Source organism: Oryctolagus cuniculus, chromosome 10 (assembly GCF_964237555.1).
Source record: "Oryctolagus cuniculus chromosome 10, mOryCun1.1, whole genome shotgun sequence".
NCBI lineage: Eukaryota > Metazoa > Chordata > Mammalia > Lagomorpha > Leporidae > Oryctolagus > Oryctolagus cuniculus.
Window position 1 is genome coordinate 66,193,190 of NC_091441.1, and position 72,089 is coordinate 66,265,278.

The following is a 72,089-nucleotide window of genomic DNA, read 5'->3' on the forward strand; positions in this document are numbered from 1 at the left end:
GCTCTGGTTCATGTCTCAGCTGCTCCACTTGTGAAACAGCTCCCTGGCAATGGCCTGGGAAGAGCAGCAGATGATGGCTCAAGTGCTTGGGTTCTGCCACCCATGTGGGAGACCTGGATAAAGCTCCTGCCTCCTGGTTTTGGCCTGGCCCAACCTTGTCTGTTGCAGCCAATTGGGGATTGAACCAGGGGGTGCAAGATTTTTTTCTCTTTCTTTCTGTAACTCAGATGTTCAAATAAATAAATAAATCTTTAAAAAAAGAATTCAAAGTTGGAGAATGCCCATCTGGATTCTGAAAGTGGCTTTCACAGAATACAGAAAACAGCCACAGCCAGTGTGAAAGCTGTAACTAGGAAGACTTTAAAAAGCACCTTGCTTGTTCTAAGGACATTTTCTGCTTGACCCTATGTGTGTGGGGGGGGGGGGTGCAGAAGCCCCACCACCCCTGTCCCAGGAGCTGAGTAGATGTCCCTGTGAGATCCATGGTGAAAGCCTGCTCTTTGGGAGCCACCCCTTTATGAACCTTTAGCCTTGTTCATGGCTGCTGTCCTAAGGGAAGGAGGAACAATGACTACAGTGGGCCACATGGACCTCTCAACCTCCTCTGAATTTTTTGGGAGATTTTCATGAATACCAACCAGTGCTAAGATGACCTGTGTTCCCTGGAGAGCCAAGGAAGCCATGCCCTTTGCCTTAGGCTTCATCCAGAACCCTCACTAGGTACTCAGAGACCCCTGGAAGAGAAGGTTCCATTCAGGTCTTTTCTCCATGTTGGCAGAAACAATCAAGTGTGTTGTTGGCTAAGCTGCAGACCCAGCACTGGGTATTGTCTGCAAGTCAATGTGATTGCTGTGCCCATGACAGGAAATTGGAGGATCTGATTCTTCCAGAGGACACACATACTCCCCTTCCCCCGTATCAGCTGTCTTGTTCATAGTCCCCAGTGACTCCACACAGCTCTGCCTAGTCAAGTTCTAACAGCATCTCTGGCCTACTTCTACAGCTCTGGGATTATTGGCCATTAAGTGGCTGCCTAGCCAGTAGCCCTGTGCTGCCTGATCAAAATCACCACTGATGACATCCATGGCTCTCATTTTCCCCAAGCTACACCCCGCCCTCCACTCTGCACAGCTGCCCCTGGGGAGCACACACCCAAGGGAGCAGTGACATCAACATCTCCAACCACTTCAGGTGCCCAGGCATCCATGGCAAGTTAAAGAGGTTTCTTTCTCTCTTCTTTGGGTGCTTAATCTTTCTGCCAAGTTACACACCAAGGAGAAGCATTCTAAGATCATCTATTATGCCCATACAAACCTTTTAAGTACAGAAAAAAAGGATGTGAAACAATGTATAAAAATTATAACATTTCTATGAACAGAATAAACGTTGATGTGGGGGCTGATGCTGTGGCATAGCAGGTAAAGCCACTTCCTGCAGTGCCGGATCCTAGTGTGGGCAACAATTCAAGTCCCGATGCTCCACTTCCAATCCAGCTCTCTGTTATGGCCTGGGAAAGCAGTGGAAGATGGCCTAAGTCCTTGAGCCCCTGCACCCACATGGGAGACCTGGAAGAAGCTCCTGGCTCCTGGCTTTAGATCAGCCCAGCTCCGGCTGTTGCAGTCATCTGGGGAGTGAACCAGTGGATGGAAGACCTCTCTCTCCACCTCTGTAGGACATGAATGTGGGTGAAGCAAGGTTAAATTCATTAAGTGTTTGTTTAATAAAAGGCAGAAGTGAAAACCAATCACTTAGCAAAAGAGACATAAATCTTAGGCAACAAAACTGCCAAACGACTGTTTTAAAATTTACTGTAAATGAAGGCAGTTGAAAATATTTCCATTTGATTATTGTTTATGGGGCTAGCCTATTGTCCAGCTGAACTATGATCTTTGTACTTTTTATTAGTTGACTCTTTCTTTAGTGGAGCACTAAGTCTTTGATTATAATGTAAATTGAAAATATATTATCTCAAAAATACAAAACAATAAGTTGAAAATAAAACTGCCAAGAGAGCTACACAGCTTGCTCATGGTCACAGATTAATGACTGAGTTGGAATTGGAGTCAGGTCAGGCCGCCTGCAAAGCCCATGCTACCAGCTTCTGTGCTGTCATGCCATGCTGTTTAAGGGTGGCTCCAGGAAAGCACAGGTTACATTTCCAGGGCAGAGCACAGCAGGGACGTGGAGACAGTGAGGATGGCTTTTACTGCCAGAAAAATGTGGAGAGCCCGTGAGGGTACAGACAGGGCAGTTGGGCTTCCTGAGTTTCCTCCCTGAGACCCCACTCTTGTGGCTGTCATCGCCTGTCCTCCTGCCTTCATTACAAGTGCTTGGAGAAGAGAAAACTGTTAGGACTTTGTCATGCCTCTGAGGAAGGCCACAGCGCAGGTATCAGTTCAGTCCTTCAACATCCACAAGGGTCCCAGATGGACAGGGCTACTGCTGGAAGGTGAAAAAATCCCTAAGGCCCCATTCTTGTCAGTGGTTAGAGTTCTATTTTCAACAAACAATGCTGAGATTTGATGATTCAAAAAATCATTAATAGGGGCTGGCACTGTGGTGCAGCGAGTTAACACCCTGACCTGAACCACTGGCATCCCATATGGGTGCCTCTTTTAGTCCTGGCTGCTCCTCTTACAATCTAGCTCTCTGCTATGGCCTGGGAAAGCAGTGGAGGATGGCCCAGGTCCTTGGGCCTCAGCACCCACGTGGGAGACCTGGAGGAAGCTCCTGGCTCCTGGCTTAAGATCAGCCCAGCTCCAGCTGTTGATCTCATCTTCATGTGATTACATCTGCAAGAACCTTATTTCTGCATAAGGCCACAATCACAGATAGAGGTGTTAAGACTGTAACACATCTTTTGTCTTGGAACGGGGAGGGACTACTCAACTCACACAAAGTGGTTTGTGATAGGACTCTAAATTGCGTGTTCATTGCTACAAAGAGGGGCTGTTGATTAAGTAGGCTGTTTTATAGAGTCCTCTATCTAAGGATGGAAACTTATGCAAGACCTTGAATGGTGATGCTGGCTGAGAACCTATAGGCAGAAGAGGAAAAGCTGTACTTGCAGATCTCTTCAAAGGATGCTGCCAACTAGTGGGCTTAGCACTGGTCTCTCTGCCTAGAAAGTTGGTTTATTAAGCAGCAGCAGGAACTAGATCCATTACTAGACCAGTGTCGCTGAGAGGGAGCTCATGCTGGTTCACCTATGTATAGCTTTCATCCCTTCCACCATAGCTCCTCCGTGCTACACTCAGGTGGCCAGCAACAGGGCTGGCTGTCTCAGTGGGCTCAGCCCTTCTACCTTTAGGGCTCTGTTCTGTGGTGAATGTTCTCTGGAGTGTGTTAAGAGTGAGAAAAAGATGCTCATACTTTGTGCTTCTACCCTTTTGTTCTTCCATCTGCCTCTTTCACAGATCTCCTCCTTCCAAATCTTCCACCTTCCAGGCTGTTATCACTGTTCATGAGTCTCTATATGTATATATTCTTTCATCAGGCCACTTCTCTTTCCACACTAAATGTATGATCACTGGCACCACCTAAAGCTATGCCCACTGGGAGAATCTCCCCTGACCAGTCTCCCAAGGTTATTCTAGAGTGGGACCATCAATCTTCTTTTTGACCTGACCAACACACCAGACTGTCCTTTATGTGGACCACTCCCAGCTTCCCTCCTGCTGCATGGGCTCGTCATGCAGCCATAGCTCTGAGCTGAGGGGCAGGTGCTCAGGTGGCAGTGGTTAATGACAGGGTGGTCTAGCCTACCTGCTGGTGGAACTTTCTTGTACACTTTGGCTCTGCTATGTACACTTCTGTTTTATGTCACTTCACTGCTGGGCCCACCCGATCTTGATGATAGGTCTGCAGTAATCTGATGGCTACATTTGCTGCATTGTCACTTATTGTCTCTTGTTTAGTTGCTGTTCCTCTGCTGGAGTCCTGGTGTACACCAAACTGCTTTTCAACAGGGACAGTGTTTTCTACTGCCGATGGTGTGTCTTTGTTCCAGAACCCTTAGATGTCTATCCTGTGACTCTTTTATTGATGTTTATCATAAAATCCACATGGAGCCTCTTCTAGTACCATAAGGTTGGCAGGGTTGCCGTCACCACAACCAGACCTGCTGATGGAGCCTGTTCTGGCTCTTATCTAACAAAGCTACCATCTTTCATGTCACCTACAATGGGAATCAGAGCAATATCCCCAGGTATGGTATGTGCTGCTTCTAGCGTCCAGAGTGCCCAGAGAGCACTGGGCTTCCTTATTAGTGGTAGGAATCTCTGATGCAATATATTTTCCTTTATATTGAAAGGAATGTCCTGTCATGTCACAGTCTACTGGCCCCTAATATCTTCAAAGATATAATGGATGTCTGAATCCTCAGAAGTTTTTTTTTTACCCCTAAAAGCACATGCATGAAAAATGTACACTATCATTTTAAAAAGATTTATTTATTTACTTTAAAGGCAGAGTTACAGAGAGAAATGAGAGAGAGAGAGAGAGAGAGAGAGAGAGAGAGAGAGAGAGAGAAAGAGAGAGAGAGAAAGAGTTTCAATCTGCTGGTTCATTTCCCAAATGGTTGCAATGGCCAGGGGTGGGCCAGGCTGAAACCAGGAGCCTCATCCAAGTCTCTCACGTGAGTTCAGGGGCCCAAATTCTTAGGCCATTTTTCACTGCTTTCCCAGGCATGTTATCAGGGAGCTGGATCAGAAGTAGGGCAGCTAGGAATCAAACTGGTGTCCATATGGGATGGCAGTGTCACAGGGGAGGCTTAACCCATAATGCCACAATGTCAGCCCTAGGCACACTTCTTTCAATTACATCTTTTAAGGGGCCATCAAAGGATGCACTTTTCTCTGAAGGGAGGAGAGAACTTCCACTTTCCTTATGGTCCTATCTAAATACTGACAGAGTTTGTGGTCACAAAAGGCTTCCGTAGCCTTGGCAGCTCATGGCAAGAGCTTCGGGTGATCACTGAGGTCATAAATAAGAGTATTAATTGTTAAATTAACAACAGGAGTCACTGTGCACTTACTCCACATGTAGGACCTCTGTCCTTAATGAGTTGTACAATGAGAATTAACTGCAAAACTTGTTCCCAAACATTACTTTTTACATTGTGTGTGGGTATGTGTGCAAACTGTTGAAATCTTTACTTAGTATAGAGTTAGTCTGCTGTACATAAAGTTAATAAAGAATGAATCTAAAGAAGAATGAGATGGGAGAGGGAGTAGGAAGTGGAATGGAAGTGGGGGTGGGAAGGTGGGTTTGGGGGGCGGAACCACTATATTCCCAAAGTTGAGCCTATGAAAATTATATTCACTCAATACAAGATTTTAAAAAATTATATCTTCCATGATTTTTTAAGTACCTTTGTATTTTTAATCAAAGATTCTAATACATTTGCAACTTTTCTTCTCACTTGTCCAGTTCTACTAAAATTCAACATCAACATAGTGGACCAACATGCAGTTATGATGAATGCGTAGAACAGGAATTCTCAAACATTTTGGTCTCTGGACCCTTTTATATTCTTTAAAATTTATTGAGCACCCCTACAGAGCTTTCTTTGCATGAGTTACATCTATTTATATTTACTAGAATATAAATTTAAATGGAGAAAACTTAAATGTATTTGTGTAGTATTAATTCATTAAAATAAAACAATAAACCCATTACAAATTTATATAAATAATACTTCTTTATGAAAAACAACTATATTTTCCAAAACAAGAAAATGCAAGTGGCATTATTTAGCAGTTTATTCACATCTCTTCAAGACAACTAGAATCCCATATCTGTGTCTACATTCCATCTGTTGTGATATATTATTTTGGCTTAAGTTTGTGAGGAAAATCCATCCTCACACAGAGATAGCTGGAAAGTAAAGGAGTATTTTAATATTCTTTTCAGATAATTAGGGATATTTTTCTGTGATGTCGTATTAAAATTCAGTTAGTGACAGTTTCTTAAAGCTTTGCTATAATGTGAAATCTGAAATCCTACCATGAACTTTTTGTACCTGCTAGGCTGTAACTCATTGGTCTTAGGCCTTTTCCCACTTACAATTTTGGAGCAATATGTCCTGGCCATTTGAATAACATTAGATCCCTGAATTATCCAGATTACCCAGCTGTTGAGGAATCTCATGTACTGCAATATAAAACATCAGTTTTGAATATTGGAATATTTGAATATTGGAATATTCCATCTTATTGGAAAGGTAAGTACTGGGGAGATGTCAACTTCACAATGGTAGATAGGAGTTTTTCCGCTGATTTTCTACATACTGGTTCACTCCCCAAATGACTACCTTGGTGGAAGCCAGGAGCCAGGAGCTCCTTCTGGGTCTCCCACACAGGTGACAAGGATGGAAGCACTTTAACTATCATCTGTTGTTTCCCATGTGCATTTTCAGGGAGCTAGTTCAGAAGTAGAGTATATGGGATTCAAACCAGCACTCCAATATTGGATGTGGGTATCCCAAGTGGTGGCTTAACCTGCTGTGCCACAATGCCAGCCCTTGAGAGCTCCAATTCTGTCAAGTGTTTTCCTTGAAGTAAAGGCTCACTTCATTTTTTTAGAAATGGATTGTTTAGAAAATGTTTGCCAAATACCTAAGACCAAATAATGACCTGTTGATAATCCTTTCAAATAAAAATGATTTTATTTTCCTACTTTTAAAAGGATTTATTTATTTATTTATTTGACAGGCAGAGTTACAGAGAAAGAGGGAAAGACATACAGATGTTCCGTCTGCTAGTTCACTCTCCAAGTGGCCAGGCAGAAGCCATGAGCCAGGAATTTTATCCTGGTCTCCCGCATGGGTGGCAGGAACCCAAGTATTTGGATAATTCTCCATTGCTTTCCCAGGTGCATCAGCAGAGAGCTGGATTGAAAGTGGAGCAGCCAGGACCCAAACTGGCACCTATGGGATGCCGGCATCACAGGTGGTAGCTTAATGTGCTATCCACAATGCCAACCCTTCATTTCCTTTTTTAAGGTTTATTTTATTTTCAGTTGAATGGTGGATTTATAGAAAGGATGGACACACTTGCAAGGTGAGACTGAGTGTGAGAAGAGAGAGAGAGAGAATCTTCACCTGCTGGCTCACTTCCAAGATGGCCACAATGTTCTGGGCCCCAGCCAAAGCCTGAAGCCTGAAACTCCATCCAGGCTTCTAACATGGGTGGCAGGGCCAAAATGCTTCAGCCATCTTCTGCTGATTTCTCAGGTGCCTTAGCAGAGAGCTGGATCAGAAGTCGGCAGCCAGGACTCATGTAGGATGGAGGTGTCACAGGCAGTGGCTAAACCTGCTGTCCCACAACACTGACTCCTAAAAAGATTTTAATTTCTACCTCTGCTATTTCACAAGCGGTTTTCCTTAAAATAGGCACCTTCTCTCAATGGGTACTGTATGCATACTTTACTTTCTAATTTGATACACGGAATATTAAAAATGTACATGCAAATGTTAAGATTTAATATAATCAATAACTTTATTGTTTCATTAAAGACATTCTTTTAAAATTTTTGTTTATTTATTTATTTTGTTTGATTTGAATGGCAGAGAGACAGAGAAAGGGATACAGAGTTAGAGACAGACAGATATCTCTTCTCTGTTAATTCACTCTCCAAATACCTGCAACAGTCTGGGCTGTGCCAGGGCAAAGTCAGGATCCTGAAACGTAATCCAGTCTCCCACATGGGTGGCAGGGATCCAAGTACTTGAGCTATTAACTGCTGCCTCCCAAGGTGTGCATTAACACAAAGCTGGAATTGGGAGCAGAACTGGTACTCAAACCTAGGCACTCCAATAAGGGATTCTGGTATCTTAACCACAAGACCAGGCAGTGCCACATTAAGGACATTAATGAGTGAAACTGGCAGTTTTCTCCCTGTTTTCCCCTGTGTTTGCACAGAAGTGAAGAATGGCAATGATTGATATCACTGTTTCCTATCACTGCAATGATCTGTGCTAGGCACTCACAGGTTTATTCATCATCACCAATGAGGGTCAGCACAATGAGGCAAGCAAACAATATCTCAATATCATTGTGAAAATAGTTTTGACCTTGCAGACCTGCTGAAAGGGCCTGGGAGATTCCAAGGGACTCATGGACCACACTGAAAACCATTGATCTTTGATCTTTTACATGATACAGGGTTCTTCAGACTATATTATAACAAAGAGAGGGAAAGTTTACACAGTTGTAGAGCAAGAACATCAATGCTTGCCACTGTCAGTCCTAAGTTAGTTCAAATTGCTTTGATTCTCCTTTATGACAGGTGTGGAAAAGGAGTCGGTAGCCATATCTGCAATGGCAAGCTTGGTACTGAATGCTGTGTTCATTCCATATCACAATAACAATATCCAATGTGGGGTTCTGAATCATCCCAATTACATCCTTGAGCACTGGAGAAGTATACAGTGTGGGACCACTGACCCAATACATTCACCATGAGCTGGATTTAGCCCAGGCCTCCATTCATCAGCTGGCCCCTAATAGCTATTTCTCCTTTAGAGAGACCACACTGGCACTTCGGGTTCCTGAACATCCATGTCAGTCCACTTCTGATCCAGCTCTCTGCTATGGCCTTGGAAAGCAGTAGAAGATGATCCAAATCCTTGGGCCCCTGCACCCACATGGATGACCTGGAAGAATCTCCTGCTTCAGATTGGCATAGCTCTGGCCATTGCAACCAACTGAGAAGTGAACCAGTGAATGGAAGACCTCTCTCTCCCTGCCTCTCCTTCTCTCCCTGTGTAACTCCGTCTTTCAAAGAAATAAATCTTTAAAAAAAAAAAAAAATTCAGTCATTCAAATAAATAGAAACATATAGCATCACTCTGAGATTACCAGAAATAAACTTAATTTATATATTACAATGCTTCTGTTCAGATATCTTTAATTAAGTTGCCTAAATTAAGTACTAAATTACTAGTTGACTCAGAAGACAATTTTCTGTGATTTTGTTCTTTCTTATGTTTATGCCTATACATATAAAGTTCTCAGAGCATTCTCTGTTAGAAACCGAATCTTTTAAGAATGGATGTTTTTGGGCCAGCACTGTGGTGCAGCAGGTTAAAGCTCTGGCTGCAAGCGTCGGCATCCCATATGGGTGCTGGTTCTAGTCCTGGCTGCTCCTCTTCTGATCCAGCTCTCTGTTATGGCCTGGGAAAGCAGTAGAAGATGGCCCAAGTCCTTGGGGTCCTGCATCCAAGTGGGAGACCCGGAGGAAGCTCTGGGCTTCTGGCTTCGAATCGGCACAGCTTGGGCCATTGCAGCCATCTGGGGAGTGATCAGCAGACGGAAGACCTCTCTCTCTGTCTCTACCTCTCTCTGTCTTTCAAATATATGAAATAAATCTTTAAAAAACAAAAGAATGTTTCTTATTTTCTGTGGCTATATGACTTCTGACCAGACTTACTTGTAAATATGTGGGATTTCATGACATTTATTGTGTATGCACTTCAACAAAAATGCTTCTTGCCATCTTACTTTCCCTCTTATATCTTTTCTTTGTCCCAAGTTCCTTTATCTTGCTTTCTCTCCATGAAGTATTTTAAATCCCAACATCTGGGTAGGAGCTTTAGATACTTAATCACTGCTGTGGATAGGTGTTGTATAAGTATACACATATGGGGGAGTGGTTGATGCTCCCTCCTGTTCTCACTGAGATGGAGCTTTCTAACGACTTATATCCAACTTTTCCCTTCATGAGAAGCAAATTTAGTAGAGCCTGCTGAAGAGACTTCTCGCCTTTATAATTCCAAGGAAATAGATTAATGTTCTGCCGCAATATTCAGCCTTCTCTGGGAGCAGCCGTAGCTGCTGTCTTGCCTTTTCTCTTTTAAGGAAAACAACCCCTTAAGAGAAGCATCTCAGTGTTGTGTAAGAAGGAAGCAATCACAAAAAACCTCTCCAAAGAAGTCCACAAGAAGACAAGCACCTACCTGGACCGCGCAAGCGCTCCTGACCACCCCTAGAGAGACGAATGTGGGAGGTGGCTAAAAGGCTATTTCAAGGAAAATTCATTGGTTAACTTGTTCCCCGTAGGGGGCCATTTCATGCAAATCGTGGAAGAACCATGGACAGCACCAAACGGCGCCCTCGGGAGGGGAGAGGCCCCACAGAACCAAAGATTGCGCCACGCACAGGGACGGTGCGCTGCGGGCCCAGAGGTAAGAGGCAAGAGCAGCACCCGGGACAGCGCCAAAACGCGCGCTCCCAGAACCGGGAGGCGGGGAGAGGAGACCTCATCAGCTAACCTCGTTACGTAGTGCTGGATAAAGCAGTCTGAGTGGGCGCGCCGACGTTTGCTCTGATCCGCGGCCCCAGACGGAGTGGGGAGGTTGGACTGCACAAAGCGAAAGGCGGGTACCAGAACGCTTGGCTTCCCAGCACCGCGCTGAGGCTGCAGGCGGCCGCCTGGGTAGGGGCAGGTAGGGAAGCAACGCTGCGGGAGCTACTGCTCTGACGCACCAGCCCTTCTGGCACTCACAAGCTGCGGGGCTGCTCTGCCCTGCTGGGGCGGACATGGGAGCGATCAGACGGCTGTCTCCTCCAGGTGAGGAGTCCTGAGACAGGTGACAGCCTGGGCTGGTCCTGGCCGCGAGTCCAGCTCCTCGCCTCTGTTTTCCTAGCCTCCGAGGGCTCTGACTTTAACGCGGCTTACAGCCCAGGGAGCGCCCTCCTCTCCACCACACCGTCTCCCAGGTTCGCTCACCGGGGGGAGGCTGAAGACAAATTCGCAGGCGCTTCCTAGAAACCCCGCCGCTGGCCCGAGGGTGCAAACATCTGGATTGGCTCTGGGCGCTGCTTTCATCTTAAGTCCTCCTGAATGTCCCTTCTGCACACACCCCGAGCCGGCTCCTAATCCAGAGACGGATTTACCTGTGAACTTAACTTCCTTTTCCCGCTTGACTTCCTCTCCTCTGGAGACCAACGGCAGCCTTGGCACAGAAGACCTGCTGCGCCCCAGCCCACACCTGCTCTGTCTTTGGTGTGTTTGTTCTGACCTTGCTGGGCTTTCTGGTGGCGGCTAAGTTCGCGTGGAACCTGCTGGTGCTGGCGACCATCCTGCGTGTCCGCACCTTCCACCGCGTGCCACACAACCTGGTGGCGTCCACGGCCGTCTCGGACGTGCTGGTGGCCGAGCTGGTCATGCCTCTCAGCCTGGTGCATGAGCTGTCTGGGCGTCGCTGGCAGCTGCGCCGGCGGCTGTGCCAGCTGTGGATCGCGTGCGACGTGCTGTGCTACACCGCCAGCATCTGGAACGTGACGGCCATCGCCCTGGACCGCTAGTGGTCCATCACCCGCCACCTGGAGTACACGCTCCGCTCTCGCCAGCGCGTCTCCAACGTGATGATCACGCTCACCTGGACGCTGTCCGCTGTCCGCTGTCCGCTGTCATTTCGCTGGCCCCGCTGTTTTTCGGCTGGGGGGAGACGTACTCTGAGGGCAGCGAGGAGTGTCAGGTCAGTCGCGAGCCCTCCTACACCGTGTTCTCCACGGTGGGCGCCTTCTACCTGCCTCTCTGTGTGGTGCTGTTCCTCTACTGGAAGATCTACAAGGCTACCAAGTTCCGCGTGGGCTCCAGGAAGACCAACAGCGTCTAGCCTGTATCTGAAGCTGTGGAGGTGGGTGCTATAGTGATCCTTAAAATACTCTACTTGCATTTGTACAGACTGTACCCCCGGCGCACGCACGCGCAAACACACACACACACACACACACACACACACCGCGTTTGTAGAAGGTGGAACTTTTTGATTGGCAGGGAGGAGAGACTTCGCTCTGACAGTTGTGAATCACAGAGATAATAGTGCCATTCATCTCCAGTGGATTATTTCCTTATACATAAAATGAGGCATTTGGGCTACATACCTCTACAGGGTCCGATCTGGCTCCAGAATTCCATGGGTCTGTAACACCCTTTGGAACATCTGGAGAAGCTGGTGGCTGGGGGTACACTGGGGTTTGTACACTGAAAAATATGAAGCTTCCTGCACTTAAAGTAGGAATGTCCACAGAGGAAAGGGAGTGATGGGAGCCTGGCTGACAGGAAGATTGCCACACATCAAGCACAGCAGATTAGTGTTTATTCCAGTCCATGTTCTTCTTTGCAAGTTCTACTAACTGATTTTGCAAAAATATGCCATCTCCCAGGTTACTGCCATTTTGCAGCATCCTGATCTAAGAGTAAAGATGTTGTTTATAGTAGTGTCAGAGCTTGCCTTTGTTACCTGCTTCCATTGCTTTGTGGAGCTACTTTCTGGGTTTTAATTCGATCCCCCACCACACACACACCGCACTTAGGCTGCCTGTGTGACTGAAAACCACCCCAGAAAAAGCTACAGGAGGAAATTAAAAATCCAGGGTAGACGTTTCCCTAGCTCTCTTCAAGTGTCATTTAATAGATAACAGCCACTACAGTTACAATGAGGGCTCATCTTCTCCACACTTCCACCTCCCTGCTTCTTATTAACTCTGCATGAGCTGACTCTGTGAAACTATAGAGAGCTGAGTCTACTGGATGTGAAGGCCGTTCCAATTCTGCTCCCACACACTCAGTGCCAGGGATGAGTCCGTGAAACTTAGTCACATATTTAAGTTTGATCAGGAACCTGCACAAGCCGTACTTTGTTATTGGCTCTGGAACAATAATCTACATTCAATGAAGCGCTGAGTGCATCCTGTGGGCTTGGTGCAGGGGTAAAAGTACGATAAAGACATCATTGTTGCCCACGAAGACTTTGCTGTAGTGATGGAAGCAGGCATCCATTGTGAGCTTTGCAATAATATTGCATTTTCTAATTCTGGCTATACCAGGTCAATCAGGCTTAGAGAGACCAGAGGTGTAGCTAGGGGAAGGAGGGGGGACAGTTTCTAGCAGAGATAAGGAAAAAGGTGTAAGGAGCTACCTGTCCTTTTATATAGAACAATGGTATTCAACCAAGAATGATATTGCCCCTAACCCTGAGAACTTTTGGAATATCTGGTGATGTTTCTGATTATAAAAAACTTGGACAAAGGGTGCTAATGATATCTAATGTGCAGAGGCCAGAACTGTACAATGCATAGGCCAGTGCCCCATAAAAAGAATTGTTAAGACCAAAGTGTTAGTCATACTGAATTTGGAGAACTCTGTTCTTGCTAAAATAAACAAGAAGTAAAGATAGATAATAATGGTGGAGTCCCTCCCCTCCATTCCTGGAGCTCTGTTTCATGTGTGTGAGCCAGGTCAGGGACAAGGCAGCTGGCCTCCTTCAAGGGCCCTCCTTACAGGAATCCTCTTCTGCCAGGATGCTTGTCCAGGAAAACATGACTAATACTCAAAACCAAACAAAGCTTGAAAGAGGGAAATCAGTTATAAATATCCTCTGGGCTTATTGTCAAAAGAGGAAGGGCTCTCTCATTTCACCATATTGGTGACAGCAGAAGCAAAGTATTAGGACATCTTTACGCTTTCATCTTCTCTCTCTCCCTCTCTCTCTCCCTCTCTCTCTCCCACTCACTTCCTTTCTCCCTGTCTTTGTTTCTCCCTCTCTCCATCTCCATACACACACACTACTTCTAGACATTTGTGGAAAATGGAATTATAAAATGTTTATTTGGGTGTAGTATATATACTGATTTCTTTTTTTCTCACTGAAAGATCCCTGTCTTGTGTTTTTAAAATGTTTTATTTGGCTGGTGCCCTGGCTCACTAGGCTAATCCTCCGCCTGTGGTGCTGGCACACCGGGTTCTAGTCCCATTCAGGGTGCTGGATTCTGTCCTGGTTGCCCCTCTTCCAGTCCAGCTCTCTGCTGTTCCCCAGGAGTGCAGTGGAGGATGGCCCAAGTACTTGGGCCCTGCACCCCACGGGAGACCAGGATAAGTGCCTGGCTCCTGGCTTTGGATTGGTGCAGCATGCTGGTCATAGCAGCCATTTGGGGGATGAACCAATGGAAGGAAGACTTTTCTCTCTTTCTCTCTCTCTCTCACTGTCTAACTCTGCCTGTCAAAAAAAAAATGTTTTATTTACTTATTTATTTGGAGGGGTGGAAGGGAGGGAGAGAGGAGAGACCTTTTTTTTTTTTAATATTTTTTTGACAGGCAGAGTGGACAGTGAGAGAGAGAGACAGACAGAAAGGTCTTCCTTTGCCGTTGGTTCACCCTCCAATGGCCGCCGCAGCTGGCGCACCGCGCTGATCCGATGGCAGGAGCCAGGTACTTCTCCTGGTCTCCCAGGGGGTGCAGGGCCCAAGCACTTGGGCCATCCTCCACTGTACTCCCTGGCCACAGCAGAGAGCTGGCCTGGAAGAGGGGCAACTGGGACAGAATCCGGCACCCCAACCAGAACTAGAACCCGGTGTGCCAGCGCCGCAAGGCGGAGGATTAGCCTAGTGAGCAGCGGCGCCGGCCGAGAGGCGAGACCTTCTAGCCTCAGGTTCACTCCCCAGTGTCTGCAACAGCTAGGGCTGGGAAATGCCAAAGCCAGGAGCCAGGAACTCCGTCCAGGACTCCCACATGGGTACCAGGGACATCACCTACTGTTTTCCATGAACAGGTGCATGACTCAGTCTCTGGCACTCCGGCCTCCGGCATGGGATGTGGGGGTCCCATGTGGCCCCTTAACCTGCTGTGCCACAATGCCTGCTCCTGCCGGATCACTTTCAAAATGAATCCTATGGCTTTGCGAGGCTGCCACATGATCTAGGGTTCTGCATATAACACCAGGGTTGCCTCTGCCCTATGTTTTGCTGAAGAGTTAATTACAAACCAGTCTTCTTGATTTCTCCATGGAAGTGGGTGTCAAAGTTTCTAAATACAGTTCTTTTTTTATTTTTTTATTTTTTGACAGGAAGAGTGGACAGTGAGAGAGAGAGACAGAGAGAAAGGTCTTCCTTTTTTTGCCATTGGTTCACCCTCCAATGGCCACCGCGGCCGGCGTGCTGCGGCCGACGCACCTCGCTGATCCAATGGCAGGAGCCAGGTACTTTTCCTGGTCTCTCATGGGGTGCAGGACCCAAGCACCTGGGCCATCCTCCACTGCCCTCCTGGGCCACAGCAGAGAGCTGGCCTGGAAGAGGGGCAACCGGGACAGAATCCGGCGCCCTGACCAGAACTAGAACCCGGTGTGCCGGCGCCGCAAGGCGGAGGATTAGCCTAGTGAGCCACAGCGCTGGCCTCTAAATACAGATCTAACACTAGCTGTGTCACCTAGGGAAACCATAATATTTCCTTCCTGTTTCTTTGTCTGATGAATTTTATTCAAATACATTCTGAAGCCCTAACTTATGTCAGACATTGAGATGGGAACTGGTCTCTTAAGATTAATCCAGATTCATCACTCAAGAAACATCCAGATCAATCTGGATCCTTCAGGGAATATTGTGCAGCAGATTTCCCCATTTCTGTTTGAACTACACCATGAAAACTACTGCTGTTATTGTCTTTTGACCTCATTTTTGTTGAAGTCACGTGGTTAGTGTTTTTGATGTGTTCTCTGAAGGAATTTACCCAAATATTCTTTGAAATTACCTGAAATGATAGCCCCCAGGTCAATGATGGACAATAAGCAAGTTAACTAATTGTATCTCCTGTGTAACTCAGGAGAAGGTAAAAGTTAATGGCTGCTACTAACATCTGTTTTTAGCTATAGACTGAAATTAAGTTTATTACCAAAGAAAGGTAATTGAACACGCTAGAGAACAGTTAATAGTAAGGTTTTACTACATAATAGTATAGTTGACATAAAAATATACATTATTATACATACACAAGAAGAGATTTCTCTCACAAAATAATAAAATGATTGTATATTTTCATTAAAAAATTATGTTTGACTTTTTTCTAACAACGTATCTTGTCTTTGTAGTCCATAAAATTAGCTTAAGTGTCATGAGCAAACAATAAGCTGCTTGTGCCTATAAAAAGGCCTTTATACATCTGGAATTGGGGCAAACTTTTAAGTTTCCTTGTTTTAAATTTGTTGTTGTTGTTGGTTTCAGGTTTTAGGTTCTTTTAAAAGGAAAAATTCTGGGGATCCAACATATTATATAATAGACTCAAATTCTTATACCTTTTGCTTTATTCAAAAGAAAAGAACTGGGCCACTTATATGGGGAAAAATAATGTCAAATAGAAGGGCTGAGGTTAGTGAAGAAAGAGGAGAACTAGAAAGGTAATTTTGTCTATTTATACTACGTTGAGTTGGGCTGTCTGGAATTTCAAATACATCATGTTCTACAAAAATCAGCATCACAGATAAAAAGATATGATTAGCTCTAAAATGAGCAAATGATCAGGACGATCTACCCTGTAACCAAATTAAAATTAATGAAAACTGTGATGATTACTCATCAATTTTTATATAAATTATATTTTGACAAGTAAAGTTTCTTATGAATTACAAATTCAGTGTGAATTCATTGAGGGTTTATTTTATTCTTCTTGAACAAAAATCAGCATCAGGTAAACTGAGTATCTCACAAATCCTAAATAATTCTAAATTTTACTTTTTCATGATAAAACTTTCCAGATTATAAATGTTGGCATAGGAATTACTTTGAAATAAAGGGACAATCTTTTTTTTTTTTTTTTTGACAGAGTGGACAGTGAGAGAGACAGAGAGAAAGGTCTTCCTTTTTCATTGGTTCACCCCACAATGGCCACTGCGGCCGGCGCACTGCGCTGAACCGAAGCCAGGAACCAGGTGCTTCTCCTGGTCTCCCATGCGGGTACAGGGCCCAAGCACTTGGGCCATCCTCCACTGCACTCCTGGGCCATAGCAGAGAGCTGCACTGGAAGAGGAGCAACCAGGACGGAATCCGGCACCCCGACCAGGACTAGAACCTGGGGTGCCGGCATTGCAGGCAGAGGATTAGCCTATTGAGCCACAGCGCCAGCCTAAAGGGACAATCTTAACTACACCACCACCACTCTTTTACAAATCTTACTTAATTTCTGAAAACTCCACTGCAGAAAGTAAAAACTGTTATTTATTCTAATAAATACCACATGGTCTACAAACACATTGCATCTTGAAATTTGTTTGCTTCCACTTGTCCCTTGTTTTGTGTATCCTCTCTTTCTATTTTAATTGAAACTTGAATTTCCTTCAGAGTTCAAATCTGTTTCTAACATTTCTCATTCAGCCACATTATACTTTACTCTTCAAGATGTCGCCTTGATAGACATATTTTTTCAAATAAAACCCATTTTCCCAATGAGATTACAAAATACCATAGAAAATTAATGACTGCCTTTATAGTTCCTTAAATAACTATGCCTAAAAGAATTCATTTGTTGAGAAATTATTAATTTATATTGTTGCTAATGTTAAATTAGAAAAGAACTCATTAAAATTAAATAAGTGTATTTATTTAGTAAGAAATATGCTCATCATGAAATGAGACATGCATTGTGTGTGAATTTGGGTGTTGGATACTGGTAGAGATATGGAGAGAGATTGAGGGAGACAACAAGAAAGGAAGTCCATTTTTCATGAGACATAGAAGATAGATCATGTACCAGTGAATGAACATTATTGCTATAAAAACACAATTCTTTTTTCCTGAAACCAATTTTAAATAATTTGCAGTGAAAATGTTAATGTTTTATAAATGTAATATAATCCTATTTAGTAATGCAATATTAAAATCATAAACCTTTTAAGAAACAATTGTTAAAATTTTCCATTATTACTTCTCTCCCTCTCTGTCTCTCAATGCATAAGAGTACGAATATGCATTAAATATGTGTTTTCTCACATAGATGTGTATGTATAGTGGAATAGACATGGGAGCTTGCTATGTACCATTTCTTTTCATTGAGCAATGTGTGTACTTCAGATATACTGTGCACAGTATATGATAATGCTTTTTGAAGATTTAATTTTTTGAAGGTCAGAGTTACAACAGAGGAGAAACAGAGAGATCTTCTCTCCACTGGTTTGCTTTCCAAGTGGCCACAATGGCCAGTGTGGAGACAGACCAAAGCCAGGAACTAGGAGTTTCATCCTGGTCTCCCACATAGGTGCAGGAAACCAAGGACTGGAGCCACCTTCCACTGCTTTCCCAGGTGCATTAGCAGGGAAATGGAGCAGAAGTGGAGCAGCTGAGACTTGAACTGGGACCCATATGGGATGCTGGTGTTGCAGTCTGCAAACTCTTGATATTTAAAATACAGCAGAAAGTTGCTTTCAATGAAGCACAGAATATTATTTCTTTCTTTCATGGATCGTTGGGTCAGCACTTTTGTGTAGTGGGTAAAGCCACCGCCTGCAGTGCTGGTATCCCATATGCCAGTTCTGATTCCAGATGTGCCACTTTCTATCCATCTCCCTGCTAATGTACCTGAGAAAGCAGTGAAAGCTGGTCAAAGTTCTTGGACTTGTGCACCCACTTGGGAGACCCAGAAGAAGCTCCTGTCTCCTGGCTTCTGATAGACTCAGCTTTGGCTGTTGTAGCCATTGATTGCTGAATCAATGGATGGATGATCTCTCTCTCCTTTCTCCACCCCACCCCACACTGTGTGTGTGTGTGTATGTCTCCCTCTATCTCTGTAACTCTGCCTTTCAACTAAAATAAATAAATAATTTTTAAACTCATAGAATGGCAGATGTCCTAAATAGCACTCTGGCCTCAGAATCAGCCCTTAAGGCATTCGGATATGGCTGAAGAGCCCATGAGAGTATTTTAGGCATGGAAAGCCAAGACACCCTGGGAAAAAAAAAAAAAAAGGAAGACCTAAATGGAAGATCTCTTCGAGTGAGATCTCAGTGGAAACAATGGGGCCATCAAAGAAGGAGGTACCTTTCTCTGAAGGGAGGAGAGAACTTCCACTTTGACTATGACCCTGTCAGAATAAGATAGAAGTCAGTGAACTCAAAAGGCTTCCATAGCCTTGGCAACTCATGACTAGAGCCTAGGGAGATTACTGACACCATAAACAAGAGTGTCAAATTGTTAAGTCAACAACGGGAGTCACTGTGTACTTACTTCTCATGTGGGATCTGTCCTTAGTGTGTTGTCCAATATGAAGTAATGCTATAACTAGTACTGAAACAGTATTTTACACTTTGTGTTTCTGTGTGGGTGCAAACTGATGAAATCTTTACTTAATATATACTGAATTGATCTTCTGTATATAAAGATAATTGAAAATGAATCTTAGACCGGCAGGGGGGGCAAAGGTCTGACGGGAGCCCGGGAGCCGGAACAGGGGTGGGGGGAGTGAGGCACAGTCCGGTGTTGATAGATAAGAACATTTTTCTTATTGTTAATTGACTCTTGTTTTTTGCAACTACTTTACTGTTTCTTCCTTTCTTGCCAGATACCTTCCTTGTGATTTAGTGAAGTTTTTTTTTTTTTTTTTTGTAGGAATATACTCTGATTCCTTTCTCTTTATCTACTTCAGGTTTGTTTTATTCCTAATTGCAATGAAACAAACATAAAACATTTAATGGTTATAATGGTCTACTTTTAATTCTTAACAACTTAAATGCCAACTGCATGCAAAAACTCACATTTTGACTTCTCCTCCTACCATATTTTGTAATTGTATAACTATTTATATTTAATTATTGCAAGTATGCCTTTTTAATATTTTATCTTGTAATTTTTCTAATGTTAAAAATAATTTTGGCTCCAACATTGCAGTTTTGGAATATTCTGAATTGACTCACAGTCTTATCTTTACCATGGACTTATATTTTCATGTAGTAACTTCTGTCCTTTTGTTTCAATGTCAAGAACCCCATCATGTTTTTGCAAAAATTAAAAAAAAAAAGGATAGAAGGAGAGAGGTTCAGGGAGGGATGCAGGGAGGGAAATAAATATGGTTATCTATCTTCTTATAATCACACCTATGAAATACATGAAATCTGATTCATCACAGGATGATGAAGTTACCATTAATCCTCACCAAAAAGTATCTGAAGGAGTTTGAAGTTCATCAGTTATTTTCCCATTGTTCTGTCTTCTTGACCCTGTATTACAGGGAAGTAGCTTTGAAGGCAGAGCCCCCACAGTGAGGGGGACTGGCCCTAAGGGAGGAGGAGGTCAGCAGGGACAGGCAGAAGAGGAGACTTAGGAGTTAGAGTGTTGTGCTCTTACCCTTACCAACACGTGGAGTAGGGCAAGAGGCACAGACAAGACCTGAGGAGGCAGATAGTTCTGGAAAGTCAGCGATGGGAGCTCAGGTGGGACCTTCATGGTGTGCATGGTTAGGGACGGAGTCTGCAGTCTGCTGCAGGTGGGAGAAAGGGCAGGTGGAGAGGCAGTGCAGGCTCCCTTGTAATCTGCTTTATCCTCCAAGGTCTCAGTTTGCCCTGCAGGACCTTGGTGTTCTGTGAACACTTGGTGTTTTTCCCTGTAGAGTCTACATCTCTCTCAATAGCAATGCAGGGCAGTTCAGGGCGGGGGGGTGGGGGGACTCCCTGTGGTCTCAGCCCCAGGGACACAGTCGTCAGCAGCGCAGCAGCCCTGGTACCCAGAGGACAGCTCTGGGAAGGAACAGCTGAAGGCTGCCCTCCTGCACCCCTGCGCTGACGTCTGCAGGTCTGGAGAGCTGGGTCCATGTTCACCACCCAATGTGTCTTTGGCTGACTTCTCTGGGGTCAGCAGGGGCAGCCTGGCACTGGTTCAGGATGCACTGCTGAGTGTGGGCCAGGCTGCACAGGAGGCAGAACCCTGGGACAGGGACAGGACAGTGGGGAAGGCACAACCTTCCAACCAGAGGCTCAGCAGAGGCCCTGGAGCTTCTCACTGTGTGCAGAGGTGGGGGTGGAGACTTCCCTCTGGAGGCCCAGGCTTGCACTGGGAGGAAGTGACCCTCCAGGGTCCATGTTGATGCTTAATGCCTGGGAGCCAGGCGCCTTCCTCCTCCTCTCACCCTTCCCTCTCTACATGACCCTCCTGCTCATCTGCCATTGCTTCCTGGGCCGCTCCTGGGACTCAACCCTCTTCTAGCAGAGAAGGGGACATGACAGATGGTTGCTGGTTAGGCCTGACCACCTGCTCAGGGGCTGAACTGTGAATTTGCATCTGAGAGGAGGGATCCTCAGGGCTCCGCAGTGTCCCAGCCTGGGAGTTCCAGGCGACTGCGCGGGATCCTGCTCTGGGTGGCCCTCCTAGGACTCAGAGTGAAGGACCCCAGAGAGGAGCCTGGAACCTGCGGGAGGGGCACCCCCCCGGGGGGGAGGGGCGCTGCAGAGGACCCTGGAGGAGGAGCCTGGGGTCTGGGCAAACCCGCGCAGGAGTGGATCTGAGGCGGACAGGCGGGGCGGCATCTCAGGCCAGGGACCCAGGGGAGCAGAGCCTGCTGGAGCCGACACAGGCCAGGGACTGCGTTGGTTAAAACTTGGCCGAGGTCTCCAGGAGGGAGGCACAAGCTGAGGAACTTCTTGAGCTCGCTCTCGCTCTAGGGTCTCATGCGCTCTGTGGCGGGAATGCGGGTGACGGGTGACGTGTCGCGAGCCCAGCTTGAGCGTTAACTGACATCGCCCAAGGCTGTGGGCGGGGCCGGCCGTCGGCCCTGGCGGAACGGTTGCAGGCGTTTGGCGCTGCGCGGACCTCTGTGTGGGGACTGTCGGGGCCTGCGGGGTCGGATCCAACAGATTCGTCCTCCTGGGCTCCAGATACGCAGCCCAGGGCGCCGGCTGGGTTCCGGAGACCGCGTACTGCGGGTGCTCTCCCACGGGTCACTGCGGGCAGAGCCTGCTCCAAGCCCAGCCCAGGCGCAACCCAGACCCCGCCAGGCCCCTCGGAGCATCCTGCTGTGAGTCTCCAAGAGACAGGGGCGCCTTCTCCATGGCCATCCTGGACCCACGGTCACTTGCCTGACTGCAAAGCCTTCCTAGCAGGTGCGTGGTCCCCAGACCTGACTGGGTGGTGCCGACACGACCTCCCTTGCTGGCAGGCAGGTTCCCTTCCCCTTTGTTAGAAATTGGTTAAAACAACATTTAGGCCTTAGACCCTCTCTCAAATCAAATGATGGCAGTGGCTTGCCAGCCTCTGAATGTACAGGCTGTGTGTGTCCACTGCGAGGGGTCTGGCTGGTGCCCCCTTCTACTCTCAGGGATTGCTCTGATTTTTGTCATCATTGCTGTATTGTAATCTGTAGGGTACCTGGCATTGTGGCGTATCTCTAATGAGTAGGTGCATTGCTTTTACAGAGGCGGAGATCACAAAGGCATGGTGCTGAGTGGGCCACGGCACACACTGGGCTCTGGGCTCCTCAAATGGTGCAGGGCAGGAATCCCTGATTGTCACCATAGCATCATCCCTTGCTTATAACTCAGTCTTGGAGCCCAGGTATTCTTTGGGGTTTAGTTTAAAGGGTGCAAACCTGTGAAGTCTATATTCTAGATCAGCTTTGGTTTATCCTGAGCAAGATGGCCTTGTGGAGATTTCCATGTGCAAAAGAAGCCATTTCTATGCCCTCCTAGTATTTGTCTGAAAAGGAAACACATCATCTCTCTGCAAGTTATTAGTGTAGCATTGTACTGGATTCCACAAAGACCTACACTTGTAGTCATTGTGCCCATGCCAACCTGGTCCTCCCTTCACTGCACACTACCTGTGACCTAAATGCACTCTACACATCTGTTGCCCAAGAGAGCAAATATCTCTTGGTGTCAGGGTTTTCCTTGGTGACAAGGAAAACATGGATCATTGTCCTAGGAGCTGGATGCTACAGCATGACAAGAAAGAGTGGAAAAGTCCCCACGTGGCTTCATTTACTTTGAGTCTTGTTTCCTTGGTTTCCATTGGAGTGTTTTTTCTTGCTCTTGAAACCAATTGTTTCCAGCCTGTCACTTACAGAAGTTTCAAGTCCAGGAATCACAGATATCAGTAAAAATACTTAAATTTCTGTGTAGTTTTTAAAAATCTACCTACAATTACCTTCAACATAATTCATATTTTACACAATATTATGTTGGGCCTATGCTCACTTAGTGTTCCTGAGTACGTTTGCACTTCCTTCTCCAACAAATGGGGACATAGATAGTACAAAGAGCATTCTTTTTCAGGCCCACATTCTACTTGAATAGAGGAAAAATAAGCTCTTGCTTCTCTTTCTAGCTTCTCCAGCAGCAGAAATTGCATGCAGTTGTATATTGTGGTTCTTTGGAGTCATTTGAGAATTCAATAAGAAACATGATTTTCTCTTTCTTTTTCTTTTTTTTTTTTTTTTTTTTTTTGAAAGGCACAGTGGACAGTGAGAGAGAGAGTCAGAGAGAAAGGTCTTCCTTTGCCGTTGGTTCACCCTCCAATGGCTGCCGCGGCCGGTGTGCTGCGGCCGGCGCACCGCGCTGATCTGATGGCAGGAGCCAGGTACTTCTCCTGGTCTCCCATGGGGTGCAGGGCCCAAGCACTTGGGCCATCCTCCACTGCACTCCCGGGCCACAGCAGAGAGCTGGCCTGGAAGAGGGGCGACCGGGACAGAATCCAGTGCCCCGACCGGGACTAGAACCCGGTGTGCCGGCGCCGCAAGGCAGAGGATTAGCCTACTGAGCTGCAGTGCTGGCCTACATGATTTTCTTTAAGAAAAAATTTGGTACAGTTTTAGAAAATTAGTTCCTATAAAAACTCAGTAGAAGATTACACGTGAATTAAATTAGTCATGTTGTTTTTATTGTTTTTTATCAAAGAAAATAAATTCATCCAACGTATGATGAGTATTGAGGCTTCACAACAAGAAAAAGGAAATTGGACAATAATCTTTCATGAGATTTCCCCTCATGATTTCTCTTCCCAAGTGGGAGTGGTAGGACCAGGTACATTTTTGAGAGAATGTTCTCTTACTCATCATTTTAAGCCAAAAATGGTGGACAGAAAGTGTTCTTCTGAAATAACTCAATGATAACACAAATGGTACAAGGAATATTTTGCAGACTAACATATGGGTATGCAGAATTCAATGTGATCATGTCCAAATGTTGATTTTATTTTATGTCAGGGTGGAACCTTCGAGGTGCCAGAAAACAAGAATTCACCCAGCCTTCAGGCAACTGCAGCCCACATACAACTTGAGTGGTCAGATGTGCTCCTCCCCCAGGATCATCCCGGGAGCTACTCTTTTCTCTTCCTGGTAGGTATCTTAATCAGCATCCCTGTTTCCCCTGATATGTCTTTTTTAAATTTTTTTAATTTATTTGACAGAGTTATAGACAATGAGAGAGAGAGACAGAGAGAAAGGTCTTCCTGCCATTGGTTCACACCCCAAATGGCCGCCACAGCCGGCGCTGTGCCAATCCGAAGCCAGGAGCCAGGTGCTTTCTCCTGGTCTCCCATGGGGTGCAGGGGCCCAAGCACTTGGGCCATCCTCCACTGCACTCCCGGGCCACACCAGAGAGCTGGACTGGAAGAGGAGCAGCTGGGACTAGAACTGGTGCCCATATGGGATGCTGGCACTGCAGGTGGAGGATTAACCAAGTGAGCCACGACGCCGGCCCCTCCCTGATATGTCTTAACAATCTGTGCTCCAATCAATCTTGCCACACAATACACAGTTGCACAGGACGGAAGGATTGTAGTTTTTGTGTGTATTTCACTGGATTCGGAACCAATGAGAGCTCACTAGAGTGAGATCAAGGAGGTTGGAGTTCCTGTCCCATATCTTCCGGAACATAATTATATCTTCTTGGGAAAGTCATAGTTACTTTGAGACCTAGTTCCTTTTCCTTATTCTGACAGGATCATTCTAGAAGACTCGGAATACTAGAGCCTTTCAGAAAGTTCATGGTAAATGTGTGTTATGGAAAACCCATGTGTGGATTTCAAAATTTTTGCATTTAAATTTCTATTTCAAAATTAATTAATTTGGAAGGCAGAGTATCACAGAAACAGTGAGAGAGCAAGAGAGAGAGAGAAAGAGAGAGAGAGAGACCCCATCCACTGGTTCAATCCTCAACTGCCCACAGTGGCTGGGGAGAGGAACTGATTCAGATCTCCCACGTGGGTGGCTGAGCACAACACTCCAGATCCCCCTGCTCGCTGGGTCTGTATTCACAGGAAGCTGGAGTCAGGAACTAGAGGCTGCTGTCACCAGGCACTCCACCCGTATGTGGGCATCAACACCTTAGATGTCGTTGGTGTTCTAAAGCGTGAAGACAATTACACACGACACTGACACACACCTTGGTTACTATGCTTTCAGAGCTGCCTCCACTTTCTAGGTGGTGAGACTGAGAGGCAGCAGAAGTAGACGACTTGAGCTGAGACTCCAAGGGAGATGGAACTGAAACAGACGTCCCTTCCCTTCTCAAGCTCTCTTTGCCAATGCATAGGCTGCAGGGTGTTCACTTGTGATGCACATTAAAACTGTGTTTCAAAAGAGCTAAACCCGAACTTATGAATTATAAGGCACAAAACTGAAACTCTTTTGAGTTTTGGTTTTTGCTGTGTGAAACTGACCCCAGATAGTCATCTTCTGGCGAGCACCTTCAGCATGGCACATTGTCATATAAGACGTGGACACCGTGATTTGTTGGGTTCAGCCCTCATCTTCAGCGTGGTGTTGGTCTCCTGGTGAAACTGTCCCTTCTTTCCTCTCCTACATGAGGCTCCTTGAGGACCAGGACTACCTGCTGTTGTTGCCTTAGTATGTGATTTTTTGTGGAGATGTAGAAGTTAGACATAAAAATGCAATGTGAGTACATTAGAAAATATGTATACCTTTCACTTATCACCAGCTTACAGATACACAGAACAACCACATCCATTAATGGCAGTGCCTGATGGTCACCTCTGTTCAGTGATGCCAGTGCTTGACCCAGGTATAATGTTTCCCCGCTCTTCTATACACCTCCTCCTTGAATCCGTTCCTTGCTCCCATCAGTGTGTTCAGGGCTAATCCAAGGAAGGAGGCTAGGGCTAGACTGCAGGTGCTGGCTGGCAGCTATGGTTAGGTCATAGGATGAGTTCTTGGTGAGAGAATCCTGAAGTGCACAGGTCTCCATCCTTCCTCAGAGCGTGTGGAGGGATCTGTGTCCCCGGAGCTGAGTCAGTCTGGATCATGCTGTTTCTGCTCCAGCTTCTGAGAACCCATTAGCAACTAAGGGCAAGCAAGGCTATAGCACTCTCTGATGTTTTACTGCTTAAATGTGGGGTTTTTAGGCAAAGCAGGGAAGGTTTAGTGCCTCTCCCCTGTCCTGGTGTTTTCCCACCTGTCAAAAGAGCTCCTTAGGTCCACTCCAGACTCTGTACTTGCTCTGACTGCTCCTGGGATGGGTGTGTTCCTTGTTAAGAAGCTTAGAAAAGAATTCACTGGGCAAGGGCACCTTCTCTAATTCTTTCCTTTGAAATTGCACATGGGGTCCATCTCTCTCTGCAATCCCGTGTGTTTCTCCTTGGCAAATCCCCCCAGTTCCGGAGTTTGTGTGGGACTATGTGGCTTTCATTCATAGTGGAGTTCTTAAACCATGGTCGTCACCAACACGAAGACTATCTTGAGCTCCATCTTTGTTCTTTAATTTATTATTATAATGCCACAGCCCCGAAAGGATGCAGGGGATTACTCTCTGGAAGCCATCAGAAGACCCCAGCATTTGGTGTATTATCCAGGGACATTGAGGAACAAAAGGAAAGGGGCATATTTTGATGGAAAAACTTGGAATATCTGCTCTCTTTCTTTCTCACTCTTGCTGCACAAATCACATCCCACTTCGTGACTCTAAACAACGCAGCCCGGCTCATGCACCCCTATGGAGACCAAACATCTGAAACACAGAGGTCATGGGGCCATGCCTCCTGCAGAGGCTCTGAGGGAGAATCCAGTCCTTGCCTCTTGTAACTTCTGGAAGTTGCTGGCTTCTGTGATATGTGGCCCCAAACTCAGTTTTCATGTCGCCTTCTCCCTGGGTGTCCATGTCTTCTCCTGTCTCAATTTTTTTTCTGGCCTCCACTACTAAAGATACTTTTGGTCACATTTAGGCCCTGTGAGATAACAGAGCCTGAAAACGTGATCTCAGGACCTTTCACTGGAGCAGGCCTGCAGTCAAAGCGGGCTTCGCCACCCCCTGGGAAGCTCACACCTCACATCAGAGGGCTGCTTCCGTTCCTTGCTATGCTGCTAGCTTTCCCGCTTCCTGTTGATGCATCCTGGCAGGCAGAGATGACGGCACAAGTTCTTGGGCCCCTGATACTCATGCAGAAGACCCATATGGAGTTGCAGGCTTCTGGTTGTGGTCTGGGCTAGCCCTGTCCTTTGCGTGTATTTGGGGTGTACCATTGGATGCAAGATCTGTGTGTGTGTGTGTGTGTGTGTGTAACTCACTCTTTCTCTTTCACTCCGCCTTTCAAGTAGGTAAAACTAAACATTTTAAAAGATCCTTAACAATTAAATTTACAGGGACTTTTTTTTTAAAGATTTATTTATTTATTTGAAAGGCAGAGACACAAAGAGAAGGAGAGAGAGAGAGATCGTTCATCTGCTGATTCACTCTCCAAACTGCCTCAACGGTGGGGGCTGGGCCAGGCCAAAACCAGGAGCCAGGAGCCTCTTCCAGGTCTCTGATATGGGACCCAAACACTTGGGCCATCTTCTGCTGCTTTCCCGGGTGCATTAGCAACGAGCTGGATCAGAAGTGGAACAGCCAGGACACGAACCAGTGTTCAAGTATGGGAGGCAGTGTTGCAGGAGGCAACTTAAGCTGCTGCACCACCATACCAGCCCAAGACTAGCTTTTCTTAAATAAGGCAGTGTTCACAGGTTTCAGTGATGAGGACAGGGACTGTCCTAGGGAGTCTGCAGCCCGTCTGCAATGCCAAGCGTGAGACACTTCCGGCTGACAGCTGCAGCTTGCTGCGTAGAAGAGCAGCTGTCCCTGCAGAGGCAGAGACTTGGGAAGAAGCTTAGCTTAAAGAGAAGGGGATCAGGGGGATAGAGGGGCTGGGGGAGCAGCTGGAGTTGGATGGAAAAGGGACTGGGGGTTTTTGGTGATACTGGGAGCTTTTCCTGGTACTGGACAGTAGAGTGCTCGGGAGTCTGCCGAGCAGGGGCACCTCAGCAGCTGCCCCCACCTCAGCTAATGAGCTCAGGCCCACCCAGCTTTTCCCAAGTGAGCTGCACTGAGACGAAGACTCAATCATGGGGAAAAGGAGCCGTACAGCGCGTGTCTGCTGTGGCATGTGTGGCCTGGTATAAGATTGATTGAGCGACTCTTTTATCCGGTAGAGCCAGGCTGACACCGGATGTGCTGATGACCTAAGAGAAGTGTCCTCTTATAGACAGCTTTCTTCTCTTACCTAGCTCTGTGCCCGGAGACAGAGACTAGGGCTGCTATGGCCCAGGACTGTCACTCCACACATCAGAGGCCACAGATGCAGTGCTGTGAGGCAGAACCCATCTGCCTCTCACTTGGTTCCAGTTTCCCCTTCCAGTGAACCTGGAATTGTGCATGACGTAAATACAAACCCTGTTTCTCTCCATCCAGCTGCAATCTTCCAAGTCTGCTTAAGCCTCCATAGCACGGGGCACTGGCTGACCTACCTGGTAGCTCACGGATGATGTTGTTTCTTGTCTTCCCTCTCTACTAGAATGTAGGCCCCACAAAGCCAGGAATTTTGCTTTCTTGTCATTGAAGTCCCTGTCTACAACGTTCCACAGCACATCCCAGATGCTCACCAGGTACATTAAGTTGCTAATAGTAAGTGGATTACGTGCAAAACCTACCTGGATCTTCCACAGGCTTTGCACACGATTCAGAGTAAAGCTGGGACAGCACAGGTGCCCACGTCCCGTATCAGAATACATGGCTCTGGCTCCCCAAGCAGCTGCCTGCTAAATGTGGATCCTGAAAAGCAACAGTGATGGCTCAGGTAAATGGGGCCCTGCCCAGTGGGACACTGCATTGAATTCCTGGCTCTCAGATTTCAGCCCACCCCAGCCTCAGCCATTGTGAACATTTGGGGAATGAACCAAAGGATGGAGCAATCTCTATATATCTGTCTCTGTTTTTCTCTCTAATGTCCCACTAAGTGGAAAAATAAACCAAAAAAAGAGCATATATTTTGCTAAAATTATTAATGTCCATTTTTCCAAGCCAGAAGTCCAGAATAGGCCCAGGTTCATTGTCATTGCTGAATTCACTTCCTTGTCTCTCCCCACTGGCAGCTCCCGTAGTCCGGGAGCTCAGGGGTTCTCTCTAGCCACTGTGGAGTTTCCCATAAGCCTCACTGCCCCTGCTGTGATGCCTTTGAAGTCTTCCCCGTCACACAGGCACAGGACTGTTTCTGAGATCTAGAGGCACTCTTCTCATCCAGGTGTGCAATCCTGGCATGACCCCCATACTTGCAGAAACACGGACAACTGCCCGCAATGGAGTGCGTGACTTCTGCACACTCTGCCCTATGTCTAACCCTGCAGTTGCACCTCCCAGCCTTCATTTAACTCCTCAGCCCCACCTGCCCGGCTCTCTGCTCTCCACTGGCTGTTCCCGTTCTTCCTGCCCTAATGTTTCACCTGCTCTAGCCTTGACCCAGAAATAACCCTTCTGCACTTGATGGCTGTCTCCTGCTCTTCTGAGGTGCCATTCATGCCTCATATCCCCCAATGTGATTCATTTTCTTGTTACCTATTCCTGTGATTTTACCGCATTTCCCACAGTTCCGATTTTGGGTGAGATCAGCTGTTTCACCCAGGAGACAGTAAATTCTCATGTGCAAAGGGAAGTCTTCTGATTCTCCATCATGAGAGGCCAGCATAGAGTGTAGCATGGCATTTTCATGTATCAATTTTCACTGAGATGTGTTAGACGCCCAGGGCAAGAGTTGTGCCTTTCTCTTTCCCCACTTGCAGAGAGATCCCCTGGGTTGTCCACTGCCTTATGAAGGGCTGTGCTACCCATCATTTGTTCCAGGAGGGACTCAGAAGAACTCTTGCAAGAAGCCAAATTGGGCGTAATTCTTGGGAATTGACCTCTTAGATGTTCAGAATAAAGTCAGAGCAGTTATTGAAGAGAAGCTTCCCTGGTACTTACAAGGAGCAGGATCCATCTTAAGTAACTTCCATTTTTAATGCTTGCAAAGCAGGCATGAACTTTCCCTGTCTTGATTCTTCTAGATGCAAGGAGCTGGGTGCCATGCCAGTTGTCTAAAAAGCAGGAAGTGTGAGGATGTCTGACCTATGCCTCAAGTGGAGAACATTACACAACCTGAAAGACAACCCACGTCAGAGAGACTGGGGCCTCTGAAGTGGTCCCAGTGCTGGAAGTAGCTCAGAAGGAGGAGATCGTGGGGCGCACGTCCTCATGGCCTGTCATCTCTGCCCCTGGAATCACAGAGTCCTTGGGGTCAGCAGGTGCAGGTGTGATGGGACACTGCTTGCACACTCTCTTCTCTGGAACACGGAAAATTGGTCCAGAGTCCGGCCCAGCTCATCACAGCTCACCCGCGTCAAGTCTTCCCCCACTGTTGCGTTCAAGGAGCAAAGATGCAAAGCAGAGGTGAAAGAACAAGCACAGGATTCCCATCTCCAACAGCATCTGGGAGGATCTACAGCCACCATGGGGAAGAGGCAAGGAGAAAGCGTTTGGGAACAGCAGGTGGCTTCCCGCCAGTGCCAAGCCTATAGTAACCCAACTCAGAGATGTGCTCAACTGGGTCACCAGGGCAACCAGGGAGGGCTGGGCATCCCTGCATCGTCCTCTCCTCTCCACAGGGGGTATTTCCCAGCCAGTGTGGCTCTCGCTGGGCTCATCTGCCCCCACACCCCTCCAACACACTCACACATAGCATGTAGACACACAAACTACTCACACAGGCGTGTGTCTGCACCTATCCAGTGAGGTTTTGTGCCTTTGGTGCTATAGCCACAGAGGAGGTTCAGTTTTGTCCCAGTAGACTGAGCCCCTTCTCGGCAGAACCCTCACTGTCCCTGCATAGGGCACTGACTGTGGGAGGGGGTTTGCACCTTGTTGAGATCCAAGATAGGAGAAAGGAAGGTGTTGTTGGATCCTAGATAACCCAGGGCAGCTGAAGAGGGGGCCCCAGAGGCTGCTGAGCAAGGCCCTAGCGCAGACACAGCTGCTCTGACCAGGAGCCTCCCAACACACTTTTTCCTTATGAATGGTGCTGGCTCCTTTCAAGTGAAAAGGGCACTATCACTGGGTGGACCCTGATGTTCTTACTTAAAGGGAGGCTGGAGCTTTCTCCCTGCACATGCCTGGTCCTGTCCCATACCAGCACTGTCTGGGCTTGAGCAGGTGGGCCTAGGCTGCTGTGTGTGAGGCCACAAGTATTTCCTATGACAATAGGATCAGTGGGGTCCCCTGTGGCACCAAACCACGATCAGGCCTTGTGGACCCCAAAGGTACTAATGGAAAGATGGGAACAAGAGCCTTTCACCACAGCAATGGTTTTGTACCCCCCTATGATAACCACTTGTGTTCTGAGAGGGGCAGCAGAGGTGCCTGGCATGAAGGTGGAACCCGCACGGATGTGCAGGTGCTGATGTTTGCATCCGCAATGGCTGTTTTGTGGCCACAAGAGCCCCAGGTGCTGGCTTAGAAGGTAAAGGCAATCAGGTCTTCCAGCAGGTGTCTGGGCCACAGTGGTGACTTTAAGTGTGGAAGCCTTTTCTGTCCATTTGTGCTCGAGATGCAGTGGTAGGAAGCAGGAACACAGGTCTTTACACCACGAGTATGGCAACATCCCTGCCTACGGAATCACCAGAGTCCTGGGCAGGTGGGCTCCTGGGGTCTGTAAGGTATTGAGCCTTGGAAGTGTTTCCAGGGACAATACACAGGGCCAATGCTGGCATCTGCAACTGCAGTGGCTATGGTATGGTCAGATAAACCCAGTGCTAGGATGGAATGTGGAGACAAACAGTTCTCCTTCCTTGCCCAAGGTCATGGATCCTCTGTGTGTAGGTTTTGCTGCTCAGATGTGCCCCAGATGTAGACCCAGCACTAAGGTCTAGGAGCATGGGTGTGGCACCATCCTCTCTCCTAGCATGGGGCGGGGGCGGGGGGGGGGGCGGTCAGCTGAGCCCCAGGCACCTGGAACGTGATGAGCACTGGATGTGAATCCAAATGCAGGGGCAATGCTGGCCCTTCCTTTTGCATCAGCCATGCTGCCGTTAGATGGGTCCAAAGTTCCCCGACCAAAAGCAGGAGCAAGAGTGGGGCTAGGGGTTGCGTTCCTAAGGTCACTGCACTGGAAGTGGCATATAGGCTGGACATGCAAATCCCAGGGCTCCCTCTGAACAGAGTTCTGCTAGTCCCATAGACACCAGTGGCCCTAGAATGAGGCTGGCAAACGAGAGAGGTGCTACCATTCCCAGTGCTGGGAATACTGGTGACAGCTCCTAAGGCAGAAGCACTAGCTGTCCTGATAGGGAACGCTGGTCAGGCTTTCAAACAGTGTGCACGTCAAGCTCACTCACTGATTGCATTGTGCGGGCACTGGGCAGCTGAATAGCAGGAGGAGTTAGGCCAATTGCTGGTGCCGAGGCCGTTTACCTCCCCTATATGAAAGAGCAGCACAGCACACACCACATGCAGGCTAAGTGTAGCTCCTGGGTTGCAGGGACGGCTGGAAGTTTTAGTTGTGCGTGCAGACTTGCGCCGAGGCAATGCTGCCGCTGGGCGATGTGTTCCCAGCACCAGGAAGCACCACGGAAAATGGGATACAGTTCTCTGTGGAGATGGGAGGGTGGATGCTGGCCCTGGAATGAGGGGTAATGTCCACACCCTGATGTTGCTCATAGCAGGTGAGGAAGTGAGATTGCAGGGGTGCTGCCTGCTGGGATGGAGAAGGCCACAGGAGTCCTTATTGGAAGACAGGGGCCTTGGGGAGACAGCCACCGTGTTCCTGCCCATCAGGGATCCTCAGTGTGGACAGAACAGTTTCTGAGCCAAAGGGCCTGTTCAAAATTGGCATGGGGTGTGAAAGCCTTGGAGTAGTGGGCTAGTGGAAACAGGAGTCTGTGCAGAGTGCCTTGATCCACTCTGCCATGGAGGTAGAAAATGAGGCAACACCTCCCCACACACCCCAGATCTGGGAGGACAGCTGAGGATGGCAGGTGGGGTTTGCTCCTTGTCACTGATCTAAAGGGTCTAAAGTAGGCTGAATGTCATGTGTAGGTGCAGTGGGTGTGATGGAAGAAATGGCCAGTCTTGGAGGGATGGGTTCACAGTGGTACTGGCAGAAGAAGGAAAGAGGAGACAGGAGATCTACACTCATGGGATTCGGAGGTTTCTCTCTGTAGGAGGGAGGATGGAAGGAGAAAGCACAAGGCTGGGCTTGGGGAGATCAGAAATGGGAGGGCTGTAACTCTTCCATATGATGGCAGGACCTTCACCCTGGGAATGGATATGAAGGCAGGGCGAGGGTTAGCAGGGACAGGCTGTGGAGCGGAGACTTAGGGATGGGTGTGTGTGTGTGTGTGTGCTGTTTCCACACCACAGTGTGGCATGGGGGTAGGTGGCAGACAGGACTGAAGGCGGGGTATACAGGTCTGGCAAGCCAGTGGAGGAAGCAACAGCTGGGACGACAGAGTGTAAGTGGACGGGGACAGGGAGACTACAGTCTGCCACAGGTGGGAAGAAGGAAGAGACAGGTGGAGAGGCACTACTATAGTGCCCTCTGGTGTCTGCCCTCAGCCCCAGGGCCTCTGATCCTCCAGGACCTTGGCATTCTGGGACACTCATTGCCATCTCTCCCTCAACAGCAATGAAAGGGAATTTAGGAGGTGGTCGCAACCCCCCCACTCCACCCCCCCCCCCCCCCGAGTATGTCAGCATCTGATTCTGACACCAGTCTGTAGTGGCAGCAGCTCCAGCACTGGCAAGGCCCCACTGATGACCTGTAGAAGCAGGTGCAGCTCCAGGTAACAGTTGGTTGTACATTAGATACCCTGATCCTGTGGGCCTGGACGGCTGGACTCTCCTCCGTTGGCACTTCCACCCCTGACTACTCCTGAGACTATGGAGAGCAGCCTGGGGCTGGCTCAGCCAGTACTCCTGCCTCTGCTGGCTCCTCCCAAAGAGGCAGAACCTTGTTGAAAAATACCATAGGGGAACAAACTCCAGGGCCAGCCCTGGCCTCTTCACTGTGTGGTGGTCAGGAATGGTGGTCATTTCCCAATAGAGGCCCAGGCCCTTCCGGGGACTTTGGGCAGTTGCCTTGGGCCTCCCAGGTCATGAGGGCATCTTCTCCGGGCAGAACGGTACTCACTTTCTCTTCCTCCTCCTTTTTCCTATGCCCTTCCCGGGGCTGCTCTTCAGGCCACCTCTGAGGCTCAGAGGGCTGGGCCTAGGGTGGTGCCAGGCTGCTGGCCCCTCTTCTTCGGTTTCTTCCTGCAGTGCAGGAAAAAGTGCCTGACTGCACCTGCTTCTCAGACAGTCTCACTTCCAGCCTCCGTCAGCACGTGGCATCTGCCTGGTGCCCTTCCTTGAGTAGGGGCTGCTGCCTCCCTTGAGAGAGTGGGGAGCCAGGGCCTGGAGGCTGCATTCCCTTCCCAAGTCACTGTGGTTCCTGCAGGGAAAGGGTGGTGGTCCAGGCAGGATGGGATCAGCACCGTGGGGTGTGCCGATATGCCACAGTTTCACTGGAGCAGGAGCAGCAGCCCTAGGAAGGTGATTCTCTCCCGGCACAGCAGGTTACCTGCAGCTGGAGGCACAGCACCATCAGTTCCCAGATGAATGTTTGCCCTCAGCCTCCTGCAGCCCTAGAGCTGGGCTGGTGGTCTTCCCCCAGCATTTCCTTTGCTGACTCTTCCTGGGGTAGTGGTGAGCAGCTGGTGCCTCGGGGAGCCCATCTTGCTGTCCATGGGCCTCCCCAGCATGCATTTGGGGCTGTGTGAGTCTGGGTCAGGCCCTTTCCAGATGATGCTCCGAAGAGATTCATGGGCCTCCTCCCTGCAGGTGTTGAATGAGTGCTGGGGAGGCCCAGACTGCTCCTCCAGGAAGGGTGGTCTCCTCAGCCTCCACGGGCCTGGGTGGGATTCCTTCCTCTGGGGGAGGGGACTGGTTTTGTACTCTTCTCCTTTTCCATACCTCCCCAGGGCTGCTCTTAGGCTCCCACCTTGGTCTCAGTAAGGAAGGAAAGGGGAGTTGACTTGATCTGGTCTCTTTACCCTTATAATCTTAGAAACAATACTTCATGAAGAGCCCCAGGCCTGCATTGGTCAGTTTAAAATGAATGACAAGGACTAGACCAGCACCAAAAGGAAGAGAGATATCCCTCAGCCTCCAGGTAGCCTAGGCCTGCTGTGGGCCTCACAATGAGAGAGACCTCTGTTCATCTCCCCTCCCCCACCCCATTCCTGGATCTTTGTTTCCCCACCTGGGTCCCAGTAAGGCAGGGGTGGGGTAGATGCCTAGACTGAGCTCCTGGCCCTCAGTGGCCTCAGCTAATGGGAGTTAGTTATATCCATGTGCCTGGCTTTTACCTGGACCAAACAAAATTTTCCAGTTTTCTTTTTTTACCTGTGGTCATGGTCATTGAGACCCAACATCTGCTCTAAAGATCCTATAGTCACAGTAGCAGTTGGAGGAGTAGGGTGAGCTGTTGTCTCATTTGGGTTCTGCTGGGGTAAGATGGCGCAGAGTCACAACACAGACACTGGGAGTTGGGTGGAAGGAAGCTAGTGGCGAGCCAATCGCAAACTCGTTTATTTCAGTTAGTGCAGCAGCTTATATAGGGGTTCTAGCCAATCAGTTCAGAGGGCGTTTCTTTAGTCGGCCTATAGGTGCTGGTTGCTGGGCGGAGTACTTCTGTGGCTGCTCCCTGCCACCATTTCCTGATTGCTCAGTTGCACATCGCTTGTGGCCACCAGCGCCATCTTCTGTGATGGCTTGTTTTTCCCACAGTGAGCTTACTCGGTTTGGGCAGCATCACAGGGCAGAGGTGCAATATGGCTGTTGTTGTGACCACATTTAGTGCAAGAATTGCCCTGCGTGAGCCAAACGCATGTGAATGGTCACAAGGCAAGAGTGAGGTGTGATCAGCAAGTTCTCGTCCACTCCCTCTTAATGGCACAATGCACATACAATTATTCAGCTAGGTGCTCAGTCACGTCACAACAAATGACAATGGCAGACACAGTGAAGAGGTGAGTGTTGAGCCTAGCACATTGAGGTAGGAGGGGTAAGATTCACCAGAGCTCCATCAGTATGAACTCAAGCAGTTCTACAAGCTCTTCTCCACTGTTCCTCTATAGCATTGGCCCAGTGACCATGTGTTGCCGAGTCTCTTCCCTGGACTGAGGGCAGAGCCAGCTCAAAGCTGGGTCAAGAGCAACCCAGACCCCATCGTGCTCACAGTGCACCCTTTTCTCCACTTCTGGAGAAAGGAGCTGCCTATCTCTGGGCAAAGACCTGAGAAGCTTACAATTAAATGAAGATATATGATTTCAGTATGTGGATGATATTCTTGTTGCTATTAAAAATAAAGAAACTTCAAACAATCGTAAATTTAAATTTCCTGGTAGAAAAATGCTATAAAGTATCTAATAAAAAGATGAAATTTTTGCCAATAAACTGTGAAATACTTGGACATTGCTGCCAAAATTAAAAACTAGGGCCACACTGCTTGGGACTGGAAAACCAAACCATCAGGGATAAGAGTTGATCAAACAAACAGGTTTAATCAAGGAGCTAATGTTCTGTGCAGCCAGGGAAGCAGACATTTTGAATCTTAATGTTGCTTTTACCCATCTCATATGAGCCCAAGGATTGTTAGAAAGGGGGTGGGAGAGGTCAGGAAGGGGAGTGGGTTCAGTTGATGGGTTATCAGGCTTCCTCCCATGGTCAGTTCCGATAATCATCCTGGCACGATTCAGAGAATGTTCCCTTGACATAAAGCTTGGCTGTTTGCAGGTGGTGCTTTTACATTCTGGTCTGAAGTCTTCAGTTCTAGCCCTGGCCCTGGAGTCAGCCCCTTGAGTTCTTTACCATTTTTTCTTGTGTTGCACATTCTGATTACTCCCAGATCAGCCCTCAGCTTCCATTCAGCAGAGTGTCAAAAGGAAAGGAAATGCGTCTCTCCACAGTTGCACATGTATTGCTAGTCACTAAGCTAGAATGTGAAAAGCTCATGTATACAGTGGTGGAAGACTTGGTAAGAGTAGCAATGCCTGCCAACATAAAACCACTGTGCGGATTCCTGGGTCTGGCAGAATTTGGTTGTCTTTGGACTCAAGGCCAAGCTCTTCTATGAAGCCTTACACTTTGTAATTTTCATTTTCTCTGAGAAACAAGGATATAAATAGATGCAAATCTTCCATCATTTGAGTCACTACCCACATGATAGAGTCAATGTTGGGCCAAAGCTAGGGCCAGGAACTCGTAATTTCACCCAAGTTTCTCATGTCAGCGTCCCAGTACCCAAAGTATTGAGCCATCACCTGCTTCCTGCCAGGGTGTGCATTACGCGGAAGCTAGAATCAGGATCAGAGCCAGAGTTTGAGCCCACATACTCTGATATGCGTTGCAGGTGTCCCAAGTGGCAATTAACCACTGCACCAAACACCCGGCTCTCTATAAAGCCTTAGAGGAGACAATAAGACTGCAAATGGACTGCAGAATGGAAGAAGGGATTTTAGACTTCTAAGGGAAAACTATGAATGGCCCTGGATTTGGGAACTCCAGATTTAAGACAGCCTTTGACCTCTTAGGACTGAGAAGGAATGAGTCTCAGGTATCAGTTCAACCTGTACATTCCACAGCCAGGCTTAAGGACAAAGAGTGGCTCATCTGCCTGTTGGCAGTGGTGGCAGCAACTTGATCCACAGATCTGACCACAGTGCATGCTCCACTTAGTTGGCTGCTCCTTTTGTAGAAAAAGGGAAGATACTGACCCACCTCTGTGAGACTGGGAAAATACCAGGCTGTTCTGTTGCACAACTCACATGATAATCTATAGCTGGAGTCAACCTTAAACACCTACCACAGTGTGCTCACAAGCAACATGGAAGAACCTACAGATAATTGAACAGGTTGATTGCAGCAGACCTGATCTGACAGACCAACCCTTGGAAAACAAGACATGGAGATGTTCACAGATGGGAGGAGCTTCATGGGTCAAGGCCACAGGGGATCCACATCTGCAGTGGTACCCCATCCAGAGCTCCTGAGAGCAGAAGCCCCTGCTCCAGTTACCTCTGCCTGAAAGACAGAATTAATTTCCCTCCCCAGCGCCCTGCACATAGGTCAGGGAGAAAAAGTAGCAATTTGGGCTGGATCCAAATGTTTTTCTTTTGTGCTGCATGCTCATGAGATTCTATAAAAGGAGAAAGGGCTGTTGACAATGAAGAAGTTAGGTGAAGCAATGGAGCCTACAGAACTAGCCACAGAGCCTTGCCTTGGCCACTAGTATCAAAGGGAAACCTTTAATGCCACCCACGCTGTCAAATAAGCAACAAAGACTAAGGTTCCAACAACTCAAACTATTTCCCCTTCACTCAGACACCCAAATGCCCAGCAGAGGGTCTAGGGAGGCATCAGGAGTGGGGGATGTGATAGAGGACCAGCATAGTCTCAGGATATCAAAATTAGGCACAGCAGAGAAAGACAGATGACAACCAAGAGGGAGCAGTGCTGATTCCTGAGCCTCCAAAGCCCTGGCCATAGCAGGCTTTGACCTTACAACGGATACAGAAGTATATTTCTGGGACAAATGTGCAAGGAACAACTCAAAAGATAACACAAAAATGCATAAGATGAGCTAAAATCACAGTCCACGTGGGCCCACCTCACCCCATATTAAAAGGCATCTCAGCCCAAGGATCCGGCCCCAGTGAGGATTAGCAAGTAGGCTATAACCCAACACCATGTGTCACAGGGAACTTCAGGTGTCTGCTGGTTGCTGGTGTTCTGGACAGTGTCTCAGCATGGGTAGAGCCTTTCCTTGCAGCCCGGGCATGGCCTCAGGGCCTGTCAAGGTTTCACTGAAAGACATCACTCCTGGGTCACTTTGCCCTTCTCCAGGCAAAGTGATGATAAGAGAGGAGCCTTTGCTGCCCAGTGAACTGTGGAGGTCTCTGGAGTACAGGACGAAAGTGGAGATCCCATTATCGTGAGATGAATCCCCCTTGAGGGAGATGTCTGGCAAGATTCGTCAGGAGACTAATTTGACCTGGGTCTGTCAGTTGCACTCCTGGGAGAGTTGTTCCTCACAAAGCAGATCTCGTTGAGCCCCTGCAAGATATTGTACAGGAGACCTTCCTTTACTGTATGTTTTCAACACTATTTTTTTCTCTTCTTTATCCAAGAGGCCAATGAACAGACAGAAAGAGTTCACAAATGCTAATTCACTCCCCAATGCCACAATGGCCAGGATGGAGCTGGACTGAAGGGAAAAACTCATTGTCTCCCATGTGAGTGGCAAGGACCCAAGTACCTGGGCCTTTCTCGGTCTGCATTAGCAGAAAACTAAAAATGGGTGAAAAATCAGGACTTGAACCCAATCAGCATCTAAAAAGATGTACCAAATTCCTATCCTGTTTAGAGTATGTTGGATCTGGGAGTCCAGGGAACAGTGGATTCAAGAACTGGATCTTGTTGGGTACATTCAAAGTTTGAGCATTTCTTTGGCAATCGTAAGTTTGTCGTTCACAAGTCCATACACATCTCCTAACTCCAAGGGTCTGGGTGCTACTGAAGTCCTGGAAGAATAATCTTCCCAAAGACCAGTTGTACCTTCAATGAGTTGAGCCACATGAGGGCATTTAAATGGCCCATTCATATGGGAAGTTACAAGGAGGCCAGCTGTGTGCTCAGGCCAACCTCCTCCCAGCTCAGTAGTCTGACCCTCCTTAACCCATCCATCAGAACACTGCCAGAAGTAACTTAAGACTTGGGATCACCCCAAACCTGACTGTTAATACACCCATAATCCACATTATTCTCGCTCTCAATATTCTTGAGAACCTCTAACTGATCTCAGAAGACAAGCTGAAGCTAAATAGCATCCATATTGTGCCTATAAGTTTCCTTTTATTGAGCATTCTCTTCTTTTTTATATAAAGCTTTTATTTAATAAATATAAATTTTAAAAGTACAACTTTTGGATTATAGCGGTTCTTCCCCCCATGCCTGCCCTCCCACCCCCAAACCGTCCCACCTCCTACTCCCTCTCCCATCCCATTCTTAATTAAGATACATTTTAATTAGCTTTATATACAGAAGATCAACTCTATACTAAGTAAAGATTTCAACAGTTTGCACCTACACAGACACACAAAGTATAAAGTACTGCTTGAAGACTAGTTTTACCATTAATTCTCATAGTACAACACATTAAGAACATGGGTCCTACATGGGGAGCAAGTGCACAGTGATTCCTGTTGCTGATTTAACAATTGACACTCTTATTTATGACGTCAGTAATCATCCGAGGCTCTTGTCATGAGTTGCCAAGCCTCTTGAGTCCACAAACTCCGTTATTATTTAGACAAGGCCATAATCAAAGTGGAAGTTCTCTCTTCCCTTCAGAGAAAAGTGCCTTCTTCTTTGATGGCCCCTTTTTTTCCACTGGGATCTCACAGAGATCTTTCATGTAGGCCATTTTCTTTTTTTGCCACATGTCTTGGCTTTCCATTCCTGAAATGCTCTCATGGGCTTTATAGCCAGATCTGAATGCCTGAAGGGCTGATTCCGAGGCCAGAGTGCTGCAAAACTGTTTTGTTGCAGTGATTCGCTTTTGTACATGCCCCTGAATGGAGCTTGGAAAGTTAATGTAATTTCCCATATCATGATCAATGCCAAAGCCTTACTAAATGTTGGATTTCTCATCAGATGCCCTATTCAGCACATGACTATGACTATCCTGTGGGCATATCTGTACCTAATTTCTCAGGGTTCCCCACTCCGACCTACCTATGGTAGAGTTATACTGGAACATGATGTTCACCAAGATGGGCCCCAATTCTTGATTCAGCTTTACCACCATCATGAATGGCTCACAGTGTAGCAAGCCAGAGCCCATTGAAGTATCCACTGATAACTCTGGGGTTTGCCATCTCTTACAGGAAGTTTTTAAGCCCCTCTTTCTTTATTAGGCAATAATCTAGGAGATACAGGGATATAAAAAGAGAGTACTTATTTATGTGATATCTTTGATTCAAAAGGCTTAAGGTCTATGGTTTAGAAATTTGTCAACTACCTTGGACTAGGCATCCTCTACCCAACACTAGTGAATATTATTTTAACATATCCATGTAGCCAGTGCATGAGAGCCTCAATTTTTACATTTTTTCAGGAATCTTGTGTGGCCCTAATGGAAGTGTTTTTGTTCTGGGGTTCAAAACCCAGCTGTGGGCAGATGAAAGGATTGGTAGCTGGTGCCTGGGAAGCATTTGCCTCCCAGGCCAGTGAATCACCCACATTAGTGAGACCCACCACTGGACCAGTCTCTAAAATGACCTGATAGACCCAAGCAAACTATTTTCCTGCATCCCAAGAAGATGGTTTCCAGTCCACGTTCGGAAGAAGTGTGTTGCTCTGGTGGGGGCTTTCATTCCACCAAATATGATGGAGCATCACCTGTCACACTGATACACGTGAAACAATTCCAGCTCTTGCAGCCCAGCCAGCAGAAATTGATTCCTCAACAAACGATGAGACAGCCAACTGCATTGCTCTCCATTAAACCCACTCAGGCCCAGGGACTGTGTGTATGACTGTCTGTGTGGCCAATTCTTCTTGATGCACCTGCATTAATAAGTGTGCTTTAGTAGATATTTGTTTAGAAAATATCAGATAGTAGACCATGAGGTCACAAGTATTTCTGGCCACTCCAGGGATTGACTGGGTTTTAGGACTGTTTTCATGGATCCTACAGAGAAATAAGGTCAGTCTTCCAGGAATTATTAATTGATTTAACTATATTCTGAAGCTCTTTATTGTATATGTAATCCTACAGTGGATTAAGACACACCATGCAGCACCAGCATCCCATATGGGAGAAGTTCGTGTCCCGGCTGCTCCACTTCCGATCCAGCTCCCTGCTAATGCACCTGGGAAAGCAGTGGAAGATGATCCAAGTTCTTGGGTCCCTGCACCCACATGGGAGACCCAGAAGAAGCTCCTGTCTCATAGCTTTGGCCTACCCCAGCCCTGGTTGTTGAGGCCATTTGGGGCATGAACCAATGGAAGACCTCTCTGTGTCTGTCTCTCCTTATCTTTCCCTGTAACTATGTCTTTCAAATAAATAAATAAATCTTTATATAAAAAAAGGCATATCTTAAAAAAAAAAAAGCACTGTCAGAGCCCATTAAAACCTGTCGGTACTGTGGGATGGCAAACACTGCCTGTGCCACTGAGTTGTGAATTTACACTGTTTTGAGTGTAAATTGTCAAACATCCTAAGGCTAGAGTTTTTTGAACATACAGTCTACGAAGAGGCATGCAGCTGACCTGTGCTTGCTGAGAAAGACCAGAAGCTCCCTTCTTTGGTTGACAAATCAGCTCCCATGCCTCATCTCCATGGTTGTTCCCTTGTTAACATTTCATATGGAAGCTGTCTGGGGCGTCATCCCGACTCCTCACTTGGATGCCTGGTAATAAATGACCTCAGCGAGCCCGTGGCTTCAGTGTCTGCTTCTGTCACACACAGTCAGTGTGTCATGGGCCTATGCATCTTAATCTTCATTCCAGGTTCTTGCCCCCAGAGGGATAAGAATCCAAAGCAGAGGCATCCTACAGTGCCCAAGGGAGGGCGAGATTCATTTAAAGGACAGAGTGAACATGCATCCATGCACAAGTGTGGGCCGCTCCACGTGGGGAGATAGCCATCAGGAGTGGGTCAGAGAGTTGCCCGTGAGGAGAGAGAAGGTGAGGAGGCGTGAGAAGGATCCCCTAGCACGCTCAAGAGGAACAAAGGTCCCTCTCACATCATTAGCTGCTTTTACATGATAGGGGTGGTGCCTTAGTTATATATACAAATAGGGTGGGGTCTGGGTGGAGTTTAACGTGCAGCAGGCTTTCTGGGATTTTTGTGTCTTCTTCCTGGTCCTGGATGGAAACACAGCTGCATCCTGGCAAGATGAGTGTATTAAATTGACAGGTAAAGGCATAGAGTTACAATGCAGAAATTCCAGCTCAACTCTTTCTACCTAATCTTCCTGCCTGATCCCCCATATCCAATTGAACCCACATGGGTTGAGTAACACCCAAGAATGCCACAAGCAGAAGTATTCCAAAATCTAAAACTTCCCGAGCATCGGGTTGGTGGTCAAAAAGTTTCACACTTCAGATTTTCCAGTTAGGGTTACTCAACCCTTGTTGTCAGGTCGGAAGTGCTCTGTCACTCAGCACCAGTTGGAGCTGCCAAGACACAAGGCATTTTAGGAGAATCATATTACTTGCATTCCCATCTCTGTCCCCAGGTGTTGGGAAATCCAAACTGAGCAGCCACAAAGAGCCTTCCAACACAGGGAAAGGGCACGTGATCCAATGCCTCATTTTCCTGGACCTTCCCTGCTTTTCACAAACAACAAGCCACATCACCTCCAGGTTGTTTAAAGTTTTACAACACGATACCTCTCAGGATCTTGATTCTCAGAGAACCTGAGCAATTGGGGTGGAATGACCAGACAGGCTTTTAATAAATGCTTTCACAGTGGACAGCTACTTGATCACTGACACTGCTCTCCGAAGGGCTCAGCTGCACTGGAGACTGAAGGAGCTCCTCCTACCGTATCAGAAATACAGCACAGAAGCTGACTCACCTTTCCGCTGAACACACATCGCCTCTTGGCAGACTTGGGGGAATTCTAAGGGCAAAGGGGAAAAACACAGAGATGGCAGAGAGGAAGATCAGCGACTGTGCCCAAGACAACATGATGGTCCCTAAATGCAGGCAGACTCTTGCACTCACTAGCTCATGCTCTTTGTTCTCAGAAAGTGATTCTCTCTGTCTCTTCTTCTGGCTGTCTCTTTTTGTCTCTCTGACCCTATCATCCCCCCCCCAACACACACACACACACACTGTTTTATTTACTTTGATGAGGTCAGATGGGCTGATAGCCCACTGGTCTCAGGGAGACCATCCATCCCAGCCCACCTGCCTCAGTTTCAGAGTCAGAGTCGAAGTCAGGGACAGGTTCCTGTGGCTCGGGGTAGGGGGGTTAGACACGACCACAGCAGGGGACGGTGATGGGCTCAGAGGCACCCTGGCATGTCCTGGTTCTCACTGGTAACTTAAATTAAGAAAAAGCTAAATATCCATCTACATATATTTTAAAGACTTTTTAATTTATTTGAAAGACAGGGATACAGAGAGAGACGGCAAGCAAAGAGATCTTCCATTCTGCTGGTTCACTTTCCAAATAGCCACAATGGTTGGAGTTAGGCCAGGCTGAACCCAGGAGCTAGGAGTTCTTGGTCTCCCACATGGGTGCAGGTGCCCAAGCACTTGGGCCATCTTCTGCTGCTTTCCCAGGCGTATCAGCAGGGAGCTGGATTGGAAGAGGAGCAGCCAGGACTCAAACCACCACCCATATGGAATCCCAGCACTGCAGGAGGAGGCTTAACCGTCTATGCCACAGTACCAGCCCCTAAAAATATTTTTATCAATTTCTCTGCACACTGTGCACATGAAAACCAGCCTGCTTGGGGGCCGTCATTGTGGTGCAATGGGTACATGAGGGTGGGCCTGCAGGATCAGAGGTGCTGAGCACAATACCCTGGAGCTCTAGAGGGGCGCACTTGACCAACAACATGTGTGAAATGCGGGATGTATGGGAATGGGGCTCCCTGCAGTGAGTGTCCTTGGCTGGAGCTGGCCACAGTGGAGCTCGAGACGACAGGCCCAACCCTCGGGATGGGGGCAGCGGTGGGGAGGAGGGCGATGGGAAAGAAAGGCTGAGCCAACCCTGGACAGAACCACTGCTGGGCATGGCCTCTGTTTGCTGAAGACAGAATTTGAAGGCCACCGCTGTCAGCTCCATGGTGTGAAGCAGCCCCTGAGTCCCCTGACAATGTTCCTGTGCTGTGCACGGCCCGGCTCGTTAACTCTCCCTTCACCAGGACATGGAGCAGGGGACCAGCACCTGCCATGCCAGGGCCCCCAGGAGAGTGCCTGGGTCATGAGCACCTGGGTATGGCCAAGGACGCCCCTAAATCTGAGTCTCAAGCAAGGGAGTACTGGGGCTGATGGACATCCATAGCTCCCTTAGCTCCTCCAGCTCACACAGAGGCACCTGCACAAAACCCAGTCCCTGACACCTGCTTCCCGAGTGTCGTCCAGTAACACTGGGGCCTTGTGGATGAGGAATATAGCAGGTGCAGGCAGAGATACTAGAATGTAGAGATGAGCCTGGAGCATTTTGGAAGTTCATGTATTAAAACATTAATCTCATTAATGTTTATGGGAGTTGGGATTTCCAGAGTTGTAAGTACATCCAAACATAGTTTGTACTTTCCAAACATTTTATAATAGCATGAACTACTTTTATAATTAGAACAAGTTAGCTTTTTAAATACATGGACAAGGACGTTCTATATTATTTCAGGTTTCCTGATTTTTTTTTTTAGCACAATGAGAAGCTGCCAAATTAGACCCATGCGACCAAGCACTTACGGGGACTGAATTGGATTCCCATTCTGGTCTCTGCTGCATCTCACTGCCCCGTACAGACTCCATGCTGTTGCAGACACAAGCAGGAAGCCCGTCGCGGAGGCCACATCCCCTAGGATAGGCTTTTGTGACCCGTGTTTGCATCCTGACTCAGGTGTTCTATTCACAGGAAGGAACGGTCTGAAACCACTGCAGCTGGTGCCGGTTTGTGAGCCCCTAGGGGCCTGCAGGAGTCTCTGAGCAGAGGCGTTAGTGAGTCAGATGCCAGGCAATGCTGGTATTATGTGCAAAACATAAAGACGTACGGAAATGAGTCACTATAGATGACGCGGGGAGGAGACCTAGCCCACCTCCCTATCTCAAAGCTCATTCACATTTGCAGTCCTGAAGCACCGACCCCAGTTCTTCAGTGCCGTGTCCTACCAGCACCCCCCCAACTTTCTGGATTCTTCTAACCAGGGGACGATTTGAACATCTTGCAGGCAGGACTCTCATGTGTTGCGGTTTTAAATAGTGGGCCTGCGTATGCTTTTCTCTTCCCATTTGCCAAACATTTCATGGTCTTCTTTTTTAAAAAAAATTATTTATTTATTTGAAAGCCAGAGTGCTAGAGAGACAGAGAGAGAACTTCCATCTGTTGGTTCACTCACCATATGGCTACAACAACCAGGTTTGGACCAGGCAGAAGCCAGAAACCAGGAATGCTAGCAAAAGCCAGAAACTAGGAATGCAGCAGCCCACGTACCTGAGCCATCTCCTGCTGCTTTCCCGGGCACATTAGCCGGAAGCTGGATTGGAAGTGGAGCAGCTGGAACTCAAACCCTCATTCCAATATGGGATACTGGCATCACAGGCAGCTGCTTAACATGCTGTGCCAAGATGCCAGCTTCTTCCTTGTCTTTCTTCTGACACACATGAAGACTCTATTTTGCTTTTTACTTCTTAGCATAAAAATATACCAACATAGATAGCAAGGTATTGCTATTATAGATCCCAATTCCTCCTATTTCTGATATTTGCTTTTGAACTAGCAGTTGTTATGAATCAACATATGTGGTATAGAAATAAATTATTTTGAGAACATACTACATTCTACTGCGGTTTCCTACAAGTAGTTGGAGTTGTGTGCACTTCAGATCGTACTTTGGTATGCTGTTTCACCTCCATAAGCTGACTTTGAACACTTCAGTTCATTTAGGGAGTATTTTCTGTCATTTTCAAAGGCACTGATAGCCGAAGCCTAATCACTTTTCCTATTAACCAATATTCCCATTAATTGGAACTCCTGACAAGGTATAGTGCCGTGTCAACTTAGATGCTGCACTTAATAAATATTTGTTGTGTGAGTGAATAAGTTCATTAATGAAACTAATTCTATGAAATATTTCTTTCTGCTACGATGCTCAACACCTGACACTGAACCTATTCAGTCCAGTAAAATAACACAAACATGGAAATACATTTCAAAGTCTCATTAAAATGATACAATGGTCCACATACTTCCTGGCAAATGAAAGCCACCATAACTCTTTGTTCACACAGCGTAAAAGTGTATTCATGATCGTGTCAAACCCGAGTCTTGGGCAGAGAAGAGGCTGAGACGGATGAGGATGCGGCAGCGGCTTGCGAAGCCATGTCTGGGAGGAGCTGGCTGTGTCATTCCCCATAGTCCTCTCTGCTGCAGCTTGGGGCACAGCCAGGAGATGGACATGGAGCAAAAGGGAAAGTCACCCACGTGAGGCCCCACAGCTAAACAAAAAACCATCAAAAAGGAGAGTCGCTTCAGGAGCATTTGAGAAGGAGGGATAATCTCTTCACTGTGGTTTTTTTTTTAGTAACTACAAATCATTCAGAAAATGTGGATTCTTAATATTGAATCAGGGGCCAGTGTTGTGGTGTAGCAGGTAAAGCTACCGCCTGTAGCGCCGGCATCCCATCTGGGCACGAGTTCAATACCCTGCTGCTCCACTTCCAATCCAGCTCCCTGCTAATGCACCTGGGAAAGCAGCAGAACATGACCCAACTGCCTGGGTCCCTGCAACCCACATGGGAGGCCTGGATAAAGCACCCAGCTCCTGGCTTCAGATCGGCCGAGTCCCGGCAGTTGCAACCATTTGGTGGAGTGAACCTGCAGATGGAAGACCTCCTCATCTCTCCCTCGCTCGCTATAACTCTGCCTTTCAAATAAATAAATAAATAAATCTTTAGAAAAAATATTGACTCGGGGCCAGCGTTGTAGCGTAGTGGGTAAGGCTGCCACCTGCAGCGCTAGCATCCCATATAGGCGACTGTTAGAGTCCCAGCTGTTCCTCTTCCAATCCGGCTCTCTGCTATGGCCTGGAAAAGCAGTAGAAGACGGCCTGAGTTCTTGGGCTCCTGTATCTGTGTGGGAGACCTGGAAAAAGTTCCTGGCTCCTGGTTTTGGATCGGCACAGCTTTGGCCATTGCAGCTGGTTAGGGAGTGAGCCAGCAGATGGAAGACCTCTCTCTCTCTGCCTCGCCTTCTCTCTGTGTAACTCTGCCTCTCAAATAAATAAATAAAATCTTAAAAAAATTAGGAAAGAAATGTCTGCTTTTGGATAACAATGGAATACAGTTGGTTCAGCAGCCCGATGGTCCTCTGATGACAATCAGAAAAACCAGAATAAGGTTTTTTTTCGGTTATGTGTTTCAGTGCAACAGAGAAATGTTTAAGGATTGAATCAGTAGGTAATAGGTGTGCTTGCTCTCTCTCCCTCCCTCCCTCCCTCCCTCTCTCCCTCCCTCTCTCTCCACACACACTTTCTAATAAAATTTAGTAAACTACATTAAAATCTCGCATCAAAAAGTGGTACTACATCACACACAGCAGGCTAAATTCATTGTTCCAATAATATGCTCTTTTAGGCGAGAAATTTTAAATGAAAGCAGAAACTATGAATGAAGCTCAAATTCTCTTATATGGAAAGAGAGCTTGAGCCAATTTGCCTATTGTCGGACCACTTTGGCCATTTACTAACATAAGAATCCTTAGCAGATAATTATATACAGGGCATCCACACCTCAGCTTTACATCTAATTTGAACAAAAATACAAGTTTCCCACAGCACCAGCCTATTTTGAGGAACTTCCACACCCATGCCCTAATCAGGTGCCCTCATATATTTTAGGGGATTGCAGACTTGTCCTGCGAGGTCCACACTGCCGGGATCACAGGGCGGCGGCGTTCTTCAACAAGAGGCACAGGGGACAAGTTTCAGTGAACACGTCCAGTTTTTTAATGAGCAAGCACACCTTTTAAAGGGCAGGCAGAGGGGGGTAGCAAATTCAGGGCAACACTATAATTCTATAGGATAGAGCCGATATTGGCGCCACTGTGCTTCTCCAATCAGCTTGAAGGTCAGGCAGTTCTACAGGAGCTTTTCTGATGCGCCTAGGCCGCACCTGGAAGCAGTTTGCCTGACTGGCAATTACAGGCCCTTTAACAGGGAGCAGGGGTGGGGGAAACGTGTCTGGGGCTCCCGCCGCCTGCCCGCAGTCAGACTAACCTCCTGTGTGGAGCGAGGCGGGCAGTCTCACAGGATCACCCACAGCAGATGAACTCACACCAACAGAATTGAAGTCGGCACCACTGTTCTGTCATGTCGTCACTGGTGGTCCACTCTAGAATCATTCCTTCACTCCCGTTTCTCAACCTGTAGCTGTTGGTTGCAGCTTGGTGCTTGGTGCTCCACTCAGGCTGGGTGGCAGGTGCAGAGCTACCCCCAGAATCGGGAGGCCTGGTGTGAGGGCTCTGCAGACTCAGCTGAGGGGGTGAGGTCTGTTCACTGAGCACCGGCTTGGCAATGGAACACAGTGCCATCCAATGCAGCAGAATGAATGACCCTGGCAGCCAGGTGTCATAGGGCAGGGAGCTCCAGTGCATCCATGTGGGTGGGTAGTGGGGAAGGGGCAGCTGCTTACTGCAGGCCACGGGATACAGAAAAATCTTAGAACCATAGATAACGTATTGTTCTCTAAACGTAGCCTTTATTTATGTTTAATGCAGAGATCAGCACTGTACCTGTGAAGTATGCATGAGTTTGTGTGTCAGGAAGTGAGTCACGTACCCAGGGCAGACAGTGTAGGTTGCCCAGGGGGGGCCGGAATGGCAACCTCCAGCATTTGGAGCATCAGACCGTCATTCACCATTGTTGCCTGGCCATCCCCTTCCCGCCTGGTGTAAGGCACTGTGAGTTTCCATGTACCCCCCTGATGCTAGGATTTAGTAGAGAATGATTTTTACCTAAACTAATACCCCTAAGGCGCCAGAGGGGTTTAAAATGATTCTGCAGAAGTGTGCAGGCTGAAAACAAGACAAATCACACCAGCGTAGGTGAGTGACAGGAAACGAGCCGTGCTGCCTCCTGGCCCCTTCCTGGTATGTGGGTTTTCATCAGCCTCAGCACTGGCCAATCAGGCTGCAACCGACCAGAAATCCTCGAGACCTCCAAACTGCTGCCTTGAACTCTGGATACAAATCCTTACCAACGTGCATTCACATTGCTCCTCTCCTTGAAAGTACTGCAAGGGGAAGCCACAAAGTTCACGGAAAATCATACGATGAAATCAACTATTCACAGACCTTTTTTCCAGTAACCTTTTGAAGTGCTCTCATACCAGCATATGCATGCAACTCATAAATAAGTCTCTACACATCTACTAGCAGGACTTCCTGCTAATCAAGGGAATGCCATTCGAAAGCTTAAGGATCACTTCTTTGACAACCACTAAAAAGAAAAAGTCACTGTTGGCTGATAACGTGATTGGGCAATGTTGTAAAAGGGCCCCTAAACTGAGTGCATCCGAAAAAGGGGGCCCCAAGACCCAGGACATCCTAGGCATGGGGGAGAAAGCGCGAAAGCAAGCAAAGGGGCTTGGGAAGCTTCCTGGGACAAACAAGAGATAAAGATGTGAAGCCTTGGCAGCGGTTTTGATGGTGGGTCTCAAACCAGCTTCTACTGCCCCCTAGTGATGGGATAGGAGAGGCCCCTGAGCGACTCCCCTTCCAAGAGCAGCTGACAGGTTCCCCAGAGGAGCTCGGCTCTCTGCTGGCTTGGCCCCTGGTGCATCATCCACACATCTACTGCTTCCCAAGTGCTTCCCCCCAGCCTCAGCAGTGCGCGCTCCCAGTGAGCTCAATACAGGCTTATATGTGGTGAGGAGGAGGCCACGAAGGAACACTAGTGATGAAAATGCTTGGGGTCCTGTGAGGTTAACCTGTTACCCACCTGCCCATATTTTGGAAACATGGCCTTCTTCCCTGTGTGTCTGTCTCCGAATCTTCCTCTCCTTCGATGGACATCACCATTTCATTTAGGGATCGCCACAGTCCAGAAAGACCTCATCTTAACTTCAGTAAATCTGCAAAGACTGTTTCCAAATAAAGTCACCGTGATAGGCGTTGAGTCTGCTACATGCTGCAGGTGACAAACGCTGAAATCTGGAACCGGCTGAGTCAGGGTGTGGTCCCGAACCTGACTAACTCATGGAGCAGAATATCTTGGCTGTTAGTAACAGAGCCCTGCATTAAGTTATCACGAGTTTCCTGTTGGAAATCAACCCAAGGGCATCCACAGATGGACGTGTTAGGGGATAGAAGTCAGAGTAGTTAGTGGTGTTTGCTGCTTTCTAAGAAATGCAAAAGGCTGCACTAGCAGAGACAAAACACTTTGACCCTAACCATCTTACCTATACACAGAAATGGAAGAGGACAGCAAAACCTCACAGGGAGAGGGAACCCTTCTGTCAATGCTCAGATAGATACAAGACCCTTTTGGGACCATCACACAATGACCAGGATTGACATCTTTGGAGAGAAGTGAAGGACACTCCCTGGCACAAAGGCCAAGAGGCAGAAAACTGCAGGGCAGGTCCAGACCAGCACTCGGTCATTAGTGCTGAGTCCTGGGGATGGCCGCTTCCCGTCTGCCGGAGAAACTCCAGGGGAAGTCGGTGGCCTGCTGGATCTTTCACACAGCAACTCACACGTGCAGGGAGAGCATCTCCCTTGCCAATGAACTAAACCGACTTCTCTGCACAGCCAGCCCTCAGCTGAGTACAAAGGAAAATTACCCGTATTAGAGTGAAAACTTAGGGGTCCACGCCGCGGCATAGCGGGTTAAACTGCCACCTGCCAGCATCCTACATGGGTGCCAGTTCGACTCCCAGCTACTCCACCTCCAATCCAGCTTCCTGCTAATGCACCTGGAGAAGCAGCAGAGGGTGGCCCAAGTGCTTGGACCCTCGCACCCATGTGGGAGACCCAGAAGTTCCCAGCTCCTGGCTTCAGCCTGACCCAGCACTGGCCATTGCAGCCATCTGGAGAGTGAACCAGTGGACGGAAGAAATCCCTTTCTCTCTGTCTCTCCCTCTCTCTCTGTAACTCTTTCAAAATAAATAAATCTTTTATTAAAATTTTAAAGATTGAAAACTTATTAAATCCAATAATTTGAATAGGTTTCTCAATTATTTCTCAACATCCCATGAAGAAAAAAAATCCAGTCTGTGAGTTTTCTCATCTGCCCTGTCCCTGACTGCTAGTCAAGCAGCCTCAGAAGAGTATCCGGCTGGTGCCGCGGCTCACTAGGCTAATCCTCCGCCTTGCGGCGCCGGCACACCTGGTTCTAGTCCCGGTCGGGGCGCCGGATTCTGTCCCGGTTGCCCCTCTTCCAGGCCAGCTCTCTGCTGTGACCAGGGAGTGCAGTGGAGGATGGCCCAGGTGCTTGGGCCCTGCACCCCATGGGAGACCAGGAGAAGCACCTGGCCCTGCCTTGGGATCAGCGCAGTGCGCCGGCCGCAGCGCGCCGGCCGCGGCGGCCATTGGAGGGTGAACCAACGGCAAAAGGAAGACCTTTCTCTCTGTCTCTCTCTCTCAGTATCCACTCTGCCTGTCAAAAAAAAAAAAAAAAAAAAGAAGAGTATCTCAGCTCATGGATAAGCACCTGTGTGTGTGCATGTGTGCATGTGTGTGTGTGTTCATGTGGCTGTGTGCATGTGTGCCTGTGCCTGAGCCAGCCTGCGTGCATGTGCGTACTTGCACATGTGCATGTGAGTATATACATATGTGTGTATATGTGTGTGCATGTGTGCCTGAGCCTGCTGTTTGCGTGTGCATGTTTGTGTATGTGTGCATGTGTGTGTATTCTGTTCCTAGGCGCTGGGGACAGTACCATGAATGAGATACCAAGTTTTTACTCTCATGCAGAAAGTTACACCTGCACCCTCCCTGTTATCTTCAATTTGAAATCATTGCTAAAATGTAATCCTTCCCACCAATTTTAGATGTCACCTCTATATCAGTCAGTGTTCCATTAGTACAGCTAAAATACTTGAGAGATGCTACCTATTAGGGAAGGTTTATTTTGGCTCTTGGGTTGGAAGGTTCCCAGTGTAGGAAGGGGCAGTGCTATTGGTCTGACCTTAGATGAGACGGGTGGATGGTGAAAGGCGCACGCACAGAGAAATCACAAGGTAAGCAGGAAGCAGAGCCAGGGAGACTGCCCATCCCCCATGTCACTGCATCTGTCCTCTTTTTTAAGATTTATTTATTTGAAAGTCAGAGTTACAGATAGAAAGAAGGAGAGACAGAGAGAAAGGTGTTCCATCCGCTGGTTCACTCTCCAATTGGCCATACCAGCCAGAGCTGTGCTGATCCGAAACCAGGAGCCAGGGGTCTCCTCCCTGTCTCCCACACAGGGGCCCAAGGACTTGGGCCATCTTCCACTGCTTTCCTAGGCTACAACAGAGAGCTGGATTGGAAGTGGAGCAGCCGGGACTCAAAATGGCACCCATGTGGGATGCTGGGTCTGCAGGCGACAGCTTCACCTGCTATGCCACAGCTCCGGCCCCACGTCTGTCTTTATAAAGCCACCAGGAGCACTCTGCACCAGCAATCTAATCCAATCCAATCATTTCCCGAAGGCCCCACCATCAGATACCACCACTGGTTAAATGTCTCCCAACAGTTCATTATCCATTAACATTAGTCTGTTAGCCATCAGCATGAGACTCTGTGCACCAAGCCTCTGCCCCATGGGCCTTTGGGGATTGCTCAAACTTATATCCAAACTGCAAGACCAATAAATTGAGCCTTCAACTCCAGAAGCTAGATGAAAATATAAATGAGGGAAGGAAAATATTACAAACAAGCTCATGACAGAAAAAATGTCACCTGTCATTTTGTGTTGTTCTCATGGTCTTGTTATTTGAATATTTTTTTCTACAGAAGCATTTACCATTTGATATTTATTTGTAGGGATTCTATAGATTCCAAGTGGCAATCCACTGTTGTGCATGTCAGGAATATTTTTCTTGCATTTAATGACTGTTCTATCTAGTTTATGTTCTCATTGATGACCTTTAGGAACACAAAGAAAGTTTTACCAAATTGGAGGGGAAATAGAATTTTAAAATATTACCTTCCCCTAGAACACCCCTCAGTGTATTCACTGTAGCAAATTTTGATAACTCTCACCTGTGTTGTATAATAATGATCCTTTGCCAAATGAAAAATCATTTTTGAAAACAGATGCTAGGATGCTATTTGAGAGTAATGGGCCCACATAAAAATTTCTGAGTAGAAAATTAAAGGGGGCCGGTGCTGTGGCAGAGCAGGTAAAGCCCAGCCTGCCATGCTGGCAATCCATATGGATGCTGGTTCAAGTCCCAGCTGCTCCACTTCTGATCCAGCTCCCTGCAAATGCACCTGGGAAAGCAGTGGAAAATGGCCCAAGCCCTCAGGCCCCTGCACCCAGGTGGGACATCCGGAAGAAGCTCCTGGCTCCTGGCCATTGTGGCCATTTGGGGAGTGAACGAGCAGATGGAAGATGGATCTCTCTCCCTCTCTCTGACTTCAAAATAAATAAATAAATTTTAAAAGGAAATTAGAAGACACAAGCATTTTATATATATATATATATATATAGTGAGAGAGAGAGAAAGAGACACAGACAAAGCAAAGATATAAGCAGGAAACTCCAGTTGCTTTTCACTGTTAAATAAAACTCGTTTTCAGGTTACAAAAAGGTCCTCCAAGAAGCCACTAAGAAAATGATGAGTTACCATATATTTTAACCATTAAACTTCAGCTTTCCCAAGATATTAATGTCTCTTATAATTATCTTTTCACGTTAAATGTTTGAAAATGATCTTTTAAAAAAGTGATGAAAATGCCCTTCTTTAAATATAAAGACTGACTCGTGTATTTTAGAGTTAATTTCTTCTATTTAAAATCTTGAGTCTTTATGTGTTAGCATATTAGAGATAGGATATACAAATATTCCTAACTTTTTGGGAAAGAAAATCACACATTTGTCTCTGCAATTAGTATCTAGATAACTACAATTCTAAGTCCCATTAGGTTGCCTTTGCCTGATATTTCTGCAATTATGAAGTTTGCAGCATATCTAATACTTGATTCAAATCTTAGCTGAGGCGTCATTAATCAAGATTTGAACTTGAAAGGCTGTTCGTTCTCTCAGGATGAATGTTTCTGCAGTTTTGCTAGCTGCCCAACTAAACACTGGTGTTTGGCTTAGTCATACGGGAGAGAAATCAAGTAAAAAAATTTAGCACACATTTCACTCTTATTTTTTCTATAAAAATATAACTCTTTATTAAATAACATGCACAAATATCAACTAGTCATTTATTAAACAGATATGATTTAGAACAAGATTCAAAGAAATACAAATCCTTAGGTACAATTTAGTATCTTGTTCATGATATTTGAATAGTTTAAAAAGAATCACTGATTAAACTAACCACTTTTGTTTTTCTTTCAGAACCTATAACCTTTTTAGGTATACGGCCCATTCCACGTTTTCCCTAGCATTTCAGGGTTTTAGATTATCTTCCATGTCAGAAGCCCTCAGCAACTTCGGTGATTAGACATGTCCAGTGAGAAGGCAGTAACTTGAAGCTGTCCCCATTAGCTCTGAGTTACCTGACCGAGGAGATGGGTGGGCCCAGGCAGGAGGCTCCAGCTTTCTGAGGCACCACTCAAGAGCGAGACCTGGGTAAGACGGCAAAGCTGGCGCGGCTAAAGCTCACCAGATTCTCGCCTGCTCCCTTGTCTCTGGGGGAGCCTGTTTTGTTTGGCCAAACAGTGACAGTGACAGCCCCGCCCCGCCCCGCCCCGCCCCTCTCCTGAGTGGACCAGCAGAAGGAAAGCCTCGGGAAACTTACCCCTCTTATTTTCTACAACTTCAAGGCTCAATAATCTGGTTTTTGACTTTTACGATTTGCCACACTATCCCATCAAATTTCCTTTTGAGGCAAAAGTAGAAACAAAGTTTGCATTACATTTTTTTGCATTAAAAGTATTGCTTTTACGAGATACTCAGCAGACTCATAGAATGGCGGATGTCCTAAACAGCACTCTGGCCTCAGAATCAGCCCTAAAGGCATTCCAATCTGGCTGAAAAGCCCATGAGAGTATTTCAGGCATGGAAAGCCAAGACACTCTGGCAAAAAAAAAAAAAAAAAAAAAAAAAAAAAAAAAAAAAAAAAAAAAAAAAACAAACCTAAATGAAAGATCTCTGTGAGATCCCAGTGGAAAGAACAGGTCTTCAAAGAAGGAGGTACCTTTCTCTGAAGGGAGGAGAGAACCTCCACTTTGACTATGACCTTGTCTAAACAAGATAAGAGTCGGAGAACGCAAGGGGCTTCCATAGCCTTGGAAACTCATGACTGGTGCATAGGGAGATTACTGATGCCATAAACAGGAGTGTCAATTTGTAAAGTCAACAACAGGAGTCACTGTGCACTTACTCCTCATGTAGGATCTCCGTCCTTAATGTGCTGTACATTGAGACTTAATGCTATAATGAGTACTCAAACAGTATATTTCACTTTGTGTTTCTATGGGGGTGCAAACTGTTGAAATCTTTACTTAATGTATACTAAACTGATCTTCTGTAAAAAAGAAGAAGAAGAAGAAGAAGAAGAAGAAGAAGAAGAAGAAGAAGAAGAAGAAGAAGAAGAAGAAGAAGAAATTATCAATTCCCAACTTGACTCTCACTGGGATTAAACATGACAATAGCTCTGATCTGATTTCATCATCATTTAAAAAATCATATATTATTTTTCACTTTATGTTTCTGTGTGGGAGCAAACTGTTGAAATCTTTACTTACTGTATGCTAAACTGATCTTCTGTATATAAAGAGAATCGAAAATGAATCTTGATGTGATTGGAAGGGGAGAGGGAGTGGGAAAGGGGAGGGTTGCGGGTGGGAGGCATGTTATGGGGGGGAAGCCATTGTAATCCATAAGCCGTACTTTGGAAATTTGTATTCATTAAATAAAAGTTAAAAAAAAGTATTGCTTTTATAAATTAGCTTTCCACGTTCCCAGTTTTAATTAAAACTCAACTTCAACAAAACCAGTGCTTCAAAATCTACTCTGCCTTTCTGGCCCATTTATCCAACAAAAAGGGCCAAAAATCTCTCACCTAAACTCTAAAGGAAACTACAGCAACCTTTATGATAAAGTCCTTGCACTGTGTAGTTTTTACACGTGCTGCTTTATTGCGCATGCCAAGTACAGTAAGAATTAAAATAAAAAGAATTAAAATATAAATTAATGTAAAAATTTCAATATCCCTAAGCTTAATATGTACCTTTGCACTCAAAAACTTCAAGATTCTCTCCCATGATCTGGGACAGCCAATTTGCTAGTGAATTTCAGTCACGTCACCCCTTATATCTTCTCTTCACTTTTCTCTATCAGAATAAAAGCAGAATTCAAGAAAGGTTTGTGGAAAGTTTCTTAAATTTTATCTCATATACTTATGATGAATTTTACATTAACTTCATTTTCCGTTCAAAAATGCTGAACAAGTCCTGCAGCAGGTGCCAGATCTGAAATAGTCCTGAATATTTCATCTATATCATGTTACAGGAGAAACCGGACTTTTTCTAAGTATATTGCTAATTATTTTATTATAAAATAGCATACCAAGTCTTATTGCAAGTATAAAATTTTGCAAATTATATGCTTTGCATCTTGATACAAGGAAAAATACATGTTAATTAACTTTCCATAAACATTTCAGAGATCAATTGGAATATTCCTAATTTCTTTTACTTATTTTGACATCAAATAACTTTTTTGATCCTAGTACTCAGTTTTTATTTTAAACGTGCAAAGGTTATTAAGCTTAAAACTTTAAATTTAAGCAATGTAAAAAAGTTTTACAATGATATAACATGACCAATAAAATTTATTAAACATATTTACATATATTCACAGATTCATTCATTGCTGAGTATTAAAATAGACATTTACAATTTTAGAATTTTCATTCAAAGGCATTTTTTTTCCCCTGGGGGAAAACAGGCTCTACTGTGAGATGAGAAAAGAGCTAAGTTTCTCTGTCTGACTAATTCTAAATAATAGGTCCAACACAGTAAGTCACAAGCTCTACCACAGGAGACAAGCATGAAACGCCTTACACTGCTCCAGGCATCAGTTATGGAGAGAGTTAAATTACCAAAGCATGCGGTACAACCAAGTCACGACTCTTACAGCTATGGTGAGGAAAACAAGCTAACTCAAACACATGCATGCTTTCTGAAGCTCTGCTACCTGAACACACTACTACTGCGCTCCACACAAACCACGACTTTGGTCCAATAAAACAGGGGACGACACAGTTTACAGTTATTTCTCTGTACACGCTCTCACTACCAATCCCTTTGGATACACTGTGACCTTTAATTACAAGATTTACATCTGCACAATATGTATAAGTTATTAAAAAGGAAGACAATAGTAAAACTTTCAAAAAGAAAATGTACAATTAATTTACAGATGTATTAAACTCAAGAAATTTTGTGCCAAGTTTTTCTTCCACATTAGAAACTATTTGGTAGAAATTAAGCCTTGTAGTTTACGGATATCTTCTCAATAAAACCTGAAAGAGAGCTGAACACCAGTGGTCATCTCATCACATGAGAGAGCTAACAACTTCCAGCGCTGTTAGCAGATTCTTCGCGTTTTCAATGCCTGCCACAGTCTGCCAACATGCTCTAATGCAACTGTTACCTTTCACCAACATAAGGAACAGTTTCCCGCTAGAAACTGTGTTTGGACCTCAGATCCAAAATAAGCCTTATTTCTTATCAAGTGACAGTGGGTTGACTACACAACCAACTTCAACTGAACCAATTCAAAGGCGTAACATCAGTATTTGCGTCAAAAGGCAGTATTCCACAGTGTAGCACTTGGAGCACATCCGGTCAGGACAACGCCAGCAGGAAACAACCACCGCTATATTGGAGTCAATTCAAAGTCATCATTAACATCAACGAGGGGAACATAGAACTCCTGGATTTCGTAGAAGCTGATAGATTTATAGGTGGCAGGATCAAGCTCCTGGAGTTTGAGCTGCCATTCCAATCTCTGGACAGCATTTAAAGCTGCAGCTTCGTGTTGTTGCCTCATTAAAAGACAGGTCTATTTAAAAGGAGAAGAATTAATCGATTAGTTTGATAAGTTTGCTTTGCTGAAAAATTGACTTCAAATTGTAAGTCCATTTCTGCTTTACCCTGTTCGTAGCAACATGCTAACTACTTTTGGGTCTGTAACTTCATGTTCCTTTTAGACTTTAATTTTGAGAAAGTACTCCTTCAATTTAGAAGATTTCAAATTATCAAAGGAATCAAGAAAATCCAGAGACAAATGGCTTTTGAAGTAACTCACAATCTCAATTTTCCTTACAGATTTGCAAAATACAGTGCACAGGTATACTTGATAGTGCACACAGAGACCTACACTGGTAGCCCCTCCTTTATATAGTATTAGTTCTTACAATGGACTTGGGGTCTCTACTTCCCTTTATCTTTCCAGCTGTAGCCAGTAGAGATTTCAGGACTAGCCACTGTTTCCGGAAGGGTGAACCTACAGTAAAAGGAAGACCTTTCTCTCTGTCTCTCTCTCACTGTCCACTCTGCCTGTCCAAAAAAAAAAAAAAAAAAAAAATTGGTAGAAATTAAGCCTTGTAGTTTACAGATATCTTCTTAATAAAACCTGAAAAAACTCTGCCTGTCAATTAATTAATTAATTAATTACTGCAGTTTATGTTAAGAAGGGGGAGCCACTCATTTAAACTGATTGCTAAACATACATACCTTTAATTTGTCAAATTTATCATCCACATCTTGTAACCAAGACATGAACTGTCTTGCATTAAAGTGATCCCTTACAGAAGTTTTACTGTCATCAGACTGAAAGAGAACATTAAAAGTAGTTGAATATCATAAAACACAATAAGCCACTTTAAATCTGCGTGCCATTATATGATATTTTTACAGTATATGTTCCCTTTTTAGTAATACTGACTCCTACTGCTCTGAGTCAAAGATGGATTTTCAGAAAGACACATGAAGTACTGTGCTGATTGCAGTTTTAGTTTTCTTTTTTTACTTTTTCTTCAAAAGATTTCATTTATTTATTTGAAAGGCAGGATTAGAAAGAGAAAGAGGGACTCCATCTGCTGGTTCACTTCACAAATGGCCACAACAGCCTACACTGGGCCAGGCTGAAGCCAGGAGCCAGGAGTCAGGAGACATCCAAGTCTCCTAGGATGAGAGTGCCTCTTTACTTATTTACATAAAAGCCACAATGGGCCGGCATCGCAGCTCACTAGGCTAATCCTCCACCTGCGGTGCCGGTACCCCAGGTTCTAGTCCTGGTTGCTCCTCTTCCAGTCCAACTCTCTACTGTGGCCCGGGAGGGCAGTGGAGGATGGCCCAGGTACAGGTGGGCCCTGCACCCACGTGGGAGACCAGGAGGAAGCACTTGGCTCCTGGCTTCGGATTGGCGCAGCATGCCAGCCGTAGCAGCCATTTGGGGGGTGAACCAATGGAAAGGAAGACCTTTCTCTCTGTCTCTTTCTCTCTCACTGTCTAACTCTGCCTGTCCAAAAAAAAAAAAAAAAAAAGTTGCAATGACAGAGAAAGAGAGAGGTATCTTATTTCACAGTTCCTGAAATACAAAAAAATGAATAAGTGAATTTCACAAATTATGACAACATACTTGTAAGAGTACAATTTACTATTTTAACACTGAGAAAATGAGGCTTGTAACACTGGTCATTTTGTGCATTGTAAGACACAGAAATGCACTCGTAAACACCAGTGAGTAACAATGTATCACTCTCTTCAGAACTCTTCATATCTGTCTTAGGAGTTGACTCCAAAAGTAGCTTGTCTGTTTATTATTATTTTTTAAAAGATTTTATTTATTTATTTGAGAGGCAGAGTTACAGACAGCGAGAGAGGGAGACAGAGAGGAAGGTCTTCCATTCGCTGGCCCACTGCCCCAAATCCCTGCAACAGCCGGAGCTGGCCGATCTGAAGCCAGAAGCCAACAGTCTCCTCCGGGTCTCCCATGTGGATGCAGGGGCCCAAGGACTTGGGTCATCTTCCACTGTTTTCCCAGGCCCCAGCAGAGAGCTGGATCGGAAGAGGAGCAGCCAGGACTTGAACCGGCGCCGCAGAAGGAGGAGTAACACGCTGTGCCCCAGTGCCGGCCCCCAATTGTCTATTTATTATGATGGAACATTTCCTGGGGGCAAAATTTAGACCAGCTGCCTAATAAACAAGGCCAGATTACTGGCAAAGTAAAGTAAGAAAAAGGTGAGTGGCTTTTTCAACAGTAAGTGGTATTTTAAATTTTGTCTATTGGGCACTCTCTGTAATGAAACCAAGGCCTGACAAAGTTGTCAATAAAATCTATACTTTGGTAATTTATGAGTGTTAAAAAGTTTGAGAGGGTGGGCTGTGTGACAGTTACCCTCTTCTCCATTACTATAACTGTGGTGTATAAGCACGATCTGACTCTCTATGACTGAGTTTACAGCATAGTAGCAAGGAGCAATTATTTGAAACAAATTTATTAGAATTCCTGTATAGAAAGATAATGGAAGAAGACCATGAGAAAAGAGAAAAGGTAGAAGGTAGGGGAAAAAATGACTTAAGGATTATGCAAATGTACAAGTGCCACATATTCATACACAAATAAGCTATATTAACCAGGACATGTATCCTGTAACAATACTGTAAGTCTGACATGTATGACACATAACTGCTACTCAAAGAATGGTCCATGAAGTGAGGCCAGTCTGTAAATTTTGTTACTGATCTGGAATGAAATAAGAAGTTTGCAACAAAATGGAAACCACTGTATCACTAAGCACACTGTGTACTTCAGCTGACTGTTTTTTTCAATAGCATTTTCTCCTTTTTTGATGAAGGAAGCAACCCACTGATTTACATTCCAGCACAAGCTGCTTATTTTGAGCACTGGGAATACACAGTTTGTAGAACAACTGCTCTGAGTATCACTGGCATGAAGCACAGGGCCAATTGGGATAAACCATAGATGGGCTGCTACACAGATGCCATCCTTTTATTTATCCCTAATCTCTTAAGTTCTGAAATTCACGGTCTTGGTTACTCAGTCTCAGTTAACTAAGCTGCCTCCTGCAATGCCAGCGTCCCATATGACAAGTGTCACTTCGAATCCTGGTTTTTCTGCTTCTGATGCAGCTCCTTGCTAATGGGGCTGGGAAAACACTGGAGATGGCCCATGTGGGAGACCTGGATGGGACTCTGGGCTCCTGCTTGTCTAGAGCGATCCTGGCTGTTGTGGTCATTTGGTGAAGAATCTGTTAGTTCTAAAAACAACAACAAGGGGTGGATGCCTGGTCTACTGGCTATGATGTCCAAGTACCATATCACCATATCCAAGTGCCTGGGTTTTATGTCCAGCTCCAGCTCCTGACTCCAGCTACCTATCAGTGCAGACCCTAGGAGGCAGTGGATGATGGCTGCAACAACTGAGTTTCTGCCATTCACATGGGAGACCTACATCGAGTTCCTAGCTCTAGTCATCATGGGCACTGAACCAGGGCATAGATGGGAGCTGGCTCTCGTTAACAGATGCATTTTAAAAACAAATTTATAATATCCTGAATCCTACATGTGCCATTTACCTTAATGGCGTTTTTTGTAAAACACTCACTTATTAAATACATGCTGACTTTTTTAGTCTTGCCTATTTTTTAAAAGTCTGATACTCCTGTTCAGTCACTTTTATTTTTTTCTGAAGAGTTTCCTTTGTCTTTTCCATATAGTTTATCTCTTGAAGAACCAACACTGGTTTTCTCACTCTGGATTTGGCTGACCACACTCTCTTGGTGCACTTTACATGCTCCTCTGACCTTGACATTTCTTGTACATTGGCAGCTGGATCCTGCAGATGAAGACAGAAAGGTTTGATCTCTTCGACAAAGCCACAGTAGCAGTAGAGTATATTCTTTCATCATGGGGCATGTGATGCATTCTTTTATTTATTATTAGTAACTGTCAGTGTTCAATGCTATAGATAGACTAGTGGGGGTTTGCAAAATGCCATATTTTAACTTTTTTATAAATCTTTAAAGCACTGTTTTTTTAAAGCTTTGTTTTTAATTTGTTCATTTGAAAGGCAGAGTTAAAGGGACGCAAAAGCAGAGAGAAAGAGGTCTTCCAGCCGCTGGTTCACTCCCTAAATGGTCACAACGGCTGGAGCTGAGCCGAACCAAAGCCAGGAGCCAGGAGCTTACTCCCGGTCACACTTTCCCTACCTTCAACAAGGTCACCCAGTAACAGAGTTCATACAGGAAAGTCAAGAAAAAAATTTTCCAGTTATTTGCCTAAATTTTCAAGTAAACTGACTCTCTCTCATCCTGATAACAAACGAATTTTTTAAATCATCATTATGAACTCATGGATTTAAACATATTTGATGGGTTCCAGAACTTTGCAATGTCCTTATTAAAGCTCACATTGTCCCACGCCGGGGCAGTGGAAAAGTGCTCTACGTTGTCTCCTAAGGCCCCTCTCACAAGATCTTATCTTTGTTACCTTTCATGACATTTGTAATGAAAAGATGCTGCAAGCTCATTGTACATATTCCCTGCTCCAGACCTAGGACCATCTTTTTCTAAGAAGCCTTCATTTTCCTTTAGTAGAAACATTTTAAGATCATAATCTGAGAATCAGACATGATTATACTACTCTCCTCATTGCTTTTAGTTCAATTATAGAGCAAAGAAATTGTATATATTTGTATATATTATAAAAATTGGCATTTTTAAACTCACAAGAAAATTCAAACACTGAACAATACACACCCTTTTTACCCAGATTTGTCTATGATTAATATTTTACTCCCTTGCTTTACAATCTATATTCAACAAATGTATGTGTTTGTATACATATTTTTCATTAGTATACAAGAGTATATTATATACATCATGTCCCTATACCCATATATACTTCAGTATTTCTTAAGAAATAAGACATAAGGACATTATCTTAAGTTGCTCTATATGGCTGTCAACTTCATGAATTACACTGATATGACACTAGTTACTGTGCATATTCCTTATTAAATCATGTAACAATGTCTTCTTCTATAGTAATTTTTCCTCTGCACCCACATGGGAGACCCAGAGGAAGCTCTTGGCTTCAGATTGACACGGCTCTGGCAATTGTGGCCATCTGGAGAGTGAACCACGGATAGAAGACCTCTCTCTCTAACTCTCTCTTTCTCTGCCTCTGCCTCTCTGTAACTCTGATTTTCAAGTAACAAATAAAATATTTTTTAAAAAAGCATGTAAATAAAAATATCACAATTTGTAAATTTTTGTTTCTAAAATAGTTGGGTATATTAAAAAAATATTAACATAAAAACACTTTGTAATCTTTTACCTGACTTTTTTTTTTTTTTTTTTTTTTGACAGGCAGAGTGGACAGTGAGAGAGAGAGAAAGGTCTTCCTTTGCCATTGGTTCAACCTCCAATGGCCGCCGCGGCCGGCGCATGCCTGATCTGAAGCCAGGAGCCAGGTGCTTATCCTGGTCTCCCAAGCACTTGGGCCATTCTCCACTGCACTCCCGGGCCATAGCAGAGAGCTGGCCTGGAAGAGGGGCAACCGGAACAGAATCTGGTGCCCCGACTGGGACTAGAACCCGGTGTGCCGGTGCCGCAAGGCAGAGGATTAGCCTAGTGAGCCGCGGCGCCAGCCGACCTGACACTTCTGTAATAGCTTAGATTTCAAGATATGTTTCTATGCACAGCATCTTTTCCTTCAAAATATGCCCTTCAGATATGTATTATTTATGGCATGATCTAAAGATGAGGAAATAGACATTCAGAAGAGAAAAATAATTTGGTCAAAATCATACAGCTAGTAAACTGGTCAGGCCAGAACTAAACCCATATCTACATTCACTGTAAATTTCATTTTTGTCAACTAAAATAAAACATCTTTTAAAAGATTGGCAGTGCTAGGAAAAGCACCAAAAGATGGCCCAATTACTTGGGCCCTGCTACCCAAGTGGCAGACCTGGAAGAAGCTCCTGGCTCCTGGCTTCGGCCTGGCCCAACCCTGGCCATTGTGGCCATCTGGGAAATCAACCAGCAGACGGAAGTTCTGTCTCTCCCTCTCTTTCTGTAAGTCTTTCAAATAAATAAATCTTAAAAAATAAAAAGATAGGCAGCGCAAAACTGTGAAATGTTTATTGTAAGTAAAATCTGATTTAACTCTACATCTAGTTATTGATAGAATGTCTTGAAATAAAAATTTTGCCAAGATTTAGTCAATTATCAAACAACATTTTATGAAAAAATAATGCCAAATCTGACTGTGAAGTAGCAGTTGGAAAGTGAAAAAAGGGAAAACAAACTACAGATGAGCTTATTAAGCAATGAGCGAAAGATGACAACACATACAATGAACTAAACAATTGCTTGAATATACAAACATGAAATGTTTTTTCATTGAGAAGCAGAGAGAGAAAGCAAGCAAATAAGCCTCCATCTGTTAGTTTACAACCCAAAGCCAGCAAGGGCTGGGGTGTCGCCAGGCTGAAGCCAGGAGCCAGGAACTCAATCTAGGGCGCCCTTGTGGTTGACAGAGACCCAAGCAACTGAGTCATTCTCTGCTGTCTTCAGGGAGCAGATCAGTAGAAGCTGGAATTGGAAGCAGACCTGGCACTCGAACACAGGTGTTACAGTATGAGATGTGGGTATCTTTTTTTTAAAAAAAAGATTTTTATGTATTTATTTATTTGAGAGGTAGAGTTACAGACAGTGAGAGGGAGAGACAGAAAGGTCTTCCTTCCGTTGGTTCACTCCCCAAATGGCCGCAACAGCGAGAGCTGTGCCAATCCAAAGCCAGGAGCCTGGTGCTGCTTCCTGGTCTCCCATGCGGGTGCAGGGGCCCAAGGACTTGGGCCACCCTCCACTGCCTTCCTAGGCCACAGCAGAAAGCTGGATTGGAAGAGGAGCAGCCGGGACTAGAACCAGTGCCCATATGGGATGCTGGCACCACAGGCAGAGGATTAACCTACTGTGCCACGGCGCTGGCCCCCAAGATGTGGTTATCTTAACCAGCATCTTAACTGGGAGGCCAAAAAATGCCCATCCCTTGAATTTGTATTTTGATAATGTGTATCACTAATTTTTTTTCTATCGTGCTTACATCTCTGTGCCCACTACTAGCAGGATGGAGTGGAGTGTCATAATCTAATCTCTGTGTGTTCCCAACATCTGCTCCAGGATCTTAGCAACATCATAATATCCAACATTGCAAGTTTCTTGAGTGGTGTCCAACCCAGAATTAGAATATTAACTCGGGGCCGGCACTATGGCGTAGTGGGTAAAGCTGCCATCTGCAGTACCAGCATCCCATATGGGTACCAGTTTGAGTCCCAGTTGCTCTACTTCCAAGCTCCTGGCTCCTGGCTTTGAATCGGCACATCTCTGGCTGTGTGGCCAATTGGGGAGTGAACCAGCAGATGGAAGACCTCTCTCTCTCTCTCTCTCCTTAATTCTTTCAAATAAATAAATAAATCTTTAAAAAAAAAAAAGAATATTAACAACATATGGTTCACAAGTACCAATTCCAAGATAAAGCTTTCCATATACATGCCTATGTGTGACATATCAATTCTAAACCGCACATGCTGCAAATGGAAAGAGAAATTATGAAGATGTTCAAAATAAACATCTAACCCCTGATTGAACAGAAAGGTCATTCAAGATATTATTTCCACTGGGGAGAAACTGTATCATGGAAGCATTAAGTACTCAGTTTTCAGCACTTGTTTTGATAATCATCTGAGGGGCCGGTGCTGTGGCACAGTAGGTTCATCCTCCGCCTGTGGCGCCAGCATCCCATATGGGCACCAGTTCTATTCCCAGCTGCTCCTCTTCCAGTCCAGCTCTCTGCTATGGCCTGGGAAAGCGATAGAAGATGGCCTAGGTGCTTGGGCCCCTGCACCCACATGGGAAACCAGGAAGAAGCACCTGGCTCCTGAGTTTGGATCAGCGCAGCTCCAGTCATTGCAGCCATTTGGCGAGTGAACCAATGGAAGGAAGACCTTTCTCTCTGTCTCTCCCTCTCACTGTCTGTAACTCTACCTCTCAAATAAATAAATAAATAAATAATATTCTAAAAAATAATCATTTGAACTACAAAAAAAGAGGCAAAATATTAATAAGCTTGTTTAGAGTCTTTCAGTAAACAAGAGCTTTGTTTGGTAAAATAAGGGCTTTAGGGGCCAGTGCTGTGGCATAGCTGGTTAAAGCCCTGGCCTGCAGAGCCAGCATCCTATACGGGCACTGGTTTGAGTCCCAGCTACTCCACTTCCAATATAGCTCCCTTCTAATGCACCTGGGAAAACAGCAGAGGATGGCCCAGGTCCCTTGGCCACTGCATCCACGTGGGAAACCTGGAGGAATCTCCTGGCTCCTGCCTTCGGATCGACTCTCAGCTCTGGCCATTTCAGCCATTTGGGGAGTGAACCAGCAGATGGAAGGAAGACCTCTCTCTCTCTCTACCTCTGTTTCAAATAAATAAAATAAATCTTTAAAAAATTATTTAAAATAAATAAGGGCTTTATTGTGTTAAGATAAAATATTTTCATAGCCGGTGCTGTGGCATAGTGGGTAAAGCCACCACCTGCAGTGGCAGCATCCCATGTGGGTACCGGTTTGAGACCCGGCTGCTCCACTTCCAATCCAGCTCTCTGCTATGGCCTGGGAAAGCAGTAGAGAATGGCTCAAGTCCTTGGGCCCCTGAACCCACGTGGGAGACCTGGAAGAAACTCCTGGCTCATGGCTTTGGATCAGCACAGCTTGGGCCATTGTGGCCAGTTGGGGAGTGAACCAGTGGATGGAAGACCTCTCTCTCTCTCCCTCTCCTTCTCTCTCTGTGTAACTCTGACTTTCAAATAAATAAATAAATCTTTAAAAAAGATAAAATATTTTCTGGACTTAAGTTATTTTAAATATAATTTATCATTTTAACTACTTTTATATAATAAAAATACATATTCACAGATAAGTATTAGAAAAAGTATTAGAGAAAAAAGTACAAAGAAGAAAATAAGCATACCCACAAGCTTACTCTCAGATGTAATAATTTTAAAAATCTAGCATAGTTCTCCCCATCTTGTTTAACCTGTTTCCTCTACCATCTCAAATAAAAACAATTTCTTACATCATGACGTTATTCTACATGATAGTATTGTACTAATCCAATATACCACAATTTATTTCAATAAGCTCATATTACTGGGAATTTAGGGTATTGCTAGTTTTAGATATTGGAAACAATGCTGCTAGAAGTATCCTTGCAACCAAGTCTACATGTGTACAACCACAACCGAATTTCTAACATAAATCCTTAGAAGTGGAAGGCTTAGATCAAAGGGAAACTGTATTTTTAAAGCTTCTGATAAATGCCATGTTTTCCTCCAGAATGGGTGCTGTGCATTTTAGGTCCCATCCTTTAAAGCAGGTGCTATATGTCACTCCATTCCCCCCTCACACCAGAGAGAGAAATCAATTACAGACATATTACTAGGGCTACCAGTACAAACAAAACAATATTTAGGAAACAGAAAATACAGAAATATAATTTTATGAAACATGGCAAATATCTTCTCAAATAAAATACCAGAGCAAGAACTCACAAATGGAAAGATCAACTGGCATAGCTACATAAAAGATGAAAACTCTAGTACAATAACGCTATAGTGAACGTTCAGCTTTGCTGCTCCTCCGCACGCGGAGGAGCCACACCAGACCAGACGCTTGTTGTTCCCTTTTTTACAAGTCTTTTCTATAGTAAAGTAAGAATGAGCAAACAGCGAACTCCCAAAGCAAGAATGAGTAGAGAGAAACGAGAAAGAACAAAGCAACGAACTTCCCCCGCGAACTCTCCAACGCACTCTCCAACCAACCCACACCACCGTGCCGTCTCTCTTCTCCTTTACAGTCCTCTCCACCAATCCGTGCTCCGCCTGTCCACGTGTCAAGCATGCTGTTCTCTTCCCATCAGAGGATGAATCGGCTCCTGCAGCTTCTAGTAGTCAAAGATGAATCAGCTGTGCAAAAGCTGGTTACTCCTTATCAGCGCCATATCATGGGAGACGGGCTTCGCCTCCCACAGGAGACGGATTCTGCCTCCCACAGATCCCCCTTCTTTTTATTTTTTGTGGCGTGGATACGTGCCTGTCCAGTGCGCCCCGCGGCAAACACTCTGCTCACCCGCCATCAAGGATACAGGAAGCATGTCCTGTCCTCTGTTTTAGGTTGCCCGAGTTGCCCGCAGGTGCTTACCCGTCTTTTGACTATTGGTTCAACATGCTCATCACCTGTTTGATGACAACCTCTGACTGCCGTTGTCTTTGAAGCAACTTCAACATTACACGTTCGCAGCCTGTATAAAATTCGGCGTGATCTTCATGCTATTGACTGTCTTCTTTATCATGGTACTTCAGGGTTCACTGAAAATGTCCCATATTCCAAGGATCCCAGGGATTGGTTATTCATTGTTTCCTTTCTCAAATGGCGTATTTTCTTCTAGCTCCTCCGCTGGTAGGTTCACCAAGCGAATTCTTCTCTCGTGGGTCCATATTGGTTGTGCCGTAGCCTGCGGAAAAAAACAAACGGCGCCTTGTACCCTTCTGAGTAAGGGGAATGGGCCTTTCTATTGGTTATCCTGTAAATCCTCCCACATTACCCACTGCATTGATTCCTTATCAGCTGATTGAGCATGCATTTCTGCAGGTGTTTTGCTGTTCTTCTTCTTGTTCAAAAAATTAATTGTATAAAGAGCTAAGGCCAAAGCATCCTTATTGGATGTGGCCATTTCCCCTATTCCCCCTTTTTGTTTAATTATTAAAATTTTTAAATATAAGTGAGTGCGTTCTACCACAGCTTGCCCTTATGGATTATATGGAATACCGGTAATATGGGAGATTCTGAATTCTTTCAAAAATGCAGCAAAACGAGCTGATGTATACGCTGGGCCGTTATCCATTTTGATCACATGAGGAACTCCCCAGGCTGCAAAAGCCTGCAAGCAGTGTTGGATTACTTGTTGTACTCCTTCTTTATTCATAGCTGTGGCCATAACTATGCCTGAATATGTATCTACAGTGACATGAACACAGCTTTGTCGCCCAAAAGAAGGAATATGTGTAACATCCATCTGCCAGATATGTCCTGGTTTAAGACCACGGGGATTGGCTCCTGCAGGAATTGTCGCTCCCCCTCTTCGTGGAGGAACGACACAGGACCCTGCGCTGTTCTTTCGTCTGCTCGGCCCTCCCCGGGTTTGCTGCTGGTTCTTCCCGGGTTGGCTGCTGTCCCTTCCACCTCCGTGGAAGGGCAGTTCCCCCTGGCCACATTCCCCACTTCCGCAGGGGAGCGGCACACCGCCGGCTGGCTCTCTCGGGGGCTGCACAGGTGTTCCCTCAGATGTTCCCCTTAGATGTTCCTGGTGCATGCCATCTCTCTCCTCCTTTATAGTCCTCCTCCGCCAATCCCAACTCTGCTACCCATACGCCGAGTACGCTGCTCTCCTCCAATCAGGAGCAAGTCCTACAGTTTATTGGCTGAACTGGAGGCAGCTGTGTAAAAGCTGTTTTCTTCTCTCCCAGCGCCATATTGTGGGAGAGCAGATGCATAGAATAAGTCTTAATTCCAGTAACTTAGTCTAGTCTGAATTGCTCCCCACAGGAATCTTTGGAACTATGGCAACAACGCACTTTTCGCAGGACCTAATAATACCTTCTGCTTGCTTGCGGGGAATATTAAATTTAAAACTTAAAGTGTAGGTGTTAACATGCCATTTAGAGTGATATTCTTTAGCTTGTTCCAAAGCGGTGCATGCAAGCAAGAATCTTGAATAATGATCGGCCATCATGTTACCTCGAGTAAGTGGGCCGGGTAAATTGGAATGTGCTCTTATGTGGCCTATGTAAATAGCATGCTCTCTCTGATTTAATAACCCCTGAATTTCGCTTAAATAAAAATACACTGAGGAGGATTTAAGAATAAGGCACAGTGTAGCGAGCATCTGAACTGCATTCACCACATATGCGCTATCACACAAAATATTCATGGGTGCACTCTCTCTGCATAATACTGTCGCAATAATGGCTAATTCTGCATGTTGCGGAGAAGGGGATGCTGTTAAAACAAAATATCATTGATTGTTAAATATAGCTGCTCCTGTTCCGCCTTTAGCTCCATCCGTAAATACGGTAACTGCCCCTTGAATTGGATCCCTTCGGACCTTCTGCACCCGTTTTATTGAAACCTCTGTGCAGAAGTTAACAAATGGATGGCGAGGGTAGTGATTGTCAATCTCTATTTGTAAAATGAGAACTATGTGTGTCCACTGCCAGCATTCCCTTGTAAAGGCTTCTACTGCCTCTTGAGCAAAGGGAACTACACATCGCTTTGGAGTCTTCCCTGCAATTTCTGTCGCCTTTTTTATTGCTGTTAATATCAAACCAGCCACTGCAATGCCTTGGGTGTATAGTACACGTGGTGCATGTGAATGTGGGTATGCAAACAGCAAGGGTCCTCCTTGCCAAATGACTGCGAAGGGATACAGCTGTTCCATAAAAATTAATATTTCTAGGGCTTGTTGTAGATCACATCTTTCCATCTGCATTGCTTTAATTTGTTTTTCGATTTTCTGTAACGTCAAGCGTGCTTCTTTTGTCAATCTACGAGGGGAATCAAGCTGGGCATCTCCCTCTAAAATATTAAATAATGGCATCATATCTTTAGTGGTTAATTTACAATAGGGCCTCAACCAATTTAAATTGCCACATAATTTTTGGAAATCATTAAGGGTCTGCAACCATCTGTTGCAATTTCTAATTCTAACAGAGTCACCTTTTCAGAAGTTACTTTAAGCCCTAAGTACTGTACTACTTCCCCTTTTTGTATCTTCTCTGGCGCTACTTGTAACCCAACTTTTTCCAAATATAATAGCAGCAGCTTATATGCTTCCATAAGATGACTTTCATTCTCAGCCATTATTAACAGGTCATCCATGTAATGTAAAATTTGTACTTCTGGGTACTGTTGTCGAACAGGCTCCACCGCCTGATCAACATACAGCTGGCATATGGCAGGACTGTTAGTCATTCCTTGGGGAAGCACTTTCCATTCATATCTTTTATCGGG

General features: G+C 45.9%; 1 long non-coding RNA gene and 1 pseudogene across 1 annotated transcript; one reads left to right on the forward strand and one right to left on the reverse strand.

The window, feature by feature from the left end:
• Positions 1 to 10,092: 10,092 nt before the first annotated feature.
• On the forward strand, positions 10,093 to 39,937 carry LOC100355454 (5-hydroxytryptamine receptor 5A-like; annotated as a pseudogene).
• A 17,086-nt stretch (positions 39,938 to 57,023) lies between these two features.
• On the reverse strand, positions 57,024 to 62,699 carry LOC108177126 (uncharacterized). Its single transcript, XR_011379435.1, has 3 exons — positions 62,570 to 62,699; positions 59,674 to 59,769; positions 57,024 to 58,999 (listed from the first exon to the last, which is right to left on the reverse strand). It is a non-coding gene; the product is annotated as an uncharacterized lncRNA (long non-coding RNA).
• Positions 62,700 to 72,089: the final 9,390 nt, after the last annotated feature.